Genomic DNA, 72,089 nt, shown 5'->3' on the forward strand with positions numbered 1-72,089 from the left:
TCCCTCACCTATGGCAAAGAACATCTTAAAAAGATGGATCCAACAGCTGTTCACAGAACATATGAATATATCACCATAAAAGGTCTACTGTGGAAAAGCTTATGCTGTCTTCAGTTGTGACTTCTCAGATGAAGTATTCTACAAACAGACTTTCCAGCAGTACAGATCTGAGTTAACAACAGCACACTAATACAGTCAAAGAAGAGAAAATACTTCTGAAATATATCAATCCTCAATTTAACATGGGAAGGCTCATAACACTCAGTACTCCATTAATCCAAGTTAAATATTGAACAGTACACACATCAACTATATACAACTTCATTTTTGAACTGACTCTGCTCCCTCTGCCCCTGTTACCAGTTTCCTGTTCCTCAGCTCTCAGCTGGCAAGGACTTTTGATTGTTAGTTCAAATTAAACAGGAATGGGAAAACAATGCAAAAGTCTAAAGGATACAGAGACTACACAAAGATTTGTTTTCATGATGATGAAAGGTGGAGCAGCAAAAAAAAAACAGTTTACCCCTTTGGCTGGTCCTCTGGTCAAGAGGAGATCTAAGTTCTGTCTTCTTAAATCAGCAAGGATGTGAATGCACAGAGACACAGAGCTTGGCTATAAATGTCTGTTTATGTCCTTAGGAGTTTCAGTTACTTGACCTAAGACAGGGCTGTAAACGCCAAGAAAAAGAGATCACAGTGCTACAACAGGACGAGGAAAAAGGAAAGCCCATGCCAGCACAAGAGAAATTGAGAGACAGCTGAGCAGGAGAAACACCAAAGGAAAATCATCCTGAGCAGAGGCTGAGAGTAGACTCAAAAGGAGCTACAACTCCAAAAGGACTGTGGCTGATGATAGAACCCACAAGAGAGCAGCAGAACAAGAAACAAAGAGCAGTGAATAAACAGAAGCACAACAGACTGATCCCAGTCTCCAGTGCTGCCTGTTGCCTTGCTGAAGGGACTGAGCATGACAAGCAGCCAGGGAACTGGAAGATGGCATGGGGAAAGAGAAGGAAGACCAGTGTCTGCAGAAAAGCAGCAGTATTTTCCTTAAGTGCTTTCATTTTTAATTCCAATACTAAAGCAGTAACAAAAATCTCTAACTGGCAATAAATGAAACTGATCAAAGCCCCCTGACTCAAAACTTACTGCCCCTGAAAAGTCACACCTTCAGTCGACATTAGTATAAAATTAAGAGCTTTCTGTCCCTTTTAAAGGCAAACAATATATACAGAAAAGCCATGTTCTAACTGTGTAATTATGATGCTTCTTTAAAGTTCTTAATCTTTTAACTAAATTTAAAAGGCCTTTGATAAAACCTTTGGCAAAGGATGACTTGAGGACTTTAAGTCATGGATTCCCACACAAATTAAAAAAGGAAATATTTTGTAGTTTCCCCAAATCAATTAAATACAAAAGTGACAAAAAAAAAAGAGCTCAACATAAAAGAGGTAGTTTAAAAAATCAAAATACTATTTGATTCAGAAAGCAAAGGTAATACAATAAAAGTATCCATATGAAAAATATAATTCCTATTTCCACATTATGCAAATTTTAACAAGAAAAAAATAAAATTTGGGTTGGATTTTGAGGAGTAAAAATACTAGAAACCAGTATTTTAGAGGCATACTTGATATCAAAGCATACACAACTCTCATCACGAATCACCTAGCAGCTATTTGCTCTATTGCAATTTTCATCAGTATCTGCAAAACTGATTTTTCCTACAGACTAACATCAGAAATGCCTGTCTCCCAACTAGGCTCCCAAAATTTAAAAACATTTTGTTTGAAAACAGATGTATCAGACATCTCTCCCAGGATATTTTTAAGTAAATACAACTTTCAATACTGGCAAAGATTTTCTTACCACCATACTTTTTGCCTGGCTCCTGCCAGGTATATATGTGAGCACCTCAGATGTGTTGGTGGGAAGCAGTAACATGCATGATAAAGACAGATTTCCTCTAGAAACCTTTAGTGAATGAGGACAGAGAAGTATTTAAACATACTCCATCCTACAATCTTGCTGTATACACCCCATGGTCCCCCTTTATTCTGTACACATAGCAGAGAATGGCTTGAAAGAAATAATCTTTCTTCTGGGCCCAATCAGCCCTTGCAGCACCAAGTTTTATCCACCTGCTTTTTTGCTGACAAACATGCAGCCATGACAAAGCTGACTTGCAGTGAATATTAGTTGCAATAGGGATTTAAATTCCATACATTGTTATTTTGCAAAACCTCAAAGTGTGCATTTTATAAAAATCTGCGAGATCCCATGAAGCTCCAAGCAAACTGTTTACCACCAATGCTAATTCGTAAGATTGATGAATGAACTAAAAAATTCCAGTGTGCAGTTTTTAACCAGGTTTTATCACTCCTAAACTTTGACATTTGCAACTCAGAATGAAACAGGTTCTACAGATTTTTCCATAATGGCTACATGGTATAAATGCTGAATGTTCTACAAAACCAGCACTGTAATCCTTCATTTAATTTCTTTGGTTTCTCAGAAACAGAAGCTACTTAAGTGAACTGAGCAATGAAAGACAAGCAAACAAAGGTAACCCTCTGTCCCTATAGTTTCAGGGATGCTTGTAAATACCAGCTCTGCATGGATAAATTCTAAATGAAGGCAGCTAGAACTAGTTTTGGACTATTGCTTTCCAGCAAAAACTGTCTTTGGCACTTATATAATCCAATTCTGTGATGCTACTTTACACATAGTCCCATATAAAACTGAGGAAATTAAAGACTCCTTTTATAAAACAGGCACTTCAAATTAAATAAAAAAATTCCCTGTTCCCTATTAGGCAATACAAGAGCATTTTTCAGAATGACAGAAACAGAGAGCAGCACCAAAATTAAGATGAGAAAGCTCAGGAAATTCAGACTATCTGTGTAGAAGTTTTACCCAGCTCTACTAGCCTTAAATAATATTAGCACCTGGAAAATCCGAAGGCTACAACAGACATTAAATATTAAATTAAAATTAAAATAAAATTAAAAATTAGAATACATAGCATGGAAAAATTAGGTATAAATTTGTTCACTCTCCAATTCTACATTTAGATCTGCCAGAGAGGTGCTCTTACCTAGGTGTCTTTCTACCACCTTGCAGTAAGATACAATGAATGAGACTCAAAATACAGCTATACTCTAAGTCTCCTGTTTGGTAAAAGCTGAATATAGACATTTCTGAAACAAGCATTGTGTCAGGCCAGACTAACTTGTACCATCAAATGACAGCACTGCTCTTGGGCTTTTTTGACATCTTTACTGCAAGGCTCACAGTCACAGATTCAGCTGTGTCAAAGAGCATGACCAGTAAGCTCTCACAGGGTGGGAAAAGGGATAAATAGCACACTAACCTTCAGCTAAAACAAAATACTACTAACCCAATTTGCATTTGGTGATGATTATCTGCATTCAGAAGACTCAGGAACAAGAGTTTGAGCTCAAATGTTCCCTTTAACACACTCCAGAAAAATTCTTCACTTTCCCCTTTTCCTCAGTACAAGAAAAACATTCTCTTGCAAACTGCTTTTATATGCTGAGGTGAAATACACTGTAAAATGCATGGCTCAACTGCATTCCCCATGGTTCTGTAAATGATATCCTACTAACATCAGAACATCCACAGAGTTTGGAAATGCTGGCACAGTCTGCACACTTTGAGCTGACGAGCATGTGGCTCCCATCCTTAAAGCCTTGATGGTAACTACAGTGGAAACAAGCTACAACCTGCTCCACGTTAGTTAGGTGTCTCTGGAGAGGCTCTTCACTCAGCATCCTGACCTGAACAGAGTCATCTCTGGCTCTCCTTTAACACAGAGCTTTGTGTTATTTTTTTCATTCATTTTTAACACAGAGCATTCGTAACACAGAGCAAAACTTCAAGCTTTTGGTATGTCAGGGGTCTCTGAACAGCACTTTCCCAATTCCTAAATAGAGAGCACTAGCTTTGTTTTCAGGAGAAATTTTAAAAAATAAACTTGTCAAATCACTCTTGTATTGTATTATCTTCAGCCTACCAAAAGAAGCCAGGTAGTAAAATCCTTTTAGAAGGCTGAAGTATAATTTCACAAGTGGTTGTATGACAAACAGAACAAATAATTCTAACATTCCTGTCCTAAAGCAAAACTGGCAAATTAAGCCATAATGACCAGTTATACAACAATCTCCAAAACAGGGCTTTCCAATTTTAATTATTTTGGTGCAATGCCATTTCATAAAGAAGTTGAGTCCAAAATAAAAGAGGCAGGCCACATTTTATTTTGATCCAAAGTAACGTTTCATCACAGAAGAGGCAGTGCTGAACACAATAGATATTAAAAAGGAAATTATGAAACTGATATCCCCAATATGACATCCTGAACCCAATACTAGCTCTGAAAGCAGAAGCTTCAAGTCAAGACAAGGAGAAAGAAGGGTATTTCTATCCAACAGCTGCTATTTTGTGTTTTCACTTACCCTTGCCCTAGAGTGTTTCAGTTCAATCCTCCATTTTTATTTTTTTTTTACTTCTTCCAGCTCATTCTCCTCCATGCTGCCTCACATGACCTGTCACTCTCCTTCACTCTTAGCTGTATTCACTTATCTCTTGTGAGCTCCCCGTGTGTTTGGGATTCTGCTGAGACCTGACTAATCAGCACCATGGGAAAGGCTCTCTCTAGCATAATCCCACTAAGTGAGCTACCTGGAAAATAAAAAAAAAAAAAATCACAGCCAAAGGAATCCAGAGAAGAAATTCCATCTTGGGAAAAGTGGTACCTTAGTGCCTGCATAACATGAAAACAGCTAACAGTACTGGCTACTCCAGCAAAAAACATGGCAGAAGATTATCATACTGCACTAAACTCTAGCAAGGATCCTGGTCTCAGACTCGTAGCACTACTACAACATGCAGTAAACTGATGTATCCAGTGCTGCATCATCCATCCTCTGCTTTCCAGTAACTCCTCATGGCAAACTTACTACCCAGACACTGAGATACAACTATCTCAATACTGTAAAGCATTACATAGCATGGGGAAGAAGAAAAGTGATCCTACAGGTTTCTGTACCAGAAGGCCAGTTCATACTAAAAAATGAACAGCCTCAGGAAAGAAACTTAATGCACCTAATCGATTTGAATTTCAGAACACAAAGCTGGAAAGCAAAGTTTGATACTACATTGCTGAGCTCCTCCTGCAGGGATTCTCTCCTCTAAACTTTCTGAATTAACTTATGGGAAAGTAACAATAGAAGATTTAAAATTCCTTTTTAAATATTCCCTTTAAAATTCCAAAGGTGAAAACATGAGACAGATTTAAGGTTAAAAAAGGAGCAGCAATTCCGATGCAAAAAAAAACCTGCTAATTTTGTCTTCACTCTTGTTTTTACAATTTCACATATATATAGCAATGATGTAAAAGTGCCTGAGTGGTGAGGTAAATTTAATTTTTAGTTGAGGGCTCACAAAATCTAGCTCAGGTCCTGCAAAGAGTAATCTTCTCCACCTAAACCATTACAGCATCCTACTGTTAATGAAAATTCTACTGAGGGTCTTGTGGCATTACACAGGGTTGCCAGGAGCAGATAATGACAGTTCATGACTTATTCTACCCAACACCCAAAGAAGGACAGAGGCAAAAAAATACCTAAAAGAGCCTGCTGGCTCTTGGCAACATGTTAATACTGCCAGGCTTACTGATGTTTGCCATCGGCAATAAAAAGTCATTCTCCCAGCTGTCTGTAAATTAAAGTGTGAGTAGAAAATTTAAAAATATTTGAATTTATTCAACTTTTCTAACTATTTCTGAGTACCTTACTTGGTTAAATTTTCTTATACATAAAAGGGCCAAATAAGGCAGAAAGACCACCCAGTTGGGTTAAAAAGTGCCACATGTACAACATCTACTCAATAGTCTGGTAGAAAAAAAAAAGTGAAGACCATGAATGAGAATTCTTCCAGTGACCCTCATAACACAGGCAAAAATCACAACAATATTGATAGATATAGATAGTCCACAGGGACTAAAGTTCCCAACTTTGCCCACAGTCAATACCTGGATCAAGTTCAGACCCAAGTGGAATGCTGCATGTGTGAAAGTGCAGGCTCTGGGCTGCCCTCTGCACAAACCAGGGCAGTTGCACTTTGCTCAGCATTACAGTGCCCAGTGAACAAAGTTCAAGCAGCTAGCTGCAAACTTCAGATGCTGTTTACTTTCACTTCCTTGCAGAGTAAAGGAACATCCCAGTTTAATCAGGAAATATTCAGCAGACAGCTTTTTGATATTTTTGGACTCAACTCTTTTAATTCTAAGATATGCAAAAAGCGCTCATGAGCCTGAAAATGTATTTGCTGCCATTGTGTGGCACTTGGCTAGGAACTCAAAGTAGGAAGACTAACATTTTATGGAAACCAATCTGAACAAAGAGAAAGACACAGGCTAGAGGATGAAGATGACAATGTCATCAAGAAAACTGAATCTTTGTAAGGCCTCATTTTTGTAGCTGGAACATTTTACATATTCATCTTTCCTATTACAGGATTCCATATCCCTCTAATGAAGGACTTACAAGAAAGTACAGTGAAAACAGGAAAGCAAAGTTGTTTTCTACAACAAGGTCAAGTAACCAAGTGCTTGAGCAAGCACTGTTTAAAAAACATCAAGTAACCAAAAAGATCCAGAGAGATTTTCTTTCTTTTTGAGTGAAAACCTTAGCTACACACAAGATTTTAAAATAAACACTAGCAGCTGACAATAAAACCCAAAATGTAATAGCACCCCACAGTTCCTCTTACCACTTCAGAGTTAAGCCTTTTCCAGAAATAAAGACTCAGATAGGTCAGCAAACGTAAGCTATACATTCTAACACACCACACACACAGTATGTGATAAATACCTCACCTTTGTCACACCCAGGAAATATCCATCACAGAATTACTCCACAGAGAAGTTGCTGAGCTTCAATAGTTATGGCAAAGTGAGGACAAGGTAAAAGTAGGCAAAGCTATAAACAGCCATGCTGAGATGTGGGGAACATGTGGCAAACATACGCACAAGACAGCCCAAGAAAAAGCTTTGTGTATGAAAAGAAGGAAAAAAGTCAGTAACGTTCCTTATGTTTGCAGGCTTTGTGGCTGCTCTTTTGTGTAGTCCTTCCTCCCAGCCTTCCATTATCACTAAGTTAAAGGCCAGCTCATGACTAACCAGCTGCACCTGTAACTCTGCACAGGTGTGCACACAGAGAAACCTTTTGTTCACAGCTGCCTCTCCTCTACTGAATATGTAAAAATCATTTTAACAATTTCAGCAATTTGTTCCCATTGGAGTGGCACACAGCACTTTCATCCTTATGGAAAAATAGAGTGGTTGTTTCCAAGTTTACCAATTTGTACTGAAACAAAATCCACCACCTTGAAAATAAAATACTCACACACGTGCACTGATGATCTGTCTAAGTCTAGGTTATTTCCTGGGCTTTTGAAATACATCATCCCACTCTTGCTGTCTCACCTGGCTTCAAATGCAGTCTATGCACTGTCATTCTGAACCACAAGAATTGGAATGGCTGCCTCATATGGAGAGCATCAGTGATGTCATCAGTCTGAACAGTACTCAAATCCCTCTCCTAGTAAAGAAAAACATAGGCACTTGCCCAATTGCCCAACCCTGCCTGGCAAGCAAGGTCCCCAGTACTTGTCATACAGCTGGAATGACTGGGCAAGAAGAGGCATAAAATAGGCCAGCATTTCTTCTTTTCATTGCTTGATCATATGAGTCTCTTCATCAGCATCATAGAACTCCTCATCTTCACTTCCACTCCCTGTAGAGCTGTCTTTGTCTCCAGACTAGAAGCAAAAAGGAAGTTGTTCATTACACTGAAGCCACTAAATCAATCTCAACATATATGAGCATGAACCATTACACTTCTATGGAATGCTGGTAGAGAAAAAGTAAGAAAGCACAGGTCAAACCACTGTATTGAAACTTTGTAGAAGACATTATGTGAATTCAGATTTAAATCCTTGATTCTTTAAAGTATCTTTAAAAGACATGGGGTTGTAGTTAGGAGGGACTTTCTCTGCTCCACTGGTACACTAGAGAATAAACACAGGAGTGACTGGCTAGAGTGGCTCTGAACTGGTAATCTACTAAACTTGCTTAAATTTAGTCTGAGGTGGAGTCTTTGTGCAGGGCTACTGGAAACACAGTAGCTCACCATAGCTCAGAACACAAATATTACTTGTTTAGGCAAAGCTTCTCCATCCAGAATTAGTACTTTTCCTTAGGTAGCACAGACATTTTACTGTGCAAATTGAATTTAAAAGACCCCCCTGCAATACTAAATGAAAGTGTTAGGGAATAGGGAAAAAACATTACCATGCTGTATGCTCATAAGGCAAAATCCCTGTTATAGGCATACCTACTCCAGTCAGAGTACTTTCCACAACATAATTTATACCACATACCCAAAATAAAGTCACCTATTACAGCTAATTTTTTATTTGGCCAGTGTAGTATTTTTCCAGAGAACTGACACAAATTATTTCAGTTAAAAAGACTCTCCTGCTAGTATAAACTCTATCTAGTTTAATTATTTAGGATTTTTTCCCCAGTATGCTTACATCCATCCTCTTTAAAGACCTCTGCCTGCCTAGTCATCTGCTAAGAACAGTGAGAGAGAGGGTGAAAAATAGAGAAATGGAAATAGTGCTCCTGACTGACAGTACAATGCAAGCAAAATATGTAGCTTTAGATCTCTCTTCAGAGGAGCTTTGCTACAGCAATGTGTGTTAACTGCAAAGAAATTTCAAGCAGTTTGAGCACTACGACCTGTCAGAAGATGTAAAGGGAATCATGTTAGGCTTTTTTTTCTAGACTTCTAAAACTATTTGAGGAAAGTCAGGCTATCACTGGATGCTGTCCAACTTGAATATCACATTCATGTATGTTAACAGGAACAAAACCTCCACTCTGGGCAATCAGAACACATGTTATCTTGAAAATGGTACAAAAGGACAATGGATTCCACAGGAGGAATTCAGGGTATGCCAAATAAATTCTAAATCTTTCTCACAACATCTTCATAAGACCTCTCATGGCCTTGTCAAGTAGGGTTAATGTTTAGCAGCTTTCTATTTTATCAGCACTTTGTGAGCTTTAAAATAAAATCCCTAATATGTCACAGACATTCCAGATATAACTTCACTGATGTTACAGGATTAGTTAAGGTCTGAACCAATGACTTGTTCATTCAAATTCAGTAATTTTAATCCATCTGGGCAAAATGTTCCTGAAGAACATTCGGAACAACACCCCCTTTCATGGGTCCTGTTCAGGCTGTGATTTTTCAGAAGACTACAGAAGCACAAACAAATAAGATTTAAACCTGAGAGGACTGACTGACATAAGCAAACCAATTTGACAGACAATACTTGTCACCTCAAAGAGTAACACTGACTGTAGCTGGTAAAAGAAGAAAATAAAAATGTGACTTCCCACCTCTAAGCTATAACAACTGCACTGCTTACAAAATGTGCTTTCGTTGGTAAAACATCTGCACAATTAAGACGTAATAATCATGTAATTACCAAAATAGCAGGTGATGTAAATGTATATGATGGAATTGTGTAGTCAACAAGAATGTGGTGCCATAACACATTATCCAGTATGGTTGAAAATGTTTATAAAACAAGCATGTAAAGTAGCTGAAGTATAAAATGAATGGTTAAAGGGCTGCCTTTTTCAGCCTTTCTTCAAGGGTGCTTTGTCACTAAACTGTGCTGTCCTATCAAGAATTATTACAGGTAAACTTGGTAAACAAGGCAACCTATTGAAACTTCTGATAGGAAGCAAATGTCCCCATTCTAAAAGTAGGTGATTTCTGTGAAAATAAGTATGACTACATGTGAATCTCAGAGTGCTTGACCAACAACTATTGAAATGAAAGTAATGCTTTGTTATGGGTTTCCTTTCAAGTTTTTTGACCACTTCTTCTATTTCTGTAAATCCCTCAATACTTAAAGTTTTGGGACCAGGATTTAAACTTTAAAACTTTATTCAAATTCAAACACCCACTCCCAGCTCTCTAGCTACTTCCTTCTAGTCCCACTTCATTCACAGAGAAGTAACCAAGTCAAAAAACCTCTACGTGACTGGAAGATACAGACACTGAGAGAGGTGTCCAGGAGTTTAACAAAGTGATCTGAAAAACACAATTCAAGGAAACGTCATTGAAAAACATCCTGCTGCCACATTTATTTATACTTATACCTGGGAGTTTTGTAGTTCCAATGTTTTCAATGAATCTCATTTCCCAGAGACAGTAGTGGGAGAGATCTCAAATGTTAGCCTGGCTCTAATCCATTCAGAGCCTGTCTAGGACAGACCAGGTTAGTGGCACTGCAGAACAGCTGGGGCAGGTCAGAAGTAGTGTGCTGCCTTTGAGAGGAGCCCTTCACAAACAGGTTTCAGGTTTTGTTAACATCTAAGGCTTCTCAAGCTTCAGTGTCCAGCTTTGGCTGAGGCACACTGCAGCAATCAGTCTTGGAGATTAGAGACGCACAGATATCACTTTTTCCCAAAGGGAAATGTTGTAAGCTTGTGGCCTTGAAGGGATGAATTAATCCAGCTATATTTCAGCCTGCATTTCCAGAAAACATTTCAGATATGATGGTAGGGTTGCTACAGAATCTTCTCCTTGGGGCCTATCCTCCACAGGCCAAGAATCACTATCCTAATAGAGTGGCAGATTCAAGCTGACAGCTGAAATAAACACAACAGAAAAGTAGTAGGAAAAAAATTAGTATACCTGTGAGCCATCTAGGGCTTGCAGTGACATGGCTTCATCACCCAGCCTCCAGTAGGAGCACACCTGCAGGTCTGAAATAGTTTCTAGCAAAGGGCTGTTTAGGGTCTCTGGCAACAACAAGCTTAAGAGCCCAGACAACAGACCAGTTGCTCCAAACACAATGTAAGGCAGAGACCACTGTACAGATTTCTGGAAAAAACAACAGAGTTAGGTTGAGATTGGCTCCTTGTAGTTCATGTTGCATATTAAAGGACCTAGCCCTTACAACTATTCCCTCTGGCAGTGTTTGTGTTCCTATTTAGCACAAAAGTCACCAGTCCTTCTAGTGTGGGTTTTTTCATTTGGTTGCTTGGGTTTTTTACCAATATTATCAATTGTATCTTGTCAATACTATTAGAACCCCTGCGCCTGCTGAATCTGAATTCAGTTCTTGCCTCTACCATACATACTTTTTAACAAATGCAACATCCCTTTGTAGTAAGGAATAGATACCCCAGAAACACAGACATGCTCCTTGGAGATCTCTTGAGATCACCTCGGCCAACCATGTACTCTAAGCACAATTATAGCCTCAATTAGCTCAGATCAATCACTACTTCACATAATCAAATATTGAAAATCTCCAAGGATGGAAATTTCCCCTCCAAGTAGATTGTTCCAAGCTGCATTAAACCTCTGAAAAACATTAATTTCCAAATTTCCTATCTAACCCCCAAGACAAAACTTGTGATAAACATGCTAACAATGTGAGATAGTGTCAAAAGTTTTACAAAAGCCTTCCCTGCTCTCCTCCCTTTCCTCATCCATATTGCCTTCTGTGATGAAATGGCTGACTATCAAATCAAGTTGGCTGAGAAGGAATTGTCCTCAATAAATCCATGTTCACTGATCCAAATTACCTTTTTTTGCCTTCACATGCTTATAAACAGACTCTGGGAGGTCATGTCTCAATCCTCCTGAGTTAGAGGTACTCAGCCTGTAATACCTGGGTTCCACTTTCTGATACTGAAAACACACACAACAAATTAGCCTCTTTCCTCCTACAGCTACCAGGGATCCTTCACTACAACAGTGGTTTATCACCGATGATGAACACTTGCTTCACTATCACAACCATTCTTAAGGAAGCTTGCCCCATGGAATGGAAAGCTTTCAGCTCTAAGTGTTCTTGAACCTATTGCTCCTCCTACTGTTTGCTGGTCTTCTGCTTCCTCAGCTGCACTGATAGGCAGAGTATCGGAGTCAAGCTTTCCCTCTCAAGACTGAAGCACAAGCATTTCAGCTTATTCCATGTCACCCACCAATGGGATGCCCATCCCATTCAACAGATATTTTCATTGAATTTCCTTTAGCTGACAGAATCCCTGTTTATGCTTCTAGCTAGTTTTAGCTTCAACTGAGCTTTGGCATTCATGTCATCACCTGTGACAGCGCAAGCAATATTTATACTCCTCCTCTGATGCTTGTCCCTGTTTTCGCAGTAAAGAAGGCTTATTTAAAAGAGGGAAAGAGTTTAGCTGTTTGTTTCAAAATCTCACATTGTAGAGAGCAATTCTAAATTGAGGAAAATAACAGGCTATGAATAAATAATTGACCAACATTTCATCTCTTATCTCAGCAGTTAACTTGTCCTATTTTTACTATTATGAGATCTCTAGACAAAAGACACTGAAAATGCATTAAAATACTGAAAGAAATTATGAAACACAAAAATAATTTATTATTTTCTCAAATCAGGGTTCATTTGTTATTTAATCAGAGCTACTTTCATTTTCATGGAAGCCCTTCAAACATTATGATCCAGGATTTGTGTCTCATGCAGTATCAAATCTCTGGCAGACACAATATAATGGATGCCCCAAGTGCTACATAAAAGCTGCCTGTTAAATCTACCTGGTAGATTGGCAGCAGTCTTGGCTTTGCCTGTTGTTCCCCAGAGGTGCTCATGCTCTCACCTGCCCAGTGCTTTGTTCTGCAGATTAAAAGGCTCCCTATGCTCACCTGCCCTTTTGCTAACTTTCTGCTTCACATGTGAAATGGCAAATGGCAGAGAGGAAAATTACCTGAGATGAAATCTGTCACATTAAAGGAATTGTCACTGGGCCTCCCAGCAAACAGCTGGGAAAAACTTTTTATCTGTATACAAATAACACTCTAAGTGCAGGAACCTAATGGTATCATCCCCATGATTTTTTGTTCAGAATCTTCCTTTGCCTTGCTGCTGGATCAGATCTCCACATCACCTTCATTTACTGAAAGATGATCTGCTTTGCTGATATTTATAACCCATGGATATTTAATGAAGTGCACTGACAGTAAAATTAATTTTTTCTCAAAAATGTAAGTTATTGAGCCCAGATGCTTAATTTTGATGCAGTAGTTCTTTTAACCACACAGGTCTTTTGCTATTGCTTGTGCAGGGTTTAAAATTTGGTATCAACATCTTGGCAGTCTGAAATTATTATATTTTAAGGTCCAGTAGTTAGGTCCCAAAATTCCTACAGAGCTGAAACACCTTCTACGTTAAATAATGCTGAGGTTTTGTCTAATCACACAGATGATATTGCAATGCCTTTAGCCTATCATGATAGTGTTAAAGGCAATTTATGTATCTTAATTTATATACAAAATTTATCCCAAACATTCCCATCTCTGTAAGCCTCTGATACACCAGAGCCACAAAACAAAAATATATGTAACAGAAGTTCAGACAAACCAATGAAGGGACAAAAGGCGCAATGATTCCACCAACACGGGAAAACATGGAGCAGGCACCCATTCCAACATTCCTATGAAGAAAACCAAAAATAATTAATCTTCTGAAAAGTGTTATTGAGAAGGAAAAAGACTCATCAGTCATGACCCTGAGCACATTAACTAGCAAAGAAAAGTCAAAGGTAACTGAAAGCTTCCCAAGACAGGAATGAAACATGTTTTTGTGATTAAAATGAAGCAAAAATCCCCTTTACATTCAGAATTTTTACATACACACAGAGCCAAAACAAGTGTGATTCCAGTTCATGCATCTTGCCTCTGTCTGAAGCTCTGGACAAATTTATTTATTCAAATCCTACTTATCACCAGATTTACCCACTCATGAAAAACACCACAGTATAGTTTCACTGGTGGCTGACCATCATATGCACCCATTTGGTAAAAGCTTCTGTCTGCTCTGTCAGCACAAGCAGGGGGTACTTTTGCCCCTAGTGAGTGAAACCTTACTGCTGCTCACACACAGCCTCCAAAGCATCAAGCTGCTTTTACAAAGCTTATTGACCAATCATCTTCAATGCTCCTGGTTAAGCATGTATGATGATAAGAGTTGTCTGGTTTTATAAAGGACTCATTAAAAGAAATATTGGCAGTGCTACAGTTATCCTCATTAGCAGAAGGGGAGCTGTAAGCAGGCTAAGCAGCTAAAGGTCTGTTTTACTGTTACATAAAAATATGGTGAGTCAGAAGAGAACACTGCAAATTTGATGGAAGAGGGAGTGAGAAGGTGATAAGGGAAAAAATTTCAGAGGTAAAACTGTATCTAATCATTATATGTAACTGAAAAATTAAAATTAAAAACTACAGGTAATAGGAAAAAATAAGAGAAATAAAAGATGATCATGTAAGAGAAACAAAAAAATGACAACTTAAAATTACTTGTGTTACCTGATGACTGTGGGATAAAGTTCTGATGTGTAGATGTAGACAATGTTAAAAGCAGCACTGATTGTCAGTTTTCCCAGCAAAGACAGAGAGCGACTATTCACCACTGCAAACACTCCAGTATCTGTGAGAGAAGATATGACCCTTGTAAGGCTTTGGAGCACTCCAATACACCTCTAATCATTTCAATCACACAACAGTATGGTGTGAAAAGGAACCTAGAGAATCTAAAATCTAGAAAATCTAAGAATCTAAATTACGGTAGTATTTTTGGTCTACTACTAATTAAATACTAAATTAGTTCTATCAGAAAGTTGAAGAAGAGTATAACAGATACATTTTGCAAAAGTGAGCACATTTTTTCTTTTTTAACAAGAGTCCTATTCATTGTCATTTCTATAGTATGATAGTATTCTTCTAATATTATTACTTTGAAAGGAAGATGCTCTAAAGAATCATGCCAAATTTCCCATCCAGCTTGGTTTGTCAGAACAGCCAGTGCTTATTTGCTTTTAGCAGGCAAATCAGAGCTCATGCCCAGTGAACAGGTGCTTCCTTCTGGCCAGTGAGCCCTTTCACTTCCCAAGGCACTTCACCCTTGCCTGACTTGGGCAGCTCAGTACACAGCTTATTTCCTGGGGCCTTACAGTTCTGTCGTCTCTTTTCACATCTTATGTTTGGAATGATATGCAAAAAATACTTGATGACTGCTACCAGCCAAAGCAATATTTCTAAGTGTCCATGCTCTAGCACCTGGAATAATTCTGAAAACTTGAGTTGTACCCCTTTAAAAAAGCGTTACCTATTAGACCCACTGCCATCTAGAACAACTACTATACTCTGTCATACATGTTTAATTTCTTGAATCACTCTTCAAGTGTTTCAAACATTCTCTCACTTTATGAAAGGTAATATTACATCCACAGATCTTATGAGCAAGATGAATTTATATACCTGGTTTTAAAAAGAAAAATTTCTATGTAATCTGAAAATTAACATTAGTGCATCTTTACACAAAAGATGTTAAATTTCACATTCCATAAAGTCCCCCGAATTCAGAAGTTGGTCAGAACGTTCTCTGAGCTGTAAGTTATGTGGCCACATTGCTATTATCGCAACCACACTACTCTTGAACATTACAGAGCAGTGTGGGGAAGATATAAACTGCTCCATCACTCAGTTCTTCAGATCTTCTGACACTGATCTTCCACTTGGAGCAATACATCCAAGTTGCATGGGGTACTACTTACACTAACCTATCATCTAGCTATTGGAGATACCACAAGAAATATGATTCATTTAGATTATGTCAAAAACACCAGAAAAAGGAGCAGCTGATGTAAATAGAAGTAAAGGGCAGAATTCAAAGGCAAAACTTCAAATCCAAACCTTACTATCAAGTTTTCTCTAAGGTCTTAGGGAGATTACTGCTTTATCTTTTATTGAGTTGGCTTCTCTGGCTTTAAAAATGGAGACTCACATATGGTATGAGCCTAATCTTCCAGCAGCCATCGAATTGTTATGCTGTAGGATGCTGCTTTTACCAATTCTTACCACATACTCTAGAAACAAAAAAGTACTTACCTCTCTTCTTAGGCAGAAACATGACAATAAGACAAGACAATCCTCCCAGGAACAGAAATGCACTCAACGTTCGCTTCCGACCAAACCTGATATGCAAAGATAACAAAGGCTTACATTCTGCATTAGGTTTGTGGGTTGCAAAGTAATGAATCCTCTGAATTCACACTAACTCTTTCATTTGCAGTTGGGAATTCTGACTATCATCTTCCACCAACGCTTCCTCTCACACCGTTTTTAAACAAGCTTCTGCTGCACACTTAACAAAATGAGCGCCAACTTTACACAGCAGCTGACAATTTCTAGGATTTGGGGTTGCTTCCCACTGTGCGTGTGACATTTGTAAACCTCCTCAGGAGACACGGAGGAGAGACTGGAAGGAAATTCTACAAAAACTGAGAGACATTGTCCAAAGCACTGTGGTTCGGGAAAAGGCTGAATATCTGCTCTGCTCACACAGTAGCTGACACGGGTCCTGCCCGAGAGCACAGGACAGCCCCAGCAGAGTGGAGTCAGGATAGCTCTGTCCCAGCAGCGAGGATGGGATCCCGGAGCAGCGGGGGGGGGGGGAAGGTCGCTATCTAGTGTTAGCCTGGAGGCAGTGCAGGTTCACGAGCTACATCATCCCCACCTAAACCAGAGGGCTACTGAAAACAAGTTAAACTGCTGTTTGAAACAGGGATAAATCAATGGCACTTTCACATTGAAACGGGAAGCCCCACGCATCAGATACAATGGAGATATGATACACAGAAAATCTATCTTTAAGAAAAGTTATAAAGAAATCCTGGATGGGTTCATAAATTCCATACTTGCCATTTCTGGTTAATCAAGTAAATACAGACTGGGTATGCTGGGATTTCTATCAAGCCTGACAGCGCTAAATTGGCATAAATACTTCCACCTAAGTCACCCACATTAAGGGTGAGACCATAGTAAACCAAGCTGCACACAAACCTGCAAGACAGGAGAAAAAAAAAGTTAAATCAGAGCTGACACTTTGCCTGCTGAATCCAAGTACTGGTCTGGCACAATACACTATAAACTATATTTAGTGTTTCAGCACATAGGTCTAAAATGTTTCTCTGTAAGCGTATGTTGCCTTCTAGGCAAATAAACCATTTTGTCTCAGCAAAGACCCAATTCCTGACTTACTACTAAGTAAAACTTAAGACTACACTTATGAACAATGTGCATAAACCAGTATAAAGTTAAAATACAATCATGGCAATATTATTTAACTTCAGAAATGTCTTTGTCCCTTTTGTTTTTATCAGGTTACACTTTCATCCACAGTTTTTCCAACTATGTGTAAACCAGATTTCTCAAGCAGTTCAAACAACAACACTTCAACCTTCTTTTAATTTCTACACCCTGGTCCAGTTCTATTCATTCCTTCTCCAACTCTGTTAACTTTTCCTTTGTAACCCTACTGTCGTGTTAACCCCTGTAAATGGAGTTGTCTTTACAGAGAGTAAAGAAACTGGTCACTAATTCATCCTGCAGCAAATCAGCAATTCTCATTTAACGAACAGATCAACTATTTATTCTGCAGTAAGCACTTGGAAAAGAAACAAGAAAACAGCTCAGTGCTGAATGCTGACAAAACCATTTGTTTTATTCTTAATTGATACATCTTTCCCAAATAAAAAAAACCACGCACTTTTGGAGTTAAATTTCTGCTCGTGACTAGAGGGAGCATCATGGGTATCTGCTCCTCACTACAGCAACAGCCAGCACTTTTTCTTAAGAACTGTTGCCTAGGATGTCTACTCATTAGACAAGGTAGGCAACCCACCTGCTAATGGGCTCCTTACACAAAACAAGGAATAATCCATGTGAAGAGATACTGACAGCTCTGGGCCTAAGAGGAGGACACTGTGACTAATCTCAGCAGCCTTGTGGGTCAGAACAGAAGGGGTAGTTCTCAGCTATTTTGAGACTCAAAACACAAGACAGAAATGCAGAGATAAAACACCTCAGAACTGGACTGTATAAATGGCTTTGTGCTAGAAATGCTCTATGGAAATACTGTAATAGATACTGAAATACTAGAAAGGATCCTTTTTAGGTACAGTGTCCCTACCAATCTGTAGGACAAGGCAATTCCCAGCACCATATTCTCTCAAAGACTTAAAGAGGTCGCAGTAGCACAGCTGAGCCTACAAAGTATTTCCAGTACCAGGTGAACATCATGATCAAGGTGCGTCCCAGGAGAATCCTGTATCGGAACAGGTCCAGAAAGCTGCCAGCCTCTCTGGAGCTCCTCTCTGCTGGGAGTTTTAATGAAAAAGTGCATTTCTGCTTGCGGTTCCTCTTTGCAATGAGGTAGAGGGCATCTTCTGCCTCGTTCAGACGGCCCTGGGAATAGAGCCAGCGTGGGGACTCAGGAATGAATCTGAAACACACACACACAGACACCTTTAGGGATTTTCTTCTCTATGATGATGGACCTGTCTAAAGGAATAAGGCTGAAATGCACTTCAGTAAAATAAAGACTTTTCAAACAACCCTTCAGGTATAAAATTTACTTACTGAAACAGAAACAAAGACTGTTGAAAGGAAACATAAGCCCTACATAATTTAGACAGCAAGAAATTACACTGAGTGTAGACATATATACACACATAGAAAGAACAACATTATAAGTTACAGTATGACAGATCCTATCTTTGGAGAATTCAGAATTAAGGAGGCACACATTACTATAAGTAACACAGGATGCTTTTGTAAGACCCTCTAGTTCAATTTCTCATTTTCCACAAGACCAACTTCTGCTTCCCATTTTTGAGCTTTTTTTGCCAAATTCTCTCCTGTAGACAAGAAGGTAGAAACTATGCAAAAGTCATGCATGTGCACTGTTCACTTGACAGGTCTGTAACCCAAACACTGTCTACTAGACAAATCTTCTATTATTTTCAGGATTCCAGAACTAATTTAAACTTTAGCCTTTTGCCAGCAGCTTTTTAAGACTTTTGCCTCGGACCAAAAATTATATTTTTCCTCTAAGTTTGAAATAACGTGATTCTGTGTATTCACCAAAAAAAGGAGCTTAGAAAGTAACATATTTTCTTCCCCAGGATAAAAAAAATTGATAGTATTTTCTACAGAGTAATTTTTAAGCAATGTGGCAGGGAGGCAATGTGAAATTTGGAATTAAAAAACTCCTTTTATTACAGGAATGATAGACTTCTGAGCACAGCTCTGAAGTCACAAGCATAACTCCCTTAAAAAAGTTGCACCTATCAATGTAAAAGTTAATTTTTATTTCCCAAGGGTCCCTATCACCACAAGGTTTTGAAATATCTGAAGTGTCATCTCTGCCTTTCACCTTATGAACAGCCTCAAATACCCTCCCCTGAGTTCTGATGCTTCCTTTGAAAGGGTGTGTGGATTTTCTCAGGAGCAAAAGCTTTATTCAAAGAGTTACTGAAGTGAAATAGATGTTGGAAAGGAAAAGCACTCTAGTTTAAACAGCAGCTAATTTTGCTCTTTTAGTAACTGAGATTTGGATGTCAGAAAGCATGTATGAGAAGAGGACCACACTGCATCAGAGCTTTCAGTGCTGAAATGCACAAAGCCCCTACTATCTCCAAAAAGATCACATTAGAAAAACTTGAGGGAGCTGCCCATTTTTTTTTTGGACATCACTTTTAAGACTGAACAGGCAAGCAATTGTGATACTGTTCCTTCTGTGTAAACACAAGAAAAGCATCATGTTATCAGATAAATATGAAACCATTCTCACATCTTTTAACATGGATTTAGAGTGCCTCATAGCACACCAGTTTAAGTCAGCTAAAGAACAGGATGTGCTTCTCTATCATCCTAGAGACTGTTCCCACCTACAGTAATACTGCACACAGTACAATGTAGATTTTTACAGGCTCAAATCTTGCAGCACTATTAGAAGAAACCACAGAGCGTGTGGTGGGGAGGAGGTGTACAAGTTGAGAAATACCTTATTTACACCATTTCATGCCATCCTAGAAAGGTTACTTGACTTAGGAGTTTGGGTACTTGGTTTAATTTTTTGTTTGTTTTTTTTTTAAAACATCTTTCTTTATGAAACTTGGTTTGAAAAACAACTTACAGAGAGAGGAGAAAGACGACTGTTCCTTCCAGATTAACCACAACAGCCAGAGTCCTCCAGGAACGAATGAAATACCCTAATAAAGCATATTGGGCAATTCCAACAGCAAAGAACAAGCCACCAATAGAACCTAAAATACAATTAAAAACAAAACAAAACATTATCACTTCTGTAAGAAACATTAGCAGATCTCAACAAATAGGATCAGACAAGAACTAACTTTTCATTAGCAAAAATTCATTCAGCAATTTAGGCAGAACCACAGCTCTTTGACCAAAGAACACCCTGTCCTTTATTCATGCAGAGCAGAAGTATTACATCTAATTACAAAGATCAAAAAAAGCCCCAAAAGTGCTCTTCTACATCCTCCACACCCAACAAAGCCCTGTGAACAATGAAGTCTTCTAATTCCAAATTAAGTACGTGCATGTATGCAGCATAAGTATGCACCTTTCTATGTTTAAAAAGAAATACTTCAAAACATTGAAAAACTGGTAGTTTTAGGAATATGTAGTGTTCATTTGTAGCTCCCATGATTTGTAAGACACCCTATTTTGAAACAGTCTCAGCATAGCACTTCTTGGGCTTTGTAGGTCAGGCCCCGGAGCTGTAGCAGTATGGGTTACACACATTTCTGAAGGACAGCTCTAGTAAAGGGTGTCTGTACCTTCTAAATTCTAAGGATAATTACTACATGGGACAACTTTTTTTAATAACATATAAGCAACAGTTTTCTCATCTTCCTATGATATAAAAACACTTCTGATTTCTTTTTAAGAACCGCCAGGAAGGAAAGAATTTATATTTAGCACATGAACATTTGGCTCTTTTTAGCAGAGTCCAACATTCTGATTAATAAAGTTCAGTTGTGGCAAACCTTGGATAAGTATTTAGCTGGTAACATTCATGGAAGATGTTTCAGCTGGATCTTTGTCAACTTGAGTGATGCAGAGATCTGAATGGCCTCAAGTTATCTACCCTGCTTGTCCAAGGTTGATGAAAAACAAGCAGAGTTCAAAGACTGTGATCACAGATATGCTCAAGTGGAGCTAAATCTGCAACTGCTTTGTGTGCCTCAAGTGATGTGTGAGATTGAAACCTATGAATTCTGACAATAAAGGCAGTTTACCTGCTAATGCCCAGTAGGCTGTACCCACACACTCATTCAGCAGAACAAAGGCTACCAGTGACATCCCGCCATTCATCATCCCTACCAAGAATCTGGAAATGGCAAAGAATTCATACGAGGGTGAGAATCCGTTTGCAATGGCAAACACAATGTCAAGAGCAAAACCTGGAAAATAAGGCAAAAAGTTTCATTTTAGAAGGGTATCTAAAGAAACAGAAGCATTTACTGGTATCTTAATGCCCACTGGCATCTGTCCTAAGCCATCACAGTCAACACCACCACCACAGGTTTGGAAAGAAATTTAAATACCTAGAGTCAATATCAAAGAGGACAGGACACCAAAGGAGTGGTTTTTTGATACATACTTTGCAGTTTGAACCTTTAAATTCAGTTCAAATTCAATTCAATTGCAGACATCTTTTTAAGACACTCAGAACCATTGTCTGACTCCTGTTAAAGACAGCTTTATGTTTATCCCTGATAAAGAAGCCACAGGTTAAATATATGACCAAGTATCTCTCCTCATTTTTGGAGAGCAGTGTATGGAAACCAGAGAAGAGTAACATTGCCAGGAGACAATAAACGGTGGGTCTGCATGCAGAGCAGGCCCACCTTTATGTGCTTTGAACTAGTGCTGTCCCTTAAAAGGAAAACAAAAAGGATAAAACATTTATTTTAACTCTGCATGCTCATCCATTGACACACAACTTTATGCATACACAAAACATGCAGTTTCAAATGTTGTTTGATCCAGGGACAGTTAGAAAGCTTATCAGCTTGAAAACTGTACAAGGATCATAAATACATAAAAATTAAATCATGCAGACAGGTGATAAAAGGTGCATCAAATTCCTAACAGGTTATACAGGTAAGAATGCTGTTACAAAACTACTAAAAATACTAACTGCAACTTGCAGAGATCCCATGAGCACAGCGTTGCACAAGTGAAAGCCTTTATGGCATGACTCACAAACCCAGAACACCTCTCAGAAATTCAAATGGTGACTGAACAGTGAAATATTAATTTCTTGTCTCAACTTCTACCGCACAAGTGTATTGGAATGCCAAAACAAAATCACAGCACATGATTTACAGCTGCACAACAAGCTCTCAGCAGAAACTGGGCCGTTGCCACTGATCTTCAGGGACACGACACCTTTGTGTCATTCATTTTGTCGAGGGGTTACCTGTGAGATAGACTTTTTTCCTCCCAAAGCGATCAGACAGCTGGCCAAAGGAGATGGCTCCAACAAACACACCACTGAAGTAGAAAGAACTGGCAGCACTGACTTTGTACGATGCATTGCCAATTAAAAACCACTGGATGGAGGAGGAAGAAAAAAACAGAAACAATAAACCAGCAAAAAGGCAAATTAATCAGAATCCAAAGAGGTCACCAACACCTAATAGCTGAAGGGGATATTACATATTTTAAAGATCAAAATCTTTATATAAAATCTCCTAAGCATCATATTCAGTAAATCACGGGTCCTCACTGCTATCTCCTGAACTCACTGCAGGATACTAACAATGGCAGTTCTCTCAAATCAAATGCAGTCTTTGATTCTGAAATCAAGAACGTATTTCCCACAATACTCATATTTTTGCAGCTTTCTCCCACTTTCCCTTTTTCTGCCTTCTTTCACATAAAGCTATTAACCTAAGTAGACTCAGTTCTACCTACTGACATGTCACTGCAGTATGTAGAACACACATTGTGAAAAAATAGTTGCTTTATAGATTTATGTCTGAAGATACTCCTGCACATGTTCCTCTTTTTAAATTGTCTTATCCCTGAGCAATACTTTGGTAGCATTAGACAGGTTAGTCAGGTTTTCTGCACATACTCGCCTTCTTTACAGTGTATTTCATCATTTCCAGTTCTTTTCAATTCCAAATACAAAGCTGATCTTGAAATGTCTGGTTCTTACAGACTTAATGTCTCGAGTTGAACCTGACAAAATTCCTTGCCCTACAGAAGTGCAGAATGAAAATATGCCACGCTCTCAGTGTTCTAAAGTAATTTCCTGTTGTATTCTAAACACTCCACATCTTCTGTTCTTTTATTTTTCTATTCCTCTTGTACCTCGAGATAATGTTTCCTTTTAGTGACAACCAACTCTTCTTCCTCTGCTGGTAAGTTGGTGATTATGTCATTATCCCTGCAATAGCTCTCTAATCTTCTCCTCATAATCTTCTCTTTCTCTACCAAAATCTCATTAAATATCCTTTCTAGCAAAGCTTATATTATTTCACAGCTCAGTTATAAACTACCTCATCATGAGAGCAGAGCCATGCAATTAAACCTCACAAAGATTAGGATGCTAACAAAACATCATTCATAAGCTCCAAGAAAATAACTTGCTTACTTTCTATATCTGCTTCATTTTGAATTGTTACTTTAACAGGGAGGTGGTTACTGATAATAGTAGGAAATGTGCCCATAAAGTGCCAAGACTGACAAAAACTGAAACAAACCACACAACCATAAATCAGCTTTTGAAGCTTCTGGAGAATTTAAAAACAATTCCCAGAAAAATACATTTGTAAAATAATTGCATATGAGATTAATTTTTCCCTGAAATAACATGGTCAGTTTGTTTTATAACAGCTAAAAGAATAATGCCCTAACTTTTGGTATAAAAATTAAAAAAGCTGCCAACATTAAAACTGTTGACATGAGATGCTTTCTGAATCATTCAGGGATTAAGGGATGATTTGGCTGCAAAGCAAAATTTGTTCTCAAAATTTATCTCAACATCCAAGCTCTTTAGAGAGCTCAAGGCTTTTCTCCTCTAGATAAAAACATGCTACATATATGCTTATTCACTAATCCAGCTTTTTACATCAGAATATTTTTCAGTGTAAATTTGTAATGCTTATGTTATCAGTGATGCCACCAGGTTAAGTATTGACACACCCTCTTTAAATGTAGGTAACAACTTCTTTACAACCAAACATGAAATTAGATTAATAATGAATTAGTGGTGAAATATTCTCCAGATATGTATGTTCTCTCTCAAAATGTTTATGCTTAGCACATAGCCTCCAAATATGCCAAATATTCAGCTAACAAAATCATAGAAACTGTATTTTATTAGAGGGAAAGAGAAGAGATAATAAGATTTTATTCAAATGGGACTCTACTGAAACATATGCTAAAGAATTAGAAAGCAGAATCTATACAAGTTGCCTTGCGGTTGGGGTTTTTTGTTTGTTTTGCTTGGGGAGTTTTTTTAGGGTTTTTTAATTGCCCAGGCAGGCTTTGTTCTTTACCTGCATTTCTTATTTATGCAACCAAAATGCATAAAGATCTGTACAAAATCGATGTCATATGCTAGGTTCTACAAGCATGTCTGACTTGTCAAGTTTAAGAGGGTAAAAGATACTTCGGTAAGTCAAAAAAAAAAAAAAAAAAGAAAGAAAAGAAAAACCACAGAGAAAATTCAAAAACCTTACTGAGTTTTAAATAACGCTTAAGAAACCCATCATCCATTAAAATTTTAATTTAAATGGTATTATAAGTACTCATATCCTCTTCATTGCCAGAATAAGGAGCAATGCCTTTTGTACACAATGGCTTGGTACTATTCCAAAGCTGGTCATTTTTATTAATATGTTCCTAACCAATAAACTGCTTTACAGGAGTAATGTGGATAGCATTAATACCTCTGGACAATAGCCACAAACTATCAAGTGGTACTACATTTGACTCCACAGCTCAGCTCTGCATTCAGGCCTTGTAACCAATGCACTCAGGGCTCTTGTAAAGAACAATTTGACATTAACAGATACTGACAGACCCAGGAAGGGCAGGTGTTGCACACATCAATGCAAAGTCTGGAATCATTCCTATAGGGATTGTGGCTAGACTATGAAAGAAATCACTTGAAAAACACAGAGGACGTGCCAACAAAGCCAAAGTTTGTTTTGGAATAGGAAGTGAGGGAGCCGCTTTGTCCACCTGACTCCCCAGTGACCAAGTTCTTGTTCTGGAGTTGCAAAGAGTGCAGGAGCCACTTCCTCTCCAGTTCCTCCAGTGCCTTCTAACTGCCTGATGGATGCACTACATGCACTGGAGCTCAGCAAGGAGATGGCCAGAAAGACCTCAGAGTCCATAAAAGGGTTTTGAGCAAATTAGTAAAATGAATGTTGTGATTCCAGCTCAAATGTGGAACCAGGCTGCAGGATGCAATATGTAACCTTCACACAGAAAAGGTGGGAAGTTTTGGAGAAGAACATTGGTCAAGATCTGCATAGCAATATAAAGCTAGTTTTTGTTGGCAGTGAAGACATGAGCACATTACCTGTGCTCTAACTGGAGGAAGCATGTTTCATTTGCTACTCAAAACATGCATTAGTTATGCAAGAAAAAAGCAGTACAAGGAGACCCCCAAACCACCTCAGTAAGTTTTACTAGTCACACACAAGGCTGCAGAACACATTTCAGACTTACCTCAGAGACTATGGATGTGAAGCTGTTGCCGAAGTGTACGTGCTTACGCACCTCACTGCCATTGGCAGTCAGAAGCCATTCCCCAAAAGCCCTCTGCTCGCTCTCTGAATGGTTGCCATGGCTCTGATTAGCTGAGAGCCCTTGGAGATCCCAGTGGTAGGGAGGAGTTGCACCCACCAATGCGATGAGGATGGCTTCAGTGGCCACATAAAGCTGGCATGAAAGACAAAAATCATCAGAGATGCTCAGCTTGAATTCAAGCAGTATCTCCTCCACAGCCAGATCAAATCAGTATTAAAAATATTCCTATTTTTATATTTGCCTTCTACCACTATGAGATGTCATGTATAGCCCCTGTCTACCAAACAGCACACACTGAAGAACCACAGCTTTAACAAAGTGGCTCTTGCACTTCTTATGTGCTGGATATTTGAGAGAAAGGAAGTTCCCCTCCTGACACCTTTCCCTCAGTCAAATAACACAAACTCCCACCCATAGCAGGTAGAGATCATGGATGAAGGAAGAGTTATTAAACATACTAAGGAAGAGAAAAATCCCTATTATTTAATGAAAGTATAGTACTCTTATATCCTCTCCTTCCACCTTTGTTGATGTTCACTCCTCCAATTTGGTATTTGGACTAGATCGTTTCCTCATGGTTTCATACATAATCTTTCCCAGTTCTGACAAAATTAATTCTTTGCTGGCTTTCTACCTTCTGTGGACCTGTTTTACTCTCAGAAGAGACAGAGACAACAATGTGAACACACACATGCATTTTTCATATACCTACATATTTACAGATACACACAAGGTCTAAATAGTGATCAACAGCTGCTTTTGTTCATGAAAGAATAAATAAAAATGCTGGAAACCCAGACATTTCAAGCCTGGTCCAGTGCTGGGTTGCTGCTGCTTGCTCAGAAACGCACTCATAGGTCACATTACAACTACAGTTTAAAACCCTGTGGTTTGAGACCTGTTTGAACATAGAAGTGGCACAAATTCTGCAAGAGAAGATAGATCATAAAGTCTTCAGAGAGACAAAAGGCACTGCTAGTAACAACCCCACACACTCTCCAAATAAAACTGCTTCATCTCAAGCTGTCACTTAGGAACTGTAACGCAACACAGTGGTTCCTGACAAAACAAACCAACCCCTTCCTCCATAAAAAGCCCTCATTCATACCTCTCCATTCTTCAAACCCTACTTAGGTACCTCCTGAACCTTGCTCTGCTCCCAGCATCTCGTCCCCATGTTCTCAGGAAGAACGTACCCACAGGAAGTGCGTTCTCTTGGAAGGCTGCTTCACAAATAATTTGCAGAAGTGGGAGACCCATAGGTACAAAAAACAGCCTGAGGAGCTCTGAATTCTGATGCAAGCAACACCAGATAATACTGCTCTGGTCTGTACAACAGCTGAGAAGCTGGATTTACACCCAGATTTAAATGAGAATTATTACTAAACTAAAACAGAGCCCCAAGTTATTACCTGAAAGCAATTTTTCCCATCAGTTCCTCTTTGTATTCTACATGATAAACTGCTACTTTAGTGGCAGGAGGTAGATAAACTTTTTTACAATAATTCTTTCTGTTTTCCATTAAAGTTATCAAATATCAGAAGAAATCTGGAAAAATACAGGTAACTGTTATCATTTAAGCTAAAGAACAACTTCTGGATCGACAGCGATGAAAAGTAAAAGAACTCATCTGGGAAAGAGGGCAATGACTAAGATCACATTGGAAAAGAGGTTTTAAAAAGCTGAGTGGCCATGTTGCTAGGGATGTGTGGATACAGTACTCTCAAGAACAGCTTGAAATTACTGAGAAATGAGAATTACAGGTCATGATGTGTAGTGCATCCCTCTACTCTGACTCACTTAGAGAACTGTGTGTCAGGACTAAGTGATAATATCCATGCTTTTGTCTTGTGAAATAATAAACATATTTTTGAAGTAGATCAAGAAACAAAATCCTCAAGGTATTTGATTTCAAGAAGGAAAACATAACACCTTTCATTTTTGCATTAGGTGAAAACAGATACAGAAAACTGAATAGAAAAATAAGCAATTGCAGGCACACAGAGAAACACTACAGGGTTTTTTCAATAAAAAAACCCCAACAATCAGCCTTTAGAATCCTAGTAGGTGCAGCAACCAAGGATACACAAAGCTAGAAACACTTTCAATTGATTTGTGAAATCAGCAAACCATATTAAGATGGAGATGTGTTTTGATATTAAATAGTATTATTGATATCAAATAGTATTTTTCTATAGTCAAGTTCACTGAGTCACTGCTGACACAAAACTCTCTTTCCTAGCGAGCACCTGCTTTGTATTTTGGGAAAGAGGTACAGTAAGCCCTATTAATTTCATTGTGGAAGCAAAACAAAGCCCACAAAGCACCCCTCAAAATTCATTGACAATGCTGTAGGTCAGAAACATTTTCTAGAAGTGATTTTAAAGACATGATGAAGGGAACTCTAGACTTAATTACAAAATAAAGTTTTCATTTAAGTAAGAGTTGTGTTAATGAATCTGAAGGTACCTCCCTTAAGAGTTCAAAATGCTTGCACTTAACGGTAACACAGTTGCACAGACTGGTGAACAACATAAAACAGTAACAAATCAAATAGAAATATTATATAACTACTGTACATAATGGCCACATTACATGCACTGTGGCAAATAAACCCCTTCATTTTTCATTTGTTCTATAACCTAAGTCAAGTCAAATATATGCCATTTAGTGTATAGTCCCTGTTCATAAAACATTTTAATTGACTCTATATGGATGTTAACAGCTCCCTACCAAATTCCCTGCACTGATCTGTATTAATAAAGATGAATACCAAACACAGAGGGACAAGGCACCAACTCCCAGTCACTGACGATGAGATGCTTAGCATTCTGTTAGTTGAGGTTTCTCCTGTTTATTAATATTCTCTTCAGGTTAAAATTTTATAGTCTGCCTAAATTAGAAGACTGTGGTGTAAGGGAATTTATTAAAAGGCAATGCCCTAATAGCCTGTAAACTTTCACGTTCCCTGCTAAGTAGAAGGGATTTTAGTTAGCCAGTTAAAGCTATTTCACTAACAGATATTGAAATTAACTTGAAATTAATATTAATAGAAATGCCATGTCTTGACCAGCTTTTCAGATGTTGCTTTTTGTAATAAATTACATTCAAGAAAGACATAGAATCTCTAATAACACTAGCAGGGAAGGGGGAGAATGAATTTAAAGTTTCATCAGTGTATAGTGAAAATGAACACAAGAATAATTTAAGAAACTCTTTTAGACTTCATAATTTACCATTATGAAGTACAAATGAAAAAACAAAAGCAAGACTTCAATTCTGGGAAGAGGAGCTTTCAACCTTTTTTAGTCAGCTCATCAGCAATTCCCAACTAGCCTCGTCATTCTAGACAAGTATCATCTGAAGCACTCATTGCAGAACAAAATAATGAGTAAGACAGTAACTTCTGACCTTTTGAATACAGAAACATTAAAACTGCACCCTGAGGAAAGACAGAAATTAAGGAAGTACAATGAATGACCTTGCTCTAGTAGAAGCTTTTGATAAAGAGATGATTACAGTTCAGGATTAGAGTAATTTCTTCTGAACCCATGACAAGGAGCTGAAAAGCTGGAGGGCAACCTAATTTTTGAAAATCTGATGATGTCATCTGCTCCAAGTCATCTCCAAAGGATGATTTGGCTTTAAATTCACATTGTTTTTTCTCCACAATAACTCCTATGTAGAAAAGCCCTACAGCATCTTCTTGGTGCAAAATTATTATTTGCTGCTGACAACACATTCCTCTATGAAAGCATCCTTCCCTTCCTGGTGGCACGGTAAGAGGGAGAACACAGTGAGACAAACGGAAAAGCTGTCACAGTTAAAGCAAAGAATCACCATGTGCAGAAGAACATGGCATCTCAGTCACTCACCAAGCCCAGGCCCATTCTGACAGGAAATACTTCCCACGCAGAATGTAACCATTGTTGGTTATTACCTGTGACTTATCAACAACAGAGTGAACACATATTTTGAAAGAACTTAGGGTTTCTGCAGAGAAACAGAGAAAACCTACACAGTTGAGAGTTTTTAGGCCTGAAACCGCTGGCCTCCAGAATTCACAGCAGGAAGTCCAGTCTGTCTTACATAACTTCATTCTGGAAATTCTTTAACATCTACAATGAAGACAAATACTGCATAGCAAAGCCTCACCTCCTACATTGTGGAAAATGCCCCTCTAGCTTCCCCCTCCTGTTCCAAATACCCAAACACACGTCTCAGCTCTGTTTCATGCTCAGCTTTATTTTGGTGGGAAGTGGAGCAGCAGGGGTTTGTTGCTCCCACTCAGCCTGGCTGCCCATGAGTCAGGTGACTGCTGCCATCCACAGACATGGGTTGCTTTACTCTTCATGGGCAAGCACTGGTGTCTGAAGAGCAAAAACCTTCCCTGGATGAGCTTTCTGCAAAATCCTTCCAAGTGACTCCTGTGTACACACCTCTGTCTGACAGGGCCACGGGAACACAGCACCCTCAGTCACATCACAGGTTGACCGGTCTCTGAACATGAATAATGAAGTGTTATTTTTCTGCTTTTAAAAACACAAGGCAAAAAGAAAGCTCACAGACTGATGAGTTAAAGCACCAAGGCAATATACATGGACCAAAATTACAAAAAGCACTATTAATACTACCTCTGCTTTAACAGGAATATTCAAGGAAGTCAGACCAGATTAATGTGCAATCAAGTGCCACAACTCCTCAGTCAAGCTATGCAGTTTCACCAATATCACATCAAAAGCACCACTCCTCTCTTCTTATGAGGAAAAGGACTTAGAAAAGAATAAAGCAAAGAAGTGCTGTAAGTTCCTATTCCAGTTTATGAATACAATGCAAAGCAGCCCAGGAGTGGACCATTCCAATAGTAGGTAACATGAAAAAATGTCAGCAACTGCTGGCAAAAAAAAGCAGGAACTGTGGGCTGACAGGTATCAGGCAGGGTTTAGTCCTGCTTCCACAATCATGATTACTCTTTTGTCTGCGTTTCATGTCTGCCCTTGTTTCTCTCTGTACTTTCTGGCCTGTGTTGGCTATAAACCTATCTGAGTCACAGGCAGTATTTTAAGAGATCAAAGTCTTTGCATGACGTTTTGGGACACTGCCAAGGAATATTGGGTGAGCATCTTGGTCTCAGAGAGGCAGTTCTGCTAAGACTGTATGAAAAGCATACTCCTGGCTAAAGCATTTAACTTGGTAATTCACTAATTACTTCCAAAATTTTTTTTTAAGTATCCAGACTAAAAGACAATGCTGACATTTGTATAAGCTACTTTCATATATTTATTCATTTTAAGGACCTATCTGAGGGAAAGTACTTAGATCTACTTGTGTTTTGTTTATGGGGTTTTTTAAACTGAAAAGTGTCTTCTGTTTATTACTATTTCAGAGCAACATAAAGCTCCAGAACTGAAAAAATATGTTCTCCCAGTTTCATCATGGAACTTGCTAAACCATTGATTTTCAGCTCACAGACTACAGGAATTGCGGAATTCCCCGAAATATTTTTTAAAACTGCTCAGAAAAATAATTAAGAATTACAAAACTGTTTCAGCACTCTTCTATTTACTGTGAAAGAGCATAAGCTGTACAGGAGGAAGTCTGTCAGGGGTCTACAAACTGAAAGATATTAAAGAACTCTGGTATTTATATATTCTTAAGACACCAGTAACTAAACATCACACCACAAAGTTTTATAAGCTATACACACAACTCTCTCCATCTTTCCTTATATGAGGATCTCAAAACCTTCATCAAGCCTTCCAAGGCAAATTCTTAAGACCCTTTCACCCTGAGCCCACCACGATTAGGAAAATGACCAGGTGAACACAACATTTAACCGGATTAAACTACAAACTTAGTCAGAGATCTTACTGTAAACAGACAAGACCTAGAAAACAGATGTTATTGCTCCAGAGGGACTCCAGTCCCACTGGGCTAACACTTGGAAAAAGCAAACAGGTTTGCTTAATGCAAACAATACACAAGAAGCACCATCTTAAAGAAGTAGTTATATTAACTACTGCAGTTAAAATAACAAGGACATTTGAGAACACAAAGCTTTATCTGTGCCAGAAATAAAGAGCAAGTCTCTCATGCAAGCGGGAAACAACTATTCTGAGTTCAATTACACACCTACTAATTCTCTCACCCAAGAGGAAAGGAATTTAGAGCCTCTAAAATGGAGACGTGTCAGTGAGGAGTGCCTTGATATTGCTAGTGGAAAAACACAGGCAATTTATTGCCTACATAACATGGCAAGTTAGAGACTGTGTGTACACAGGGGCAGGAAAGAAGGAAGGGGAGATAATGTGTCATAACACAAATATTTTTAACCCACAGTGTTTGCTACCCAGTAGAATTATGCCTGTTAACTCCCAGGCTGCTATTCCAAGGGTGCTCAGAGGACAGATTGGCTAGATGGATTGTAGTTTGCCAGGCTGAAAGGCAAATAGCAGAAGATGGGATTGCTTCAGCTCCCACTGAGTCCAAATACCATCCCATTCTACCAAATATTCTGTGTAATAACAATTTTATTATTAATAATCTGAAAACATCTCCCCATATGTTTTACCCACAGCCCAAAGACGACAATCACTGCTGACACAGTGCCTGCAGGCACCTTCCATTCCCGTTGTTAAAAAGACTGCAAAAATCCAGGCATGCAGCCACAGCTCCAGTGAAGACTCCCAGAGCAAGTTCCTTCTGATAATTTCACTCTACACACCATGTAGCCACCTTTCTTGGTTTTTTTAAAAAAAAAAAAAGTTGGATTTTGGTTTGCTTTTGGGGTTTTATTTTATTTTTTAACAGGCAAAATACTCTTCTACCTTCCCTCTGTTGGTAAGCCTTCAGAATGTCTGCTCTGTGTCTCTCCCAAAATTCATGCTTCTTGCTATGCCCAACAGCAATAGTTCTGTTAAGGTCTTTACAACAGCACATAGAACAGGCTTCTTGGACTGCTCCGCACAGAAGCTGAAGTCAGTCTTGTAAATTAAATTGCAGAAGCTGAGTAGAGGTGTTTACACAGATAGACATGCATAGAATGTGTGGTTCAGTGTCAGAGTGAATGTTGTGATCATTAGAAGAGCAGTAACACTCAGCAGTTGTAAATGGCACTTAACACCTAAATACGAGCTCAGTTGCATGTGATTTGCAGTTCAGATACAGCTAAAGAAGGGAAGGGCTGGAAGTTACAGCTCACATTTCTTCTCTACCTTAAGCTTGCTCTAACCATACTCTTGCAGATAAATGCAAAGCAGATAAATGTATGTGAATGATGCACTGGTTTGATTAAGATACAGCATAACTTCAAGGGAAGATGAAGGTGTAGGCAGCTGATTACGTATTCTCAACTTCCCTACACCAGGGATTCTTTTTGGAAAAAACAAACAGAAGTAAGTTAGCTTTTTAAAATTAATCAGAAAGGAAGCAATTGTTAGCATCCAGACTTCTGCACTATACCTGAGAGTTAAGCACCCCACTGCTAATAAGGCATGTCACAGCCCAGCATTCTTATTTCAGGTTTTCTGCAGAAAATACTACAGTGTCTGCATCAGTTGCATTCATGTTTTTAAGGTTCTAAATGTAGTATCATTTAAGGCAGGTGATTGTCTCAAGGAAGCTAGTTATGGATCTGAGAGAAGGACAAACAGACCAAGAATTGTTAGTTAGCACCACTGAAATCAAATGTCACACATGAACAAAGAACTACCTTTTTTCCTGAAAGATTTTCCCCACCTAGTTGAAGTAAATGGTAGGATTTGTCCTCACTTAGAAGTTCCATCAACTTTCAGATGGAAACATTCTTAGCTAAATGAGCAGCAGCACATCTCTATGCATCAATAGCTTACATATTCATACCTACCTCATTTATTTATCCAAACAGGAGTATGCTATGCCAGAACAAGGATTTATATTCAGCGATACAAGTACTCTAAAAGCCTTCATCATATTTACATGGAAAGCAACACCATCCTCCAGCATAAGCATGTTCTGAGTAAGATACAATGCACAAAAAGATGTGGGAATACAAAACTTTCCTCAAGAAAAACATTTGGGTCCCTACTTTTTATGTTTGTGTTCATGCCACACTTGAAACCTCTCCTCCAGGAAGAAGGCTGCACGTGTCTGACACACATTCTGCAACTGCTTTATTGAGAATCTGAGATACTTAAAGCTCATACTTCTCCCACATACAGAAAAAAACCCAAACACAGAGGTGATCAAACTCAAAAAATATTACACAGAAATTCTGAAAATACTTTTTATATCTGCCACCCTGCTTACTTACCTTACAGACACTTGAACTGTGTTTAACTTATAGTGCAAGTAACTTTGGTAAACACCATACCTGTCATGATGCCCCTGGAACAACTGCAGCATACTATACCAAAGTTGTAATGCAATTTGTGAAATATCCCTCTCTTAATTAAATTGTTCATTATATTTCCAATTTGTTTTGCTCTTCCTATTCTGATAAAGTTGAAATAGCATACATCATCAAGGACTGGGAATAAGTTGTTCAATGTATGATCAATTCTGTCTGGTTCAAAGAAAAGTTTAAAAGAGTCAAGCAAATATAAGTATTGAAAGAAGATTCACTGATAAAATACTTCATTACTGTCATTGTGACCATAGAGTGATGCCTCATGACATAGATAAGAAATGTTAAGAAACAGTTAAGCAACTGTGATAGGATGACCACATCTGCATCCTGTCTGAGGACAGACACTATTTCTTCTGAATTATTTCTAAAGATTTGGAATGAGCCTGCCTAATTTAAGCCACATGCCCCAGAATGTGCTTTGCCTCAAAACATTTGTGCAGATAGGATGATTATAGACCATCCTTCTGCATGGGATATTGTAATAACAGAAGCCATACATGGTATTGTTGTCAACAGTAAAGTGATGTTAGCAACACCAATCATTACAGCTGCACTGCATCACAGAGAGTTTAAGGCAAAGGTATAATTCAAGCAACTTTATGTAACCATCTTAACCTTTCTTACATCGTCCTTTTGGTTAGTAAGGAGCTCCTAAGATGGATGGGAACAACCACCCTTGGTAATTATCCACATTACTGTGCAATGCACATTACTCAACTTAAGGCAAAGCCTTTTTCAGCTGTGCAAACAAAAACTCCCTTTTAAATGCTAGCATGTTTTTTAAAGCCTTTCAGTAGAGATAGAGTAAAAGCACATTTCCATTCTCAGTCTGGGTTTGGGCAATCCTGTAGCTCCAATTCACTGACACAGGCCAGACTCGTTCAACCACATATGTTGAACCACAAGAGACAAAGAAACTTTTTATTTTTAAGTATGTTTTTAAGTGTGCTCTCAAGCAGCTGATCAAGGTGTGGGGTTTTGTCTCATGTTGCTACACAAACTAAACAAACATCAAAAGACTACTACAATACCACTTTATCCTTCTGTATAATTTCTTCAAAAGGTTGCAACAACCTTTCCAGTAATCAATAGGTATCAAGTACTTACTTTTAACTCAAAACAAAGTCCTAAGTATTTTAAGTTATCAGCTCCCTTTGTCTCTTCCTCGCTTTCTTAAAGATATACTAGAAATGCAAGACTAATCCAGCCTTAATTTCACATCATTAGTCAATGTGCACATTCTTCAGGTAAGTCTGGTCTTTCTGTAATTCCATGTCATTTGGAAAAAACATTTCTTTACATTAACTGTTGTCAGTCCATTATAAACTTAGCAACCATTGTTACACAATATGCCTAAAAATCTTCCAAATTCCTTTTAACTTGGTAGTGAATAAGCCAGGCATACCTTGATACAGTAACAGCTCAGCAGGTTAATGAAAAACAGCAGCAGATAGCAAAGGAATAATAGAAATCAGAGAAGATGAATGAAGAAGCCCACAAGACAGGTACTTAAAAGTTTTAGACTGAAACATAGAAAAACATTTTTCTAATTACAAGCAATCTGGAGGTTTTTGCCAGAATGTCAGTAAGCTCATTCCACATATCAAGTACCAGTTCACCCAAGCCCACCTGAAAATTGACTCATGTGGAATTGACTCACCCCTATGGACAGGAGCGTTTGGTAGAGCTTGACTCAAAGAAATTCTGTGAGCTAAACTGTGTCTGTAATGAGAATTCAGAGACCAGATACACTGGCGTAACACTAAGGCTACACGGCGGAAGTAGCTTACTGTTCAAATTTATATTAAAAAACACCAACACTAAAATGAAGTAAAGTACTTATAAAGTATGAAACTCAAAGAGATTAGTAACATGCAGAGATGAAAAAGTAAAAAGCCAACAAGGAAAGCAAGTGCACTTGCTGGGAATCTTGCTGTGAAGGGAAAGCACAGAGTCTAAGCTCTGGATATTGGCAACAAAGATGAAGGGACTTGACACAGCAGACAAATATTTTTCACACCAGGTATTCTTACCCTTAAGAATGTAGAAATATTTTTTTATACTAACAGGCCAACATAAAAATATAGGCCAACTGAGGGAGCACATGGAAAGGGACAGAAAAATTAGCTGTAAAATGGAATAATCATGGCACAACCAGTGATATAGACTACCAAGAGTTCTCATTCTGCTGCCATATGCTATATCTAATCCACTACAGGAGCACACGATTACCTAGATCTACGTTCTACATCACACACACAAGAGAGACTACTTACCTTTGGGTCCATCCTCCAGAGGTTGATGATAAACCAGACAAAAGACTAACACCAGTCGTGGAACCTGCGTTCAGCCTTGCTCTCGCACATCCCAGTGACACATTATGTAATTTGGCACCAGTAAAGGAACACAAAAAGCAATCAACCACCCAAGCAGGAACCAGTTGAATAAGTCCACATCTACTCATGAACTGAAAGACAAAAAGCTTCACATCTAAACTCCTTACAGACTCCTGTGCCTGCCTGAAGTAAAGAAAACCTACCAGTCAGAGGATGATACTCTTTGGTAGAGTTCAAGAATTAAAGATAACATTAGAAGAAAAGAAGCAGACCTATAAACCTGCTATCGTTTCTTCTTTAGCTATTCTGAATTAGTTCCAGGATTTGCAAAGATCTTTCTGTTTACTTCGCCCAGGAGAAATGCAAGTTGAGCCATTAAAAACAAAACAAACGAACACAAACATTACAGAACAAATAACCCATACTGAAAATTCTGGAAACACAAGAGCACTTGTCATGGTTTGCAGTTCATTCCAGAACATGACCACCACTGGAAGAAGTAACTATTGCTTCCTTAATTCCTAATCTTCGGGGAACATATACATTTTCTAGCCAGCTGGCCAGCAGAACAAGCAATGTCTAATTTTAAGAATTAATCAGCTAAAATCAGTATAAAAAAAAAAATAGGAAGAAAAACAGTACAAGGAAATAGAAACCTACAAAGCTTTTGCTGTTTATCACCATAACTTTATAACCAAGTATAGAGTTCCCATCCAACAAGACTGGGCATCTGAATTTACTCTGGTCATCTCATAAAGTTTCTTAATATTTTGGTCAGTCTAGGGGAAGTAGGGGTTGCCAGGAGAAGACATCTTCAGTCCCACAGCTCATGACTGAAAGTTCTTGATTCATACAAAATATGGGTCAGAAGAGGAGGGAGGACATTTAAGTTCCCCTCTTTCTTCCTGCAACTATTAAATTCTCTCAGTGGAAGTAACCCAGCACTTGTCAGCCTAGCTGAATTCATGCCAATGAAGTTCTTGATGCTAACACGGGGCAAACCAGACTTCTGTCAGATTCAAACCATACTTCAGTCCTATGTCTGACTGTGACAGTACACGTATTATTCTTGTCTTCCTTCCCTGTCCTCACAGGAATATGCACAAAGATGAAGCAAAACTGAAGGGCGACAAACATGGCCGCAGAGCACATCATCTGCACATGCAGTCTCTGAAATTCTCTCTCCAGAGAGAGTTTGTCTCCTCTAGAACACTAAAAGAGTGTTCTCTTCTAGCACTCCTGTTATTTTGGACTACACTTTTATCACAAAACTTAGAAGAGTTCCAGTTTTCTATCTCACAAACCTGACTACCCAAAACGTAGGGCCTCATCCAAATACCTAGTGGTCGAGAGACACTGCCCCTGTATTCTAAGAGTTAAGTCAGGGCAAATCAAAGCACCATAAGCAATCACCACCTGTCAGCTGATTACATGAGAGCTTCTGCACACAGAGGTATCAGTGGCCACCTGTCACTTTATCAGTGACAGTCAAGCCACACGCCACCTAGAAATTCCCAGTCTAGTCCATTAACTCTAGGTTGCACATGATTCCCAGCAGAGCCTTTTACAGAAGTCCACGTTTTCCAGTCCAGGTCACAGAAACCTCAGTTCAACCTCAGCCAGCCCTTCACCTGACCAGCTCCTAATGTGCTCCACGAGTGACACAAGGCGTAACCGCTCAGCCAATGCGGCAGAGAGAGCATCAGCTGCTTGCCCCAAATTCACTCTGCAGAACTGAGCGCTGCCTTCGGGCAGAGGTCACCTGTGCCCCAGGAGCGCAGTACGCTACTACAGGACAGACCCAAAGGGGAAGACTTGTTACTGCCACCAGCAGCCCTCAGCAAAAAGCCTCCCACACAAGCCTTCGGACCGGGCAGCACTCACCGCAGGGACATCCACCCAACACCTAGGGAACAGCTGTCCACCGCACCCAGAGCATCCCCCTCCCGGCACTGCTTCCTCCTCGGGACAAGAGCGGGCGGGAAGGGCGGCCTCTCACCTGGAGGAGCACGGCCAGCAGGACACACAGGTACACCTGGTAAGGGCCCATCTGCCCCACCAGCGGGAACGCCTCCTCCACCTCCATCCCGCTCCCCGCCCGCCGCGCAGTTCCTACGAGCAGCCGCCGAGCAGCGCATCCCCGGGGCGGGGCGGGGCGCGGAGCAGCGGCCGGGCCCTCGCGGAGCTGGAGCAGAAGGGGAAGGGAGAGGAGGGGGAGGAGGAGGAGGAGGAGGGAGAGGGAAGGGCGGGAGGCGCGATGCGGTGCTCATGCGCAGGCTCCGGGGCGAGCAGCCGGGATGCGGCCGCCTCCCTCCTTCCCGGGCGGCCGCCGGGAAAGCGGAAACGTGCGCGGCCTCAGCGCAGGCGCACGGGCCGGGATGCGGGGGGGGGGGGGGCGGGGGTGGGAGGGGGCGGTGCGGGGAGCGGGGCTGTCCGGGGAGCGGGGCTGTGGGGGGCTGTGCGGGGAGCGGGGCTGTGCGGGGAGCGGGGCTGTGAGGGGCTGTGCGGGGAGCGGGGCTGTGCGGGGAGCGGGGCTGTGCGGGGAGCGGGGCTGTGAGGGGCTGTGCGGGGAGCGGGGCTGTGCGGGGAGCGTGGCTGTGCGGGGAGCGGGGCTGTGCGGGGAGCGGGGCTGTGCGGGGAGCGGGGCTGTGCGGGGAGCGGGGCTGTGCGGGGAGCGGGGCTGTGAGGGGAGCGGGGCTGTGCGGGGAGCGGGGCTGTGAGGGGCTGTGCGGGGAGGGGGGCTGGGGGGGGAGCGGGGCTGTGCCCGAGCGCGGTCAGGGAGGCAGTGCATCGACGCCTCGGGCCGGTCCCTTACAGTGAGGGCTCGGCACTGGGGAGGTGGGTGCGAGGTGCATGTGCCTCCTGAGGTCACACCTGGGCACAGCTCTTGGGAAGGGGAAAAAAAAACCTGAATCTGACATTAGGCTATTGCGTGGGTGCCACTAAGGTCAGTTCTGGACCCACACAAATCTTACTGTTCTTCATTTAATGCCTGGACATGCCTCTCTTTCTCCATTACACCAGTCTCCACAAAACTGTAGTTGCAGTGTATTTTATGAAAATAATTTTGGGAGCCTTCATTGTGAACGTGGGGTAGAAGTTTTCACTTGGAAGTAGTGGGACTGGTTTGGGAAGGAGCATGAACTCTACTGCATAGAGAAGGGAAGGGAGATAAATACAAGTGACATAGTTATCTTGCAAAATGGCAATGAGCTTTTCGTTGTCCATTTTCATTACGCCTTTACAATAAAGCTCCAGGAACACAAAACAACTTATATTGTTAAGACTTTTTTTTTTACCTAGTGGTACTGAGAAGCAGCAGCAGCAACATCTTTATGCTTGTAGCTTTTATTGTATGAACAATAGAAAGGAAGAGAGTTGTTGTGAGCTGTGACCTTTAGGACCATGCCAGGAGCCTGGGAAATAATACCATTTCTGTGCTGAAAAAACCTTGGCAAATTGACAATCATCAAAGCAATTTACTCTTTAAATGAAATTCACCTTTGCCCTAAGCACTTCTTTTCATATTTGAGGCTTAGTACAGATTGATTAAAGGCAAAACAGCAAAGGATTTCTGAAATGTCAGGACCTTTCTGCTGTTCACCCAACTGCACTTGTCTTATTTTATTGCTCAGCTAAGATGTGGAAGACATGTTCTTGTGTTTGGGAGCTCTGCACTCATCTCCCCTGCATCCTTCCCCCTCTAGCCAGTTCAGCCACACTCTGTGGCAACCAAGCTTTATTCCAGCTTGTCCAGCAACAAGGAGCTTTACCATCAACATCCAGCTCCTCCTTGACTCTTGAACAAAGGTGAACAGACCCTAGGAAAGGAGGTGGTACATGGCTCCCTGTCAGGATTGTCCTGCCTCCCGAATTCCTGTGTGCACCCTGCATTCCCCAGGCACTTGTCATCTCTGTCTCACTTGGGACCTCCAGCACTCCTGACTGGGGGTTTTCCTCCCTGTGCTCCCTGCTTGCTTACAGCCACCCAAGCTCAAGGCTCTGCCTGCTATATGGGCAGCAATTAAGAACTGTCAGCTTTCTGTATTCACCTCCATGGGGTGCTGCCTTCCAGATGATGCTTCTGCTCTGCTCCTGCCACATCTCTGCTGAGATAACACCTCTGGCTCCTGCAGCTTCCAGTCCTGACCATAGAGAAGTTACAGCGTTGGCCTTACACATATCAACACCATGCAACAATGCCCTGTGCCTGGGGAATACAGCTGTCCCAAACTGACTCCGGCAGAGAACCATGAAGGTGATTAAGGGACTGGAGCATCTGTTGTGTGAGGAAAGGCTAAGAGCTGGAGCTGTCTAGCCTAAAGCTAAGAAGGCTTAGGGAAGAACTTCACAATGTGTGTAAATAACCTGATAGAAAGGAATGAAGAGGAAGAGGCCAGACTCTTCTCAGTGCTGCGTTCCAACAGGACAAGAAGCAATAGGGACAAGTTAAAAAAACACTCACTGGCAATGAAAGACCACTGTCCCATGAGACCAGTGGTTTTGGAGAGGATTGGATGCAATGTTTAGAGGTTTCGGTCAACGATAGCACTGCACTCCACTTAGCCAATGATCTTTCCTTGATGGAGCCCTCAGATCTTCCCGGATCTGTGAAGTTCATTTATGTACAATTTACCCCCTCCTCCTCCTCATTAATAACCATGCCAAATAAGAATACTCTTAATAATCCTGTCTGTGGGGAAATTTTCTTTTAATGAGAGCAAATCAGGCTTCTTACTCAGCCATAAATGTGATGCCCCCTAGGTTTTTCCACATCGCTCCCAACCTTCGCTCTGTTACTACCGCTTCATGGGTTTGTTGCCATTAGAGGCTTACACATCAAATTCATCTGGGCAACTCAAAACTGAAACAGCTGCATGGCTTCTTTTCCAGCCTTTCTGAAATTATAGTTCCAGATACATTCTGCCCTTTTCTGTCTGTATGTAATGATGACCCAGAGCATTCAAAGTACTAGATACATGTAAATGCGAAGGGATAACCCTAAGCTATGTTCCTCTCTGGGAAACCAAAAAAAAAAAAAAAAAAAGGTTAAAAAAAAAAAGTTAAATCAACTGTCTTAGAGCTTTAGAGCTAAAACCTCATTCTGGTTCACAGATGTTGTGTTTCCAAATTTGATATATTCGTTTGTAGTAGATTCTGATAATGGCTGGTAATTTTTCTTTGGAAACACAAGCAACGATAACGGCTAAAAAAGACCTTAAAAGAACTTTAGATGTTCCCACCTTCTGGCTGGGGATTTCTTACCCATTCAAAGGTGTCCACACAAATTGTTGATTCAGGAGTTGGCACAGATGCGATCTAAAGAAGTTCTGCTCCTGACAGAGGAAGTTTCAGGTCATCCATGACTGGATATTGTGAGCTACATATGAAGCTCTGTAGCCTGGCTGCTGTAGATGACTGAAGATAAGTGGGTTCAAGTGAAGGATCAACAAGTACTAACAAGTACAAAATTCCTCTGAGGCTTATCTAATAAAGAAACACCTCTGACTCTGAAAAGTACCCAGGAGACAAGTTGTTCAAAGCTGATATCTGAAGGAAATATTTACTCTCCCTTGTGATACTCCTGTGTAGGCATTAGCTTTTGGCCACAGCAAGAGATGGCATTTGGGCCAGAAAGGACATTTGCAGTCCTGTTGCCACTTTTGTGATCTTGCACCTCATCAGGCTCCCATCCCCCTACCTCACAGGAGGTTTCCACCACATCAGCTGAGCTGAATGCTGAACATTGAATGGCAAAAGACTGAGGTCTGACTGTGGTAGTGAGAATGGCAGCTGTGGGAAAAGTGGTGGAAATCTCTTCCATAAGAACATAAAAGGGTTGTGGTTCATAAAACCCATTACTATTAAATAACCCCAGGGCTAAGAAGGGGTCCCTCCTTTAGGATGAAAATAAAGCAGAGGTTCCCTTGATCTCTTAACTTCATCTGGTCCATAGCACGATGACAGGAGCAGAGGGTTGACAGTATCTGCCAGAATGCTTGCCTTTGCTGGCCCCCTGTTATGGAAAATGAAGATTTTTTCCAACCAGACTAATCAGCTGCTCGTTGCAGCTGGCTTACCCCATAATACTATGCAAAGCTAGCATATGGCTCATTACAATATACCCTGACTAAGTGTGCAGCCAAACAATCCACCAAGGCATTTTTGCTTCTCTGATGTGTTGTTTGCACTTTTTGCAAACAAAGCAACAAACAATTCCTTTGGAGGCACTTTTCAATTTTAGATGAGGCTTGGGGATACTGAATTTCTGTCTGAACTGTGAATGATGTTAAAAGCTGATTCCCTACCCCTTCCTAGATGGGCAGTTGTCTGTTGCAAAACAGATCCAGTTCAGGTTCCTGAGAAATCTGAGCTTGCTCATGTATCATGTATCTCTGGCAGTGGATAGTTGCTCTCAGGATGTCTCCCCTGGTCACACCCCAAAGTGCACATCTGTGACCAACACCTTCTTGGACAGCAGCCTCTGTAACTCTCAATCCTGCTCAGTTTCCCATCACTTAGACATTATCTGCAGTGTCCATCCTGGAGTGGGAGCTCTGTTTTCATCAGAAACACTGCCACGGTTTTCATGTTTAACAAAGGAGTTTATGAAGCATGCCTCTGTGTTTAAATATACTAAAATCTTAGACATTAAAAAAAAAAAAAAGAAAAAACAGGGTAGTCTTAAGAAGTGGGATTGGCCTCTGTGGCCTTCCAGTAGTGGCTGGGACAGAGATAACAATGCCAAACATAAAGGTGAATACTTGTACCTCTAAATGGCGCTCTTGAACAGTTGGGCCACACTGCCTTTGAGAGAACCCATGTGTTCTCTGTAAGCTTTTTTCTTTCCAAGTAGTCATCATTTGGCTGCAGTACTGCTCATAATCTTGACATTTACACCATCCATTCTCTGCCATATCACCAGCATGCAAAAGACTTGTTTGGACCATGTCTCTTGCTCTGGAGACTGATGGAGATCCCACAGAAGGAAGCAGAAGCACTTACAGGTGGTTTGTCTGGCAGAGGCAACAGCCCTCCGGATCTGGAGGCAGAGAGGGCATTCAGCAAGTGATAGCTTTTTCACAATTCCCTCAAAATGCAAAAAGTAGGGCTAACCTCATGGATTTCAGCAGCTATTTCTGTCCCAGGTGTGCCATGTATTGCAGTACTGGTATTCTGCTCAGTATGTTTGACCTCCCATTAAATTTCTTAATCACCACTGTTGCAGGTTATCACAGGAGTAACTTATCTTTCAACAGCAACTCCAAACTGAAAAATAAGGCTTTTGTTCCTGTCCTGCTCTTGCAAAAGAAGCGTGATCATTTAGGAGTACCCCTCAAAAAGGAAGGTGTGAAGACAGTCAGATACCAGCCAAGTGCTGCTGAATATAAGGTAGAAGCTCATAATAAGAAGTCAAAATTATCAGAAGTTTGTAGACCTAGGAGCACTGTGGCAGCACCATGGAAAGTCTGATGAGGCCCTGCTTGTTGGACCTGATGGGCAGGCACAGACTGTGCTATATGGACTGCCAGGCTCACTCAGGGCTATCCAAAGTATGATCTAAGGAACCATGTAGATGTACCTTAGGCTTCTGCACAAAACAGAGGAAGCATCCATGGATGATGGGATTCTGTGTATTTAGCTCGACATGGGAGGTAGGGGATACTCATTATGTGAATAACCAGAATTTCACAAAATGGTATTTTTATAGGTGGTAGTAGTAGGGCATTTCTCCAGCAAACAAATTTGCACCTTGGGAGAGTTCCAAAGACACAAAGGCCTTGTGAACTTCATTTCTCCAAAGAACTGTAGTTCTTCTCAAAGTGATCTTGTACAGCATCTACAAAAGATGTCTGCAAGGGAAGACCCTCGCTCAATCATACCAGGAAGAGAGAGTGACATAATCTGGGTTTTGCAGCAAAGAACGCTTTTAAAACTTACACAACTAGGCAGTGGAAAAAGAGAATCCCAGGTCCTTCCCATTGCACAAGCAAAAAGGAGGTTTCAAGTCATCTTTGTGTTCTGACATCACAATTTATTTATGGGTAAAAAAAAAGAAATACAGGGTACAGTTTCATAGCATCATAGAATTGTTAAGGTTGGAAAATACCTCTGAGATAATTGAGTCCAACCATTAGCCCAGCACCACCATCTTCACCATAAGGCTATGTCCCCAAGTGCCACTTCTAGATGGTTTTGAACATTTCCAGTTCCCTGAGCAGCCTGTTCCAATGCCTGACCACCCTTTCTGTGAAGATTTTTTTTCTAACGTCCAATCTAAACCTACCCTGGTGCCATGTTTCTCATGTTTCTGCTCGGCACCCTCAGCAACTGGCACTTAGGGAAAAAAAGGAGGGTGGGAGGAAGGCAAAAGCAAGCCCTTCTGTGGTCAGAGGCTCCCTCCCGGCCCCCAACTCTGGCCCGACGCGGATGAAACAAACGGGAGGGCGGAACTCTTCTACCCAACAGAAGGCAGGAACCGAGAAGATGCCTAAATCTCTTTTCATGACGGGACAAAACCCATCAATAAATGAACAGCTGGCGGGGGTTCCCTGCGCGCCGGGAACAAAGAGCGGCTGCGGCGCCGGCGGCGGCCCGCAGGGGGCGGCCGAGCGCTGCCGCGCCGGGGGAAGGCGCGGAGGGGCGCGGAGCGGCCGCGGTGCGCTGCGCGGGGCTGGGCACCGCCGCTAATTAGCTCCGTGCAAGCCGCTTATGCTGGGCGGCACTCGAGCATCAGCCCTCTTGGCGTGTCTCCTGAAGCATAGGGCATGACAGCAACTTGCACATCTTGCTGCTTAAATGTGCTATTTAAATAAGACACGGCTGAAATCTGGGGTTGGATGCAGTAGCCTGGATTAATCTTTGTCAGAATATGAAAGCAGTCTCGTCGGATGTTTCTGGCAAAAGATATGCAAATTTGCCATTCAGACTTGTAAAGATCTAGTTCTTAATTGCTATGACTATTAGTCACTGTGCCCATCACTACATCACACTATACCAGCATGGAGCTGTAATATGCAACAAAAGCCAAAGAACATTTTTCTACCAGAGGTGAGAGCAGCAGCTGCTCAACAAAGGGTTGACTTCCTCAACATGGCAATGTTAAGTACCAGTCTTACCAGTATATTGTCTCTTGGCCATGATGGTCACATTTTCCAGACTTCTGTGGTGTTTCACGTTGCCATAAGCAGGTACAGAGTAGCTGCAAAATTTGTTTATGTTGGCAAAACCTAGGAGAAGGGCAGAAGGAGACCCTTCCAAAGTCTAAATCGCATAGCTGAATTCCTGGAGGTAAATGCATGTGGCAGTTTTATACATTTTTAAGTCTCTGGGCTACTGCACGGAAGCAAATTTGTCTTGAGTTAGTGTAGGCTGCATGAGAGAAATCCTTTTAGAAAACTGAAGTTGTAGAACACAATTCTTATGCAGCAAACTCAAAGACTTTAGAAAATCTGGATGACGATAAAATCATTTTAGCATCTGGATGATGCTAAAATCTGAGAGTCATCCTTGTCCTCCAGATAGAGAAAGATTTCTCCACATTAAAAATACATGATCTTCTGAATCAACATGTTGTTTCTTGAGGAATTCAAAATATATTCAGCAAGAGGCAACCACATTTCCAGTCTTTCTGGATTTGTATGATAAAAGGGAAGGGAGATCTTATTTCCACTAGTATTTCAATCCTGGAAAATCGTGGATGATTCCCTGAACAAACTTGGTGACTTTGCTGCATTAACTCCAGGACAGTTTCTGTACTCTCTAGGTCTGTTGGAAATGTGGATGCCTCTCCAAAACATCATATTGCTGTTCTGGGTGGATTTCAGTAAAAGTTGTTACACACCTCTGTGGGGGTGGGTTTGGATGTCTTCCTTAATCCAGAGTCAAAGGCCATGAATGCTTGTGCTTCAGTTCCTGTAAGTGTCATATGGTCACAGGGAAAGCCCACTCTACCTATGCTGGCCAGGGTGGGCTGTCTGACTTTAAAATGAGCTCGTTCTAAGGTCTGACTTTGAAATGAGCTTGTTCTAAGGCCTGAGTAGTCCCATTTACCCTCACCAGTATCATTAGTATGCACCTCATATAGAATTAGCTGTAGTGTGTCTCAACAAAGATCAGTCCTGTCTCTACCACTGGCGAGTTGCAGATACCGAGGGTAGACTTTAGGGAAGGTGGAAAGTATACCCCAAGATTTCCCAGACCCCTTTCCCAGTTTGCAATGTGTGGCTGGTTCAGCCACAGCTGATGCCCTCATGCCTAGTAGGTCTGGATAGGTTCTCTTCCATTGTCCAATTCCCTTTGGAAGTCCTGAACACTTTTATTCACTGTGTCTTGTAGCATGGATTTCTACCTTGTAACTGCATGTTCTTTGAAAGAGGACAACCTGTTGTTATCCTGACACCCACCACCTGCCAATGGCTTGTTCTTAATTTGGTGAAATTGGAGGACATTTTGCATCTTCCGTGCCACTTGTAGTTCTGTAAATTTTCACAGAATCATTGAATGGTTTGGGTTAGAAAGGACTTTAGAGATCACCTAGTTCCAGCCCCCATCATGGTCTTGCACTAGACCAGGGTGCTCAGAGCTTCATCCAACCCAACCTTGAAAACTTCCAGGGATGGGGCATCTTCTTTACCCAGACACTTCTCTGGGCAAGCTGTTCCTGTGCCTCATCACCCTGAGAGTAAAGACTATCTTCCTAATATCCAATCTAAATCTCTCCTCTTTCAGTCTAAAGCCATTATCCCTCGGCTTTTCACTACATGCCCTTGTGAAAAGTCCCTCTCCAACTCTCTTTTAGGCCCCCCTCATCAGTTACTGGTAGGTGCTCTAAGGTTTCCCTGAAGTGTTTTCCTCTCTAGGCTGAACAGCCCAAACTCTCTGAGATTGCCTACTTTGTTACAACTGCTGTTCTTTTGGGACAGTGCACAGAGGAAGAACTACCTGGGAAAGCTCCTCAGCTGGAAATGCAGGGAGAAAGTGCATACAATATTCTTAGATGTGTGATTTTCTGTAACAGGCTCCCAAAGCACTTCTTTCAGTCCAGAGCTGGCTGTTTGGAGCAATTGGATTTAGGACTGTTAATATAAATGCAGTAAAAGCCATTTTTGCTGCCAAAGGTGGCAATGGGGCTGAATTCAAGCTATGCAGAGCCTTTGTATCAAGAGACTACTCAGAAAAGATTGTAGGCAATGTTCCTGCTCAATTTCCTCCTTCTGTGGGAGCTCTGGACTGTGAGAAATCCATCCAGCTGAGTTTGGTCTCCCATTCTTATTCTTCCTGATAGTAACAAGCAGGCAGAGAAGGTAGGTTACACATTTCTTCTCCCCAAAATCTGGTTATCCACAAGCTGTACTTGTCAGTTGGCCTCAGACCCTGCAATTCTTGATGGGATTGTTCTGCTGCTCTACCCCCAGACTGATCTCCAGGAGACCTGTGTGGAGCCAAGGAAAGGAGTTTCCTGAGCAGAGGACAGTTCACACAAGCAACTTTATTATATTCTGGTGACAAATAACATCAGTAGGAGCTGACATCAACTCCAAGTCTCAGTAGGAAGCAGCAATAGAGAATTTCCCTTCTTCAGTTTCCACGACTGACATTCAGGGCCTAAGGCCTCCTCTTGGAGACTGGGTTCATTCTCCATTACTTAGCTCCTCATTGACTCAAACTGCCAAGGAGGACATCTGGTAGCAAAGGGAGCTAGTGCTTTTTCTGAGGTGGAAATACAGTGTCTTTATTAGCAGCTGCATTTAGACTCCTAACTAATTTCATCTAGGCCACTGAACAGTTGGAGAATGACAGCAACTCCACTGAGTTTTGAGGGTACAAGTGTACCTAAAGGCTTCAGCTGTATTAACATGTTTGGCTACTGTGTGACAGATCTGCCGTGGGGTATGAATTCAGGGATGGCATTCTAAGAGGAGCTGGCATTTTTGATCGGTTCGTTGGTCATGACACCTGAGGCAGGAGTTTGCATAAGTCTCAGACCCTATTTCCAACGCCTTTAATGATTGCAGTCACTGAAGTGCATTGTGTCGAGGGGGCAAAGGCTCCATTTGGAGGGGAAAAGGAAGCACAAGTGTGAACAGCTACGTTACTCTTCACTGGGGCTGGGATATCCATCCTAACCCCAGGGTGGGCAAGAGAAAGGGCTCCAAGCTTCTCAGCAGAGATTGAGATTGAACTTCCTCACTGCCTCACAGTTTACTTTTTAAATCCTCATGTGTGAGTATGGGGAACTGAATCCCACCCTAAATTACCAGATGTCCTAGGGACTAGAGTGGAAGAAGAATCCAAAAGTCAGTTTTAGGAGTCTGAAGGAAATGGAGGCCATGAGCAAAGCTGATTTTCTTAAGCTCTGTGAGATGCACAGGGAGTCAACAGCAATGCTGGAACATGTTATGAGATCTTTTTCCAGATACAGCTGTGGACTGCCACTATCCTGGGTCTTTTTACAAAGACTGGGCTGGCAACCCTCCTGCAAGGAGGGGACCAAAGGTAGAAAACTCACAGTAAGGGTAGAGACATTAAGACAAGAGAGATATAGGAGGATAAAATGAAGCCCCTACAGGGATTTGAATTTCAAATAATTTGTGAGATGCACAGGGAGCCAGATGGATTTTAAACAAAGATTGTAAGCACAAGCTCATTTCTCAATCAAAGAGTATCCTGATCCTGTTGATGTGTGCCATGTTTTTTATACCAAGTGGAAAAAGAAACCAAGCTTCTTGGACTTGACTTGCTTTACTTCCTGTGAAATGTGTTTTTAAGGATCAGTTTGTGGAGCTGAAAGAGATGCATGGGACATGAATAGAAGATGGTGCAGTGAAGCTAACACACCGTAAGATTTCCAGTACTCTGAATTGAGTATCTCTGCATGGCGCAGTGTGGACCTGGTAGTTCATTCAAAACCAGCTTACAGCTCTTAGACTTGGTATGCACTTGCATAACAGACTCAGCCATTCTGGCCTTGCTAAGCGGAACTTTGTTGTTTCTCCACTGAACATTTTTTCTCAGTCAAAAACTTCATGTCAGTTCAGCCCTGTTCCATTCAAGTTACAGTGTTAGGAGAGGGAAAGCTACCAATGTTTGCTTTCTGTACCAAGAACAATAATGTTGGAAGCACTAATGAAGAGTAGGAAGGGTGTTTTCATAGAAAACATGTTGCCTACGTTTCATCTGAGAATGCGAAAAAACTGTGGTTGCCAGCTCTAAACTTGACAGGTTGCTGCCAAAACAGAAGCATTGCCAATAAAAGCAAGGAAAGATTTGCTAAGAATACAGGCAGAGCTGCTTTTGCTCTTCGTGAGTGGAGAACAGTTGGGAAGTGATTAGTCCACAGTGCCACTCGAAACAACTTTATCATATGTGCCATATGGACTTCAATACAAACTTCTCTATAGTTTAATACTTGCTAATAAAGAAATCAACAGAAAGAAGTTAAGTGAGAAAAGTTACATCTATGTCTATGTAGACTGAAAGGGTAAAAGCAAAAATAGAAAATTGAGAGTTGGTGTTTTTTTGGTTTTTTTTTGGCAGAGATGCACTGTTAAACCTACAAGCAAATAGTCAAGAGGTGAGAACCACATATTTGCCCATGGGGGGTGACAGGAAAACTAGCAGTCAGCCATCATGGATGAAACACCTCCCAGGAAAGGGAATGCAACACTTGAGGTAAAATGCAACACCCCCTTCTTCAAAATTTGCTGTAACTTTAGTCATCTGACCAGAGTCCTAGGTTCTCCTCTGTCATGTTCTGGCCTATCATGACCACTTAAATTATATTACCAGTTACATTATATATGATCAGTTAAATTATATTCCTAGTACCAAAAGAAGGAACCAGACTCCATAATTCAGACAAGGGTCTATATTTTCAGCTATTTGAAAGTCAATAAAGACTTGTCAATTGAGTCAATTGAGAGCTGTGATCAGAGGCAGGTCAGTCTTATACAGAAACCAAAACACTCGAGGAAGTCAGTTCCTAGATTTTAGGTCTGGGGATTTAGTTTTTCTCTAAACCAAGAAAATCTGGAGCCAGATCTGGATAAACTAAGATATTTTCACCCCATGTCGGAACGTACCTTTTGCTACCCCATCCATCCATCCATCCATCCATCCATCCATCCATCCATCCATCATTAATGCCTCTAAGCAAGACTATTTTAAATACACTCATAAATTGCTGATTTCTTTGGAGTTCCAATTGGGATTATTTATGTTCCATTTCCAGTTATCTGTAAATAAGTCATAACAGCTACAAAGACACCGAAGGAGGGGAAAGGCAGAAATAGAAGAGAGAGTAGTCAAGAGAACTTTTTAGATTCAATCAAAATAAGTTTTTCCTTAATTCATGCTACACCAAATCCATATGAGACATTGGGATTTTTGTAGATTGAAAAGCTTTTTGAAGCAATTTGAATTTGCATTTTGAAGTTTATCCCATTTCATATGAACACATCCTCACGCCATGCTCAGTACTCCTAAGATCTATGTTTACCTAGTGTCAGTCTCAGATTATGCAAGCAGCACCAGACAAACCATTTCACCTTTGTGCCTCCATTCCTCCCCATATCTTCCAAGAGGAAACAGAGTATTCTTCTTGCCTACATGTGAGAATTTTCCAGAGCCCTCATATTTCCTTATTTCGTCACTGATCCAAAAGCTACTTAAGGTCAATGCAAATATTTCAAGTGATTTCCCTGAGCTTTACCTGAGTTTATAAATATACTCACTCTGAAGCCTTTGGACAAATAGCAATCTAAAAACGCACTGTTGGTAGTACTGTATCTTACACTGTCTTCTGTCCCTTCTTTAGCTGGCGATAGTCCCACAGAAGACAGACTGAGTGAAAGCCAAGTGTCAAGCTCCAGATTTCACCCATTGTCTTCTAAAACAACTGAGTTGTAATGCAAATTGTTCTGCTTTGTTAGGAATGAAGTGCAGCAACTCAACAGAAGTGTTTATTCTCAGGGATATTTCTTGATAGACAAGCTGCATTGCACCCAGGCAGGGAGATTTAGCTTTTTGTTACATCCTAAGCGGTGCAAGCGAAAGGGAGCTTCCCTAGTGAGCAGAAGTATCCATATTTCCTAAGCAGGGAAGGCAATGACAATTTAAAGCCAAACTCCTGTCAGACAACAGGAAACCTCCCGTTAGCCTCAGAAGTGCCCAGATTTATCTAATGAATCAGCAGCACAGGCAGGGAACTGACCCAAAGCTCACATGAGCAAGAATAGCTCTGCAGATTGGCCCCATGACTCTGCTCCCTCTTTTAGCATTGTCTAAACTCCTTGCATTCATTTAGCCATGTTGATGAATGGTTGTCGACTTTCACCATTCATCAGTGCTGAGGCTGGGAAACAGTGTGGAGGCGCTTCTGGCCTTTTCGGTCCCATTTGGTTTAACACTGATCTGCTGAGGTCTCTGTTTAGTGCTTAAGGCCCTGACAGGAATCTTTCTGTGGTGAAAATCCGGCACTAGTTAATACTGGAAAGGAATCCCGCCAGAGAAATCCTGCAATGCTTCCTCGGTGTCTCCCAGGCTATAAGGGTTTACCTCTTAACAAGATCGCCGAGATGAACAGATGTGCCCTGACCTGAAAATTCTCAGCGTTTTGATCAGTGTATTAACACACAACACTTGAATTGTCAAAATCATTTACACCTCCAAACACATTCCTTTTGCCAGGCAGTTGGAAGAAGTGTGTTGAATGTTTAAACAAAGGCACTGACCTGTATGTGAGACTCAGCAAGCTCTTTGGATCGCTCACCCTGTAATATTGCTTGTCAAAGCAAGACAGAGGTAGGAGTTCCCAAGTCTGAATTGCCACTCTGGAGTCACACAATACACAACAGATATTTATTTCTGGCCTAGAAGTGGTGTCACATGCAGAGAATCCTCTGTAAGCCCATGCAAGTGCACCATGTCAGGCGGATAAGCAGGGAGGGTCAATCGTGCCACTCCTCAAGGTGCTTCCCAGGGCTGGGCAAGAGGGGCAGCATTTATGGTCAAATAAAGGTCAGAAATCAATAGGGTTTAGGACACATTTCTGTGATCTGTTAATAAGCAAGATCGTCTTCAGATCTTTTTACAATAGTGTGTTGCATCATTCTTCCTTCAGGGTTGAAGGGCAGAGGTTGAAGATTTCTGTTTCTGTAGCCTGGGATATTTTGTAGAAGCTGCCAATGTCTTAATTCTGTCTATCAAGTGATCTACCAAAGCCATCAGTTCATCTTGGAGAGGATCCAGGGAATAATAAAGAAATGGGTAACAATAACTCATTATTAAACCTGGGTTGTTGACTCCTTCCACCAGTGAATAGTTTAGATATCAGGGATCAAAGGCATTGCTTCCAGCAGGAGGCATTTGCACACACATCTGTTTGGCACTAATAAAATAGCTGCTAGACAAAGTGGAGACTCCAGCCTTTGAAACCTATCCATCTGTTGTTTGGGGCTGAGGGCTCACAGTTCCTTGGGCAGCATTTGGAGTGATTTTGAGGATCCAGCAAAAGACATCTTTTCTGATGTAGCAGTCTGTGTTGAAGTGGGAAGGAAATATTGGAGGAACTGCTAAGTCAGTTTGCACATGTTTTTTAATGCTATTTGTAAAATGACGTCTTCATCCCTAAGGAGACCTCTTTTGTAGCTGGAACCTTTCTGGTTCTTACCCAGTGAGTATGTGGCAATATAGAAGAGGATGGCTGCCTGCAGTCCTGTAAGATCTACAGCAAGAATGAGACTACAACGAAAGAAAGCAACTTGCAGAAATGGTGCAGGGGTAGTCTGCTTCAAGTCTCAAAATTACATGCCCTAGCCTGCAAGGAAGTGTTCCTGCTTTGATTTTTTTATCATCATTGACTATGGTGCACATGGACACAGAAGTCAAAGCTATCCCTTTCACATCTCACTGGAGTAAAAGGTTAAGTAGTGAATGAGATACCCTTTTGTGGGTAAACACACTCATATCCCTCTGATACAGGGAAGCCTGGGATGTATTCAGTGAGTAGAGTAACCCCAGTGCAGTAAGAACTGAGAGAGCTGCTTTTAGGGAAGTTACAATGTATTGGTGCTTATGCAAACATACCTTGCAGAATAAACACAGGCAAAGGAAGAAACATCAACAACAACAAAACTCTCAGTGAGTCTCACTAAAGATCCCTGCAAGTGATCCTACCTGTGAACTCCAGCTTGCCCAAAGACACAAACCCAAGGAATACTCAGGGAAAGAGTGGCAGGGGCTGTTCAACTGAACAAAAAGCAGCATCAAAACAATGGCTGATTGTTTTGACATTTGGCAAGTCAAATAGAAAAACATGTATTTGCCAGAGCTAACAGTTTTCATGAAGCAGGAAAACCAAATAATAAATCATAATCCAGGACACATCCCACAGAAACAATGCAAGAGACAAAGGTGGATAACATACAGGTTATGAGCAGGTGTGGAAGATGCTGGAGAAACAACACCATTTCACTTTCCAGTGGGATCTCTTCTGCAGAAGGAAAGTACAGCTGTGTAATGGATGGTAAGGTACATGACATAGACTTCCAGTGCAAAGGATTTCTGTAGTGTGACAACAGAGCCAGGGAGATTCACATATGCGAGGCACATCTCTGAGGGCTGCCATTCAGCTACCATTGTAGTAGCTCTGCTCTAAGATCAATGACCAGTTTGATTTCTGCTGGACTGCTGACCCAGCTGCCATGAAATACTAACAAAAATGATAAGCAGGAAAATAAGCTGGTAGAAATACATCCATGTGTTGATTATGCATTGGCCAGTGGAAGGTAAATGCAATTCATAGTAGAAAATGCATTACTCTGTACAAGAAACAGCAACCTATTATGTGCCTGAAACAGCTAAACACATCCTGATCTCGGGAAATATTCAAAGAAAGCAAAAACATGCTTTAGAAGAGTCAAGAGCAGACCCACAACTGCAGGCAGAATTTCAGTATTGATGTGTGCAATGTACTAAAGCAAGGTTACCTGGGTGCCAACATCTCCCTGAAGGTTATAGCTGTGATGACTTGATTGTTTCTCTAGACCTACCACAGAAATGTTGGGCAATTTCAGCTGATAAGAACTGGAAAGCTGGCTGGTTTTTATTGCTATGGGGTTGGCCAACTAGGACATGCCTGACAGCACCAACACAATACCTGTCCAGGAGTAGCATAATAAGGGCTGCTCTGTTAAGGAGGGCAGGCAGGAAGCTGAGGGTGACCTCAACATAAGCAGAACAGCACCTTCACCCACATGGTTTCAGCATTCTGGAGCAGGGTAGAGCAATGACTGTCCACTGACTCTCGTAGACAAGATGAAGTAAGGTCAGAGAGCTCAAGCAGAAGCTGTAGGAGATGGGGTCAGAGTTAGGAGAAAGCTGGTTTAAACACAGGTCTGGAAAACCAGCCAGTAAGGCAGGATAAAGCAGAGGTACAGCTCAGTCTAGATCTGGGCATCTGTGCCCTCAGCTGACCTTAGGCCTGTGGTAGACAGCCTAACAACGACTGTGCAAGATACTAGTACTCAGTTTATTGTATGGCATCATGGTGGAATGCCAGAACAGCCTTCTCATATGTGAGAATGAAGAGGCTATTGTAGATCTTATCCAGCTCTGGATAATGCTTCAAGAAGGTGAAAGCCCTTCAAGACTAAGATAAAGATAGATAGTAACCCCTTTGTGCCATCTGTGAGAGTAATGAAGCTGAGACTTTTGCTGGTTTTGACTATAGAGCCAGAAAACAATGCAGAACATCTATAGTTGTTTTATGACAACATGAAGAGAAAAAGACAGTGGCAAGAAGATCCCTGGCTGTATAACAAAAATGAAGTATGCAGTCTGTTACAATTCATGGTCATACACAGCATTAAAATGCATAAAGAGCATTTCTGCAAATGGCTGGACTCTTAGAAACTGAGATACATGAAGGATGTGATAGAAATCAAGGACCTTATGAGAAGATGCAAGAATCAGCCCTCACACTGTGTTTCAAGTGCAAATCTGGGTATATAATTAAAATTAAGCATACTTCATGTCATCAGTGCTGACCTAAGTCTGCTTTCACTGTGGGCAGTGGGAGACACAGTTTCTAGCTTGAGGCTGCCACCATGATTCACATGTACCATCACAGTCACAATACGTGGACATGGTCCATGTCGGGCAGATATGACCTCTGTTTGGTCCTTAAAATGCCACACACCACAATGGTCCTGGTAATTGTGATCACAGAAATCACAGGCTGGTGGTGGACATGGAGCAGGGTGAAAGCAATGCACCACTTTGGAAAAACTTCCAGTTTTTGCTGATTTCCCAAGATGAAAAACACTATCAAAGCCAATGCAAGAGAACCAGCAGACAGCACACCCAAAGAAACAAGAGCCATGTCCAGAAGTGGGTGCACTTGTAAGTAGCCTCTGCCATCAGCTTACATGATGGGGAGTTGGGAAGAAAAAGCTGTGGGATTAGCAAGAAGGATCAGCTAAATGGATGCAGCAAGAGGAAGGAAAACATCCATCTGAGAACAGGAGCAGTGCAAACAATGAGTAGGAGAGGGATCCAAAGTCTGGCAGACTTGAAAAGCAGCAATAAATGTTCTTTCTAGATGGGGCTGTGTGTTGGTAACTGCAGGGTTTGGCAAGTCAGCAAACATTCAAACAAAACAGACCAACAAAAGCAGCTAAAAAGCAAGAAACAGCAAGTTGTGTGGGCCATGGATCTGTGAGTGCAGGCTTGGAGGAGGCTGGGCTTTGGAGAATGCACTAGGAGGTCTGTCCACCCACATGCAGACATGACTGCTGTAGCTGCAATGCCTCTAAAACAGCTGTTGTTGGTGAAGCACAGGTTTAGTTGTAGAAACATTGCATTTTGCTGCGGGTCCTACTATGCAGTGCATGAAGCCGTATCTAAAGCTACACTCCAAGCTGAGCAGACTGACAATGGCCCCAGAGACATTTAAGGTTCTTCTCCTGTCTTATACTCCATCAGCTCCAGAACAGCACAAGTTTCTAGAAGAACCCCACATCCAAATCATACCAGGATCCCTGATTTTCCAATTGTTTTGGTGTTTAGGCTGCTGAGGGTGAGCAAAGTAGTGTGATAAGACGCACTGGAACATCTGACATGAAGCCCGTCTCCAACTCTTTCAAAACAAATAGCATGCAAAAAAGGAGCAGGTTTTAACCAGCCTTGGTTTGCAGCCAACATGGGCACATGGTTAGCTTTAGCAGGACTGGACAGCATATGGCACAGCGACCTGGCTTGTTGTGAATAATGGAGTATAATAAAACCTGTCAAACTGCTATTGGCAGCCAGGGTGAGGAAAATCTCAGTGCACAGACAGTTTGAGAAAACCTACTTGTCACTGCCATGCAAAATATTTTATGGCAATAAATATACATCATAAAGTGCCTCTCAGCCCTGGGTATTTTACCCTCAGTCCCTGAAGTTCTACAGGAGTCCAGCACACAAGTGGGGAATGCTAACAGCTGGGAGGAACAAGAAACAGGTGCATGAGAAGGTGAAGAAGGTAAAGAGCCAAGGTCCAGAAGCAAGAACAGCAGGAGGAGTTAGAAGGGGTAGTAGGAAGATAGAGGAGTGTCGTGGTCAGCAGCAGGTGTGTTGGCTGAGAAACAGGAGAGGACTGCCTGTTGGCCTGGATGGCAGAGGAGGAAATGGTGTGTACTCAAGGCAGGCAAAGGGAGGAGGAGGCAGGATCCTGTTGGAGAGGGCAGCACTATCTGGCTCTGGCATGGAGGAGGACTTTGTGGCTGATGGGAGGGCTGCATTTTGTGTGCTGAAGAATCAACAGGGGATTTTCTTTGTTGTTCAATCCACACAGCAGGGAAACGTGGGATGGGGAAAATGCATAGCTCTTTACCTATAAAAGTTTAGCCAGTGCCTGGCCCCCACATCATCTCTGCAGAGCACTTGGGACCATGAACTAGGCTTGCAAGGGCAAATATAGTTGGCATGCAAGGACTCCAAGCCCCAGTACCATCCCCGGCCTTGGAAGACTGAATGAAATTCTACCAGAGCAACACAGGTCAGAATTAACCTTGAATTTTCATGTCTTGAGTCATCAGCCTGAGCTTAATTTTAGGCTGTATCTCTGGAGAAAAGTGAGTATCACAAGGCTTAAGGGCAGCTCAGCCTGGGCTTCTTTGTGCCCTGCAGTGCTGTTCTCCCTCTGGCCTTGGATTTGTCTGGTTTCTGCTCTGCAAGAGCATAACAGGGAAGTAGAAGCACTGCTTAGTCATTACATCCTGCCATTTTAAGCATCAGTCTTGTTTTGGGGTATTTTTTTAAGGAAAACACTGAAAGTACTTCATTTATAGACTTAAATGCCTTAAAATACTGCTACTGCTGCTTGGGGTGCCTGGTTTGTAATATCAATGGCCTGCCTTAGCTGCACTAAATGCACTTACATGGGAGCAATAGCAACAATCTGGAATTCAGAAAGTCTACAAACAGGCAGGCCTGTTTTAATTAGTTGAATACAGAGACTAATTAATATGCAAATGAGGAGCTTACCAATATTAATCATCTGTTTTACTAGGCTGCTTTACTAAAGAGTTTCTAACGAATTTGCAGATGAAGTTTCCATGACATTAAAAGCTAAACACCTACCTGAGAAATAGTGTCCCACAATAAAAGGGAAAGAGAGAGTGATGCTTTGGTTTTTTGGAAGGAAAACATCAATGACTGAAACTAATTTTGTCTTTGGCAAGTGTCACATAGGCTAACAGAGTCAGCCATTTCCAAACCCTAATTGAAAGCATTTCAGCAAGCTAGACACCAAAAGGTGCTTGGACAGTAGCAGCATACACATGACCATGTGTACATATTTCCTTCTGAGAATTGACTAAAAATTTGCATGACTGACTAAAAAATTGCACGAATGACTAAAAAATTACTGTCTACCTTTGACATCTCTCAATAGCTGTCAACACTGTGGAGCATAACCCCCAAGTAAGATCACACTGGGTTGTACCTTCCGTGTATTTTTCTATCTCCGTTCCTCTTACCAATGCCTTATAACACGGTAACTGAAATCCTGCCCCTGAGCTACGCCACTCTTTCTTCTGTTAGCTTTACATTTTGCATTTCACTGGGTTTCTGGGTGGGTTTGGTGGAGCTTCTTGTCAAATTTGCTCTCTGATTTTCATACCTTATTCCAATGCAATTGCACATGGGTTCCCCTCACAGCCCCAGGGAATGCAGAAATCAAATAAAGAATGTTTTCATCTCTAAAAAATCAGTCAAAGCATTTCTGTACCTCCTGGTTTTCTTTTCATGTACCTTTACCTCCATGTTTCCTCTATTGAAAGCAGAACCTAAATTCTTGGTGTGATGTGCCCCTTTAAATGACTGAAAATGTGAGAATGAGATTTGCAAATCTCTTCTTGAGTCACAGGTGAGACCAAAAATCCTCCAGCATGATACTTCAAAAAAATTAAAGACAGCCTTAAAACTGAATCCAAATCCACTGGCTGATCTTCAGGGCCAGTGAATAGAGCTTGGTGGGTGGTTTGGATTAAAGAGGTTCCTGAGGTTGCAGAGCTGGAAAATGGAAATAGCTCAGCAGCACCTGCCATCACTCCTGAGATAGGTTTCTCCCTCCCAGATGAAAATGTGGAAGATACACATTTCATTTATTCAGAAACAAGACTTGAGGCTGCCCTTGCATTCCATTCACCTGCACTGAAGTCACAGCCAGGGGTATGTTTCCTTTCTGAATTGGGGATACTGAGATGAGAGGAATAGCTGAGCCCCATCCTGACTCCCAGCACCTCCTGAAAATTCCTGCTGCTGCTAGCTGGTAACCAGATTTCCTGTAGCTGTCTGTAACATGGGAAAGTGTTTAATTTCAGTTTTTGCATTTAATGTGGGATCATTGCTCATTCTTCATCCTAGCACCAACTCTTTTTATGACTCCTTCCATGAGGCTATTAGCACGCGACCTCAGGAGCTCTTGATTCAGTGCAGTAGTGCCAGGAGAGCACCACAGATGGAGGTTCCGCTGAGGCGTTGTCGGGACCTTGTGGGGGACAGGACAGGGGCAAAGGAGAAAGGATGGGTTTTGAGTGTATTTCTGAGGGATTTTTTTGTGTCCGGGAGTAAAGAAGGGAAGCAAAGATGGGGAAGTGAGGAGTGGGAGATGTCATGTCAGTGTGGGAGGCTCTACAGGCTTTAAATCCACCTCAGAATTAGGATTTAATACCAACTACCCCACCACTGTTTGTGCTTGAGCTCCAATAGTCCTCATTGTCCTAATAATCTAGTTTTCATGGAAAGAACTTTGCACACCATGGAAAGAGGTGTGCTCTTGAAACACAGACACTTCCCTGAATGTTCAGATCCTTTAAAGGGGCTGAGGTATTAGCTAGGTGCATAATCTCTCCCTCTATACTCCATGCAGCACAAAGGGGTTTATTTTCTTCTCTTTCTTCTTTCAACATGTTCTTGGGTAAGGCTTCTCTTGTTTTCTCATATCCCAACATTGCTTGGAGAAGACCCTTTCCCTGAGGGCAGAGAATACTGGAGGGATCATGCCCCTCTGCTCCCTCAGCCTACCCTGTCCCATCTTATACAACCCCTCCCCCTTGAATAGTGCCTTTCCCCTTCTCCAGTCAGAAACCCCATCCTGGACCCCATCCCCATGCTCCCACACACCTCCCACATGCATGAAGGTCTGAGCTTCATTCCTTCAGGTGTTTGTGGCATATCCCATCTCTTCTCCCTGCCTTCTGCCCTCCAGAGCTGGAAACACCAATCCTGGCACTCACAAGTCCTGAGTCTCAGCTGGGGATGGAGCACACATAGCGACACAACCTCCCTGTGATGGTTCAGGATCCTCTTCTCCATGCATGATGCCTTTGCAGGCACCTCAGCACTGAGGTGATAGACGTGTCTCCTTCTACAGAATTGCTGAATGGCTTGGACTCATCTTTCCTAGAGAAATCCACCTTTGAGTGGTCATGAGAAACTGGCAGATTGCAGCCTCCAGAATAAACATTTTAGAAAGTTATGAGTGACTAAAGATTAGTGAACAGAACAAACTGTTTAGCTGACTTTAGCTGTAGCTGTCACTAGCACAACACCCACATCAGCAGGTGGAAAGGAGGTGAGTGCAGGAGTTGGAGAGCTGTGATAAATACAACTAAGTAGCTGAAAAAGCAAGAGCTGTTGTTTTGTTGATACAAGCAATTTAAAGTAGCCTCAGAATTTAGGATCTGTTAAATGATCTCTTTCCATGTTTAAAGCTAATAGTACTGTTCTGTGGTAGGGAAAGAAGACCCCATTGGTTGTAGAGAATTTTAACAGGAAATATTTTTTCTCAATAGTAGCAATGCAAATAAGAACAGGGTGCTAGAGCTTGGTAACAGAAGGATGAAATCGTGTAGAAACTGACTGAGAAAAAAGCAGAAAGCATGACTTTTTTTCCCCTTTTCCATGGAAAGATAAGCAGAACTGAATGAGGTTAAAAACCCAGGCAGGATGTTTCAGGCCATTTTATACAAGGAATTTCCATTGTGCCATTGGCCAGACTTCTGAGGTCATTTTGTTTTGGGGAATTTTTTAGGACAATTTACAGTTTTTAATATGATGTCATATTTATAGCATACTAAAAATTTCAGGGGAAAATGAGCAGTCTTCCTGCTCTTTGAAGGGAGTTTAAGGACAAGAGAAAGACAGAAAGAAAAGAACAAATTTGGATAAATGGAAGCAGTGGAGTGTCTCATCTCTGATACAGAATCCCAGAAAAAAGTCTACTGAAATGGTCTTTCCAAGACCTGATGCCCTATCCCTGTATAATCCCTTCAAAGTAGTGTAAACCTCAGTGATTATTAATATATTTCTTTGTTTATATGAACCTTGAGGGGGGAAAGGAAGCTTCTGCCATTTTAATTCCTTTGTTAATGTCTTTATGAATGCAATTAGCGCTTCATTCACGCTTCTTTGTTTCTGGATCCCATTATGATATGGCTTATGCCAACTTCTCTCTCCCAGGAGAGGTGAGGCATCACGCAGCACTCCGCTCAGCTGCGTGGCTGAGCACTGACAAACTCAATTTGCTGGAGGAAAGCGTGAGATGACACGGTGCAGTCGCTGCTGCTGTGATATGGACAAATGGCCTCTTTTGTTCCAAGCAAGACGTCATCTGTCCTGAGGAAGTGCATCTGTGTGTAGGTAAGTGAAAGAAAAACAAGGTTGATTTACCTGACAAGAAATTAACTTACTGCAGTTGGTTGTAAAATGGAAGTATCTAATTGTTTAGTCCCTTTTTTACAATTGCACCATGCCCATTCAAATACCTGTTCAGTTGTTTTTCATTTCTAAACACAATGTTAAATTATCCCTTTTGTAACACCATCAGTCTCTACAGTCCTAAACCAGGCATGGATTTGACCCCTCAGGTTTTTTCCTGACTGCTCTAAATGGCTTTGATGTGAGCTCAATGTCCCAAGCTGCAGGGCAGCTGAGGTTGCACAGCTGGACTCGTAGAATCATAGAATCATATGAAGCAATCGTGAGTTGGAAGGATCCCACAAGGATCCCTGAGTTTAATTTAAGGAAGCTGGACATTTACATTACCAGGAGCTTGGGTTAATTTGGACCTGATTCTGTCCTCGGTGTTCATCAGGGGAGGTTAAGAGGGGGCCCAATGATATGAGTGGGCTTGTAGTGGTGTAAAGTTGAAGCCAGAAGGAACTGAAGCCTGTCATTCTGTGAGGGCAGCTTTCCAGTGCTGCACGGGCATTTACAGATGCAGGGACTGTGGGCATCAGGGGCTTGGGCAGCACCTCTGGGCAGTGAGGAGCCTGTGTGTTTCTAAATACCCCACCAGGTACCAATTCACACCTAAATACTCTTGGAAATGCTGTTCAGGACTTCTCTGAGGCAAGGAGCCAGCCCTGATTCAGGAGTGTGTTAACTGAGCACAGTCAAGGAAATCCAGGGAGATTTGAGCCTGTGGGAGCCCAGCAATGCTCCCAGCTGCAGGCTGATGAAATTTTTGCCACCTCCATCAGGGAGAGGATTGAGCTAGGTGCAGTTTACCCACAGGACTGATTCCTTAAAATGACTACAATATTTCATGAAGGGTGAAGAGCATCTCTCCCCAGACAGGAATGGAGTGAAGACACAAGCTGTTCCTCCTACCAAAAATTTCTGGTGAGGTAGATAGGAAAATGCTGGTTTACAGTGTTGCAGACTCTTTCTCCCTCTTTTTATGTTGATCCCATGCACTCTCTGCTTTACCCAGTGCAACCTGGCATACAAAGCACATCAGCAGACACCGAAGTCCAGACACTCCCTGTGGGCTCCAGGTCCCCTTTTACATCGCCCCCACATCCCCAAGCAACTTGCTGCCAGGTAAAGGGGATTGTTGTTTCCATCACAAGACAGAAGGCAGGGAAAAAATGTGGGCTGAAAGCCCAAGGAAAAGAGACAGGAATTCTTTATCGCTTATTAAATGTGCAATTCAAAACCTGGTGAATAGGGAGATGAAAAGCTCCTGCTGAGAAATGGAGAGAGAAATTGCATTTTGGCCTTGGGGAAACCTGTGCCTATAATATTAAAGATGTGCAAATAAATAAATAAAGGCAATAGCTCGATTTACGTGTCTAATATCCTTGCATGCCATGATCAATGTCGATATTTTACTTTTTTATGAGGTTCTCCAAAAATCTATGGCGCTTTCCTTTATTAATTGTTATCCTCATTGCAAAGGTCTTTCACATGTCTCCAGCAACTAGGTCTTAGCTGTCAACTCCATTAAATTCTATTATAATGTGGCATGATTGAATGCTCCAGTGGGATTGGCCAGCCAGTGTGTATTAATATATTATGGAGCATGCAGAGGCAGGCACCAGCACCTTACTGCATTCACAAAGATGCTGTTGTGTTTACATTTTTTTCCCTTCTCTGTGCACGTCTGCTGTTTCAGTGGAAACCGGCTTTACCATAAATTATCCCTTGCAAAAAGAACAATGTAAACTGTGAAGGAGCTTTCCCTGGGACACGGAAGCCAGCGGACTTCCCTCAAGTGAGCAGATTCTCATTCCCTGCCTGGGATGTATTTGTACGACCTTAATTAGTTTGTGTTTGTACAGTATGAAAATCTAGGAGGCCCATGTTATTTAACATTAGGGAATATTGAAGAGCAGAGGATTTCCCACCCTGCTGGTTATAAGCAGGGATGTTATGCTGCTGGGAGGGAGCAGAATCAGAATTCAAATGGGTGGGATTATGGATTTATTTTTTTTTAAACAATGGAGTTTGGTAGATGACACACAAGCATAGTTTAAGACCTGTGCCTTTTGGGGGTAGTGCATGCACACTGGATAGGATGTCACCTGTGATGACACCCCTTAAACAACTTAATACCACCCTCAATGCCTATCTGCAGCCTGAACTGAGTGACCCAACTTGGGCACCTTGTGCTTCTACCAGGAAGGCAAAAAAGCAAAGCAAGACCACAGGCTCCAGCTAAAAGTCAGTTTAATTCAGAACTGGGGAAAAGTAAAGGCATATCCAGCTCTCAAAACTTTGCTTGTCCAGGGGTGCTCTGATCTGATGCATTTCCTAGTCAGCAGCATTAAGTCAGCACTTCTGGATCTCTGGAGAACTCTGATGTGTCACCAGCCTCACAGCCCACCACAGCCGTGCTCATTGCTGCTATAATCTCCCTTTGCTTGTGTTCACATTTGCCATTTCCAAAGCCCTGTGTGCTGCCATGAACAGGAACATGGCCAGGCAGCAGCTGCCCCAGCACTGCAATGGGTGAGCTTTGATGGGCACTTATGACTTGGCTGCAGCCAGACAACAGAAGATGTAGCCTGATTGCCTTTTGGGGGCCACACTGAGGTCAAATCAAACACAAATTTGTGTTGGGCCAGGCAGAATATGGCTATCAGGGAACCAGATGGTGTACTGGGATGGTGCACTGTAGGCAAACTTTATTAAATTCTTGGATTTTTGAGGGGTGTCTGCCACAATGAGATTGTTTGAAATGTAGCAGTATCCTTCTCCCCTGATTCATGCAGGTTCATATACTGCACTGGTGGTTTTAGTTCCCGTGCTCCTGGCACACTAATTGCCATGGTCAGAGATGTTGCCATGCCCAACTCAATCTGCTTTTAAAGACAAGAAACCCACCTAATTACATAATTCATCCTTAAGATCACACTCCACTTGCTTCCAAACAGAATCATATACAGATTGACTGATCTCTTACAAAAAGAGCTGAAGAGGGTCTAGTGTTAGGGGCTGAGGCCAGGGAGAAAAAGATACTGCTCATACTAATAAACTGTAATTCTTTTCCCAGAGAATACCTGGGAAATTGCCTGTAGTCAGTTCAAGAGACTAACCAATTTAGAAGAATAAAAATAATCATTACAGTTGCAACAGTGACCAGGGGGTATAAAAAAAAGTAAAAAATTCAAACCTTTCAGAGAAGCAGAAGGGGAAAGGGAAGCTTCTCCCAAAGATGTGGTTCACTTTTGTGCCTGTGCCATGCAGGAAGAAAAACAAGTCTGCTTTGTTCCTCCTCGAGCCAAGTCAAAGGGTGACAATGTAAAACAGAAGTGCAGGCTATGTTTTCCCAGATCCGAGGAAGATGTAAATGCGTAAAATGTGATGGAAGAGCTTTGATTTTATTCTTTCTTTTTTTTTTTCCCTTTCCTTTTTTTTTTTCTTTCTTTTTTAAAATTTTTTTATTATTATTATTTCTCTCAGGAATGGTCTGACAGCCCCAGGCTGGAGTATATGTCTCTCCCAACTACTCTGTCACCCAGGTAACCATGGAGACCATGACGATCGATTAGATGCCATCTGATCTCAACCTCATAAAAAAAGCCCCACGTGCACCCGTGCGCGCGCATAGGCGCACGCACTCACACAAAAAACAACCCAGGCAGCAGATGGCAACCAGGCCACTAGACCTGTCTCCAGAGAGAACAAGCTGGGGAGAGGGACTGAGATACACAGGCGGAGAGAGATCATGAGGGAACAGGGGAAAAAAAAAAAACTCACAAAGAAAAAGTGGGGAGGAGGGAGACAAAGAAGTGATCAGGAGAAAGGAAAGAGGGAGAGGTGAGAAGAGGGTCCACAGCTGCTGTGATTTCTGGGGGACTGCCTTGGGTGGAGCAGCGATCATTTATACTGCCTGCAAGTCTGTCTTGTTCTGAGGATGGAGATTGAGGCTGAGAAAGATCAGGGAAGAGAAGTATAAAAACACAAGGCCAGATCCAAGAGAAAGCCCACAGAAGTGGGGTAAATACGCCTTTGCGCACTTCTGCCCCTGCAACAGCTGACCCCCTCCTCGCAGTCCGTCAGACCAAAAAAGGTCTCTCTGTAAGGATGTGAGAAGGGCTCTAAACAGAGATCAGAGCTTCTCACCCTGCCCTAGGCCAGAGTGGGTACAATCTGAGAACTCCAGCACCAGCTCCATGCCACCAAGAGGACTGCAGCTACCCTCTGGACATCCTATGGGGATGTGAGAGATGGAGCCAGAGGAGCTGTCTCACCTGCAGTTTACCTCTGATGACCTGGGCACTGTCTGGACATTTTCACTAGCCTGGAGGTGTCTGGCAGAAGCAAAACTGCTGAAATCTTTCACAGCAGGAACTCCTATGTCTGTACAACACTTAAAAAACTGGGCCTCCGTCTGCTGAAGGTCCCTGTGGAAATGCCAAATAACCAAAGAAATCATAAAGGGGTCTTGGAATTTGGTAGGACAAATGATTGGATTAAGATCACAACAGCATCTCAGAAAAAAAAATGGTGTTTGGACCATCACTTTGGTAGGGAGATACCAAAATGAGACAGTTTGGAGCCTCTCTGAAATCTTACAGCAAAGGTGTCCATTTTTTCTGCTGCTGACAGTTGTAGAAGAAATGGAAATTCCTTTTCAGTATGAACTGATTTGAAAATGAATAGGCCCAGCATGGAGAAGCAAGGTGCAAGGTGCAGAATCTCAGCTTGGGAGAAGGCCAGACCTATGTATGTGACTCGCATGGGCCTCTTCTGGAAGCTGGGGGTGGGATTTATGTGATCAGTGCTGAGCATCTTCATCTCCAGTCATCAGTCTGAACTACTCTTACTGGGGAGAAACAGGTCCTTCTGGTGAGTATTTCACCTCCTTCTACCAAAAACATCTAAAATAGGCAAGATGTGTCACATCATCATCATGTCTCTTCTTTTCTTCAGTGACTGTAAAGGGAGCCAGGAGGAACTATCTAAGAAGAAGAAGTGGGGACATAAGAAGTTAACTGAGATAAATCCCACTCCAAGCGTGTCAATGGCACCAAGATTCCTGCTAAATAGTTCATCTTTATCACTTCCATCGCTCTTTTACAGACACACATGAAATCACATCTCAGCAAATGGGAGTTGGTCCCTAGGGATCCCTTCCCAGGATGCTTGTCAAGAATGGTGAGGATGATACCTTCACTGTGAGGACATAGTCAGGTGAGGAAAATGGCTCACATTCAAAACATGGGGACTCAAGTGACCTTGAAAATTGCTTTCAGGAACACTGGACAACTTGAAAATATGGTAATTGCCAGCACCTGTTGAAGTTAATAATATCTAAATAGCAAAATGACAATCATCCTTTCCTTAATATGGTACCTGTCTGATGTTGGGGGAGGCAGGAGAGGACAGGGGACTGATGGTTGTCTGAAGTGGGGTTTCTTTAAAACCAGCTCTCATGAAGGTGTTAATCTGCCTCTGCTTTAAGGAGTGGGTAGAGAGGACCAGAACTGTATTCATGCTACATAAAGATTGGTCACGTGCATGATCTCTGTTTCCTGGAGTTTTGTGAAACATTTTAAATGGGATATTGACCCCACTGATATCTAATATTACTTCATAGATTGACCCTTACTCTAGCTGATGCAACAGTCCAAACTTCAGCAAAGAAAAATACCCATGAACATTATCAAATTCAGAGAATAGTTCTGCAAATCCTGAAGATGGCCTACAACCCAAATCCTTATTTTCAGACATAACAATTTTCAGATTTCCTGGTTTCTTCTCTGAATAAGTCCTTTTAAATAAAGGTTTATTTACCTGTCCTCAAGGAAGCACAGAAAGGAAGCAAATCAGAAAGCTGAGAAGATGCTGGAGATGGCAAACTACAGCTCTGAAAGTATTTTTTTCTAGATGCCATCAAGGAAGATGAAGGCACGAAGTCATCTTCTATTCTCAGCCACCCCTGTAAAAAGTCACATGAAATATTTCTGCAGTGATAAAGTTGCTCTGATTTGCAATGAAGAAACTGAAAAGGCAACAAAACAAGTCATCTCATGGCAGTCTGATCAGGTCTAGTGTAACCACCCTGACCACACTGGTTATTCCTCTGAACCTTAGTCATTCACCAGGAGTGTCCTGCATCTCTCTGAGTGTAAGGCAGTGGCACTGGATTAGTGTCACTCACTGAGGGACAAAAAATTGCCCTAAGAAGGCTAAGAGTCCAGCTATCATGTGTGGGATTGTTGAAATCGGGAACTGGATCACACATGCAGAAAGAGCTGAGTTCCAGGACTGTTAGAGCATTGTCATGTCTAAAGGCAAGTGTTGTTTCAGATAAAATTTGTTCTATTTACTCGATTGAAAGCAGAATGTTCTATGATCTTATACAATCAGAATGACAAGCCCCCTAAACACCAGTGGGTCTGCTTTTCAGTCTTCCTGTTCTCCTGCAAAAGTATGAATAGTGTTGGGTGTTTAAACAAGCTTGGTACTCATGGCTAGCTCCCATGACATTTTTTTCTGGGATAACAAGTCCAGAACCTATGACGGAATTGATGGTTCTGGTTCTGTTAAGAGTCCACCAGGAGCTCATATCAAACTTCCTAGCTCTCCACTACCTTTCCCATATTGTGTCAACTGATGTAGCTTAAGAGAAGTACCATGGCTTTGCTGACATTGATCATACAGTAAGAGATGCTTAAGGGCTCCTCACCAGCAGCAAGGACAGGTGTTAAACATAAATGGGAAGCGTAGCATCAGGTTGGATATAAGTTGGCAGGGTGCAGCGTGTTTGAACATTTGCTAGTACCAATGCATCTATCTCCCAGCAGAACTAGGTATTTGTTATCCTCAGGGCTGGAGGGAAACACTATGACTGCAGTGTTTTCTCACTGGGCTATCACACTGAGAGCTGGCAACATGTGATATGGCATTTTTAAGCAAATTATCCTGAATCTCACTTGATTCATGAATAAATATGAAAACCAGCTCAATTCCACCTTAGAGATACTGCAAGAGGAACAGGAACTGGGAAGTGGGCTGAATTTGTCTGTTGGGTTGATAGGGTTTTGCTGGACAGTTCCTCCTGCCTGCCAGAAGATTACTGGGGTGCCCTGTTTGGAGCAAATCATCAGAGCATTACCCACGGAATTTTCTGAAATACACAGTAATGGAAATCAATATCCCATAATGAGGTGACACAGGAGTACAAGAAAACTGGCATGTTTGGTGTCTGAGAGAAATTCTGAGTAGTTGATTTCTCTGTTTTGGCTAAATTGCTGTGGATTACGTCATCATATCCATCAGAACAGAGCACAGAACATCTTGGTTTGGGTGACCATAGTTAAGTTCCCAAAAATGAAGACACACTGAAATAAATGGGGCCTTATCTTCAGAGCTCCTGTATATCCATAAATGCATCCATTCTCTATCCTTAGCTACTGTGGGAGATAAATGACACCTTTATTTAGATGTTAAGATCTGAGATTAATTTTATTCACTCAGCTATAAAAATACGAGCCACAGTGCTTGGATAGGTAATTAACAGTGCTTGTGAGAATTCTTCTTGAAATGATACCCATGATGGTCATCATCAAACAGAGCTCACTGTTCTTGCTCTTTAGATAAAATTTTCCCATTGGTTAAACTTTCTCTCACAAGAAGGTGCTTCCCTACAGCCTGTTATCACCTGCCCTCATTTCCAAGAGTCCTATCAGCCAGCCATAAGGCTTCTCCTCCATTCGGTGGAGGTAATATACCTTCCACTTTTATTTCTTTATTTTTTTTTCTTTTTTTCTTTTCTTTTTCTTTCATTTCAGCCAAACTCAATGTTTTCCCATAAATTTGCATCCTGATCTTGCAGCTCATTTTCTGTCTGCACACTCAGCCCACCTACCTTAAGAGATTGTGACCCACTCCAGCCTCTCCTATGCCAAGATCCACTGGCATATTCAAATTTCTCAGAGCTCTTCAAAGTCTTATTTAGCTAACAAGGCAAGAAAAGTATTATTACTTCATCTTCTGGCTCGCAAACTCAAAAGCATTGTCTCACTAAGGAGTACAAGTATAGATACAATTTAAGTATCTCCATAATGGCCTTTTTGCCTAGTGAACTAATTGTAAATGCCTGATTTCCACAGACACAAGAGCAAACTACAAGGAGATACTGAAGAATAAGAGAAATAACCCTAAATTTGGGCAGAAGTTTTATTTTGAGGAAAGAGCATGGGAAGAACAGCTCTTGGCAGCAACCAGTGGAGAGCAGAGACAGCAATTATTCACAAGAGCAAGACAAGTATTGGGGGATTTTATTAAGGAGCAAAACAAGAAGGCATACAGGACATAGCACAAGGAAAATGTGATCTGGATCTGTAAAGACAGAGGTTGCCAGATGTTGAACCCCTATGTGTGAAAGAGTGGTGAGCACAGTCCAATGCCAGAGAAGGACTCTGCTGGCCCATACAACTTGGTAGCACAGTGTCACTCATGAGAAGTCTAAGAATCCATTAGCTTCCTGGGAAAACAGCTCCTACTAGTGCTTTCTGAAAGAAAATGGTCACATGGAATGGAATGGAATGGAATGGAATGGAATGGAATGGAATGGAATGGTACTAAAATACTTCTAAAGTGTCTGAGGGATGCTACAGGTTGATATAGATCAAATAGTGGCAAATCAGACAAGCTGTATAACATGCATATCCTCTGTGGGTCTGACAAAGGGTGATGTGCTGGAGAAGGTCTCCAGAAGCACCTTTTGGGCATATGAGAGCTGCTGGTAGATGGAAAAGCCTTCCATAGGACACGGAAATCCTGTGGCTAAAGTATTTAAAACCAGGCAAAACAGTAATAGAAGTATGATATTCTATAAGCATACAACAAGAGAAAAAGGGAGCAGACAGGACCTCACAAATCTTTTCCATCTCTAGTTTCATAAGCCCATTTCCTATTTTGTATTACCCCATGCCTGCATGTCATATACATAAGAAACTTGGCAGAAGGGTGACCCTACCAATATATGTAAGATATCACACCTATGTCTGGTGTAAAATACAGTGACACCAGTGCTAGTGATAGTGTGCACTGGGGGCTCTGAGGATACCCAAGCCCTGGGCTAGAACAAGTATGACTTGGTAAAACCATTATGAGTGAGAGTCTTTAGCCCAGACTGTCCCTCTGAAAGGGGGAGGGCAACAAATGCTGGAGCCTGAGTTTTGTTTCTGAGCCTGGGTAGTTTTGTGCCTTTGCTAATGAAGCTATTCAGATTTCTTTAGGTCTCTGTACTTGCTCAGCCACCCTGTTTTTACTACAGAAGGCCTTAGGCTAAAGAGCAAGAGAGCCACTCACTCTCAGCTGCCCAGGATGAGGTAAATTCACCAATTTCAAGCCCTTCTAGGTTTGTGTGCTTATTGACTGGCCACAACTGAGATCAGCCATGAAACTTGTGTTTAGAACCTTACTTTTCAACACCACAAGTCCTAAGTTTTGTTTCCATCTCAAGTCAAAAGTCATGCAGAATTCCTAAGTGTGAACAATTTGCATTAAGGGATGGTGTGGCAACCATTTAGATTAATACACTCAAATAAGTTCACCACCCTCAAGGATGTTGAAAGCTCAACATGACCTGATCTTCCTGCTAGGTCCTCTTTTCTTTTTCTGTTTCTTTGGGGTTTTTTTTCAGTAATTTCTCCTTCCTCTTTTCCTACTCCTTTCTTCTTTCCTTCCTTCCTTTTCATACCTTTTCTTACCATTTACCTCTTTTCAGTACAGTCTTCTCTCCTTAGTACAAAGCCCTGTACAGAGCAGGATTCAGACAAGATGATCTGAAGTGGGCTGTCATGGCTACCTGGCCTATTTCAGTGCTTAGCCCAACAACTCTCTTCCTCATGCAGCTTTTTGTCAAAGCTTTCTTTGGATTTGATTCCCCCCAACCTTCAGGACTGCATCCTGCCAGTTTGATATAGTGCAATGCCAATTATTTCAGCTGTGACATGTGAGGATGAAGTTGTGGGGGAGGAGGCTGAGTAAGTCCCTGAGAAATCACAGTGGCCAGATCTTCAGGAGCTCTGAAGAAACTAATTCCCTTCAAAATCAATACTGCAATGCCATTGAGAAATCAAAGCAATATACTTGAGTGAGAGCAGAGCTGAATATACCCGTGAACAAGTGTCCTGATCACACACACCACGGTGCCTGATCCCTTCTCCCTTGCAATATTGCAAGTCACAAAGAAATTAATTGCAGTCCACAGGGTGGTGGAATCATAAAGCATGAGTAAATGAGTGGAGAATCAGGACTGATAAAAATACA

At 41.5% G+C, this 72,089-nt stretch overlaps 1 protein-coding gene across 2 annotated transcripts; it reads right to left on the reverse strand.

Annotated features, from left to right (window-relative positions):
- Positions 1 to 7,714: 7,714 nt before the first annotated feature.
- Positions 7,715 to 38,712, reverse strand: SLC22A15 (solute carrier family 22 member 15). Of its 2 annotated transcripts, none has more exons than XM_005523891.2 (12): positions 38,524 to 38,712; positions 25,722 to 25,934; positions 22,453 to 22,585; positions 21,266 to 21,430; positions 20,137 to 20,266; positions 18,226 to 18,441; positions 16,860 to 17,000; positions 16,047 to 16,132; positions 14,466 to 14,586; positions 13,522 to 13,594; positions 10,806 to 10,994; positions 7,715 to 7,842 (listed from the first exon to the last, which is right to left on the reverse strand). In XM_005523891.2, the coding sequence occupies exons 1-12, from the start codon at positions 38,608 to 38,610 to the stop codon at positions 7,753 to 7,755; spliced, it is 1,644 nt and encodes a 547-aa protein (XP_005523948.1). In that variant the 5' UTR covers positions 38,611 to 38,712; the 3' UTR covers positions 7,715 to 7,752. The 2 variants fall into 2 exon arrangements, with proteins under 2 accessions (XP_005523948.1, XP_087924797.1); XM_088068671.1 differs by lacking the exon at positions 38,524 to 38,712 and adding an exon at positions 36,465 to 36,579.
- Between the last annotated feature and the right edge of the window lie 33,377 nt (positions 38,713 to 72,089).

The sequence above is a fragment of the Pseudopodoces humilis genome, chromosome 2 (genome assembly GCF_049639895.1).
Source record: "Pseudopodoces humilis isolate 2021_Gansu_Grassland_sample_001 chromosome 2, ASM4963989v1, whole genome shotgun sequence".
In the NCBI taxonomy this organism is placed as follows: Eukaryota; Metazoa; Chordata; class Aves; order Passeriformes; family Paridae; genus Pseudopodoces; species Pseudopodoces humilis.

Bases quoted from the DNA above. Each gene is read 5' to 3' on its own strand.
- SLC22A15 (XM_005523891.2), bottom strand. From the start codon at position 38,610: ATGGAGGTGGAGGAGGCGTTCCCGCTGGTGGGGCAGATGGGCCCTTAC. The intron at 21,431-22,452 runs GTAACCCCTCGA...CTTATTTTCCAG, and splicing joins GAAAAAAGTCTATCTCACAG to GTTTTGCTCTTGACATTGTG. The intron at 18,442-20,136 runs GTAAGTTGTTTT...TGTGTGTTTCAG, and splicing joins GTCGTCTTTCTCCTCTCTCT to ATTCATTCCTGAGTCCCCAC.